This window comes from Meriones unguiculatus, chromosome 10 (assembly GCF_030254825.1).
Source record: "Meriones unguiculatus strain TT.TT164.6M chromosome 10, Bangor_MerUng_6.1, whole genome shotgun sequence".
NCBI classification, from domain to species: Eukaryota; Metazoa; Chordata; class Mammalia; order Rodentia; family Muridae; genus Meriones; species Meriones unguiculatus.
In genome coordinates, this window is record NC_083358.1 from 69,306,202 (window position 1) to 69,378,290 (window position 72,089).

Consider the following 72,089-nt stretch of genomic DNA (forward strand, 5'->3'; position numbering starts at 1 on the left):
TCTGTATACTAAAGGAGAGACACAAAGTTGGCCCATACCTACCTTAGAGCAGATGTCTTTGACTGACAAGACAAGTATTCTGACACTCCTGGCTGTGGTGAAGCTCTCTCCACAGCACCAGGGTTTTGGAGCTCAACTTCCTGAGCCATCAAAAATGCCCAGGCTGAACTAACTGCTCTGATCACCCTGTCTTGTTTTCCCCACTCCTATGGTAATCATCAAAGCATGGTGTTAGACTTTGTTACTGTGGCAAAATACCCAGAATAAACATCTCTAGATTTATTTTATCTCATGGTCTCCAATATCTCAGTTCATGGTCTCTTGTCTTCTTGTGCTTGGGCAGAAAGAACCTCATGGTGGCAAGATGTGGCATAAAGAGTCCTTTGCCTTGTAGTAGCTGAGAGAGAGAGACAGAGACAGAGAGAGAGGAAGAGAAAGAAAGAGACACAGAAAGAGAGACAGAGAGAAAGAGAGAGACAGAGTCAGAGAAAGAAAGAAGACAGAGACAGAGAGAAGGAGAGAGATACAAAGAGAGAAAGAAAGACAGAGAGATACACAGAGAGAGACAGAGAGAGGGAGACAGATACAAAGAGAGAAAGAAAGACAGAGAGATACACAGAGAGAGACAGAGAGAGGGAGACAGATATAAAGAGAGAAAGAGAGGCAGAGAGGGACAGAGAGAGAGAAACGGGAGAGAGAGAGAGAGCGAGAGAGAGACAGAGACAGAGAAAGAAAGACTGAGAGACAGAGACAGCAGAGAGAGACAGAGAGAGAGGGAGAGAGAGACACACAGAGAGACACAGAGAGAGACAGAGAAAAACAGAGAGACAGAGACAGCAAGAGACAGAGCAAGACAGAGAGAGACAGAGAAAATGAGAGAGAATGAGAAAGAAAGATAATATGAATGAATATAAGAATGGGCCACAGTAAAAGATAGTCCCAGGAGTTATCTTCAGTGACTTAGTTTCTCCAAGTCAGCCTCGCCTCCTACTTTTCATTGTCCCCCAATAACAGCATTTTATGTTCTCAGCTTTGGGTGTCTTACTTAGTACACTGTAGATATTCAGTGCAGTAATGATAACAGTGATTGAAATCCACACTCCAGTTAGCTCTAGGCTGAGACTCAGGGAGGCCTGTTCAGGAACAAAGCCTGTGTGCTGGTACAGCTGAAACACATGTCTTTCTTTTAGTTTTCCTTCTATTTTGGATTATTTCTTAAGGATACAAATTTACATTTGAAAACTTGTGTCAACATAAAGTACCAAGCAACAAGCAAAGGTTCTATAAGACCGTCCAAGCTGTGGAGGAAAAGTGACCGCAAACGTTAGATGACCTTTAAGATCATACATCCTTGTTTTTTGTTTGTTTATTTGGCTGGCTGGTTGGTTGTTTGATTTTTGAATGCTTCTGTGTGTGTGTGTTCCCCTTTTGAATTGGTAACTTTTGTGAAAGTGGGGAGACAAATTAAGAAACTGCCCTGTAGTATCTTGAAAACAAGCCTGTTCAAGAAAAATAAATAAATAAATAAATAGACTTCTTTGTTGTTGTTTCTTTACTACTTAACTGGTCAAGTACAGGTTTGCACCTCACCTCTCATCAACTTGTATACCTATTGAGACTTTTACTTGATAGTGTGCTAAGGAAAATGAGAGTCAAGCATGATCCTTCTTGTTTTCCAGCATTGTTCTGTGTTGGTACCAGAAACAGCAATCAGATTAAGAAAAGCCGGAACTAAAGTTCTGCTATTTCTCCTGATTTAGAATCTATTTTTTTTCCCTAGGTCTTCTGGTGTTTCCAAAAGCTGGGAAATTTTCCCAGTAACTTCATCCTTAAAGTAGAGTTGTCTTCTGGTAAAACTACTCAGGCTGGCTAATACATACGGTGAATGTTGCTGTAGTGAAATGTAGAAAAAATAGCACATATACTCCAAAACAAGATAACACACACACTTTTATGAAATAAAATAATTATTTTAAATTTAATAATTAAATCATAGAATGTTTCAAAAGAAAAAAAACTTTTAAATCTTTACTAAGTAAATATAGATGCTAATCCTAATATGTCTATTTTTAATCAGTGTTTAGAAATCATTGCATGACACATATACTAGGCTTTCAGATCTTCAGTGTACACTGAATCCCAGAACTGGCTGTCAAAGCAGAGCTCATTCTTTGAACTGTGTGAAGAGAATCTGATAGGCTGTGGTTAATATACATAAATTAGCACATTTCCCCAATAAGTATAAGTACTGAAAAACAGGAAAGCTTGCCCACACTCTAATTAAAAATATTTTAATGAAGAGCTTTTAAAAAGTCTAAATGTTCTCATTCCATCTAATTCTTTCCAGCTACACAGAGTGCTCTATCTGCTCAAAACAACGGTCCAGTCCAAAAGATATGAGGAATTTTTACCAAACTATCAAATCAGATTGGAAATAACATTGTGTTTTCTGCTGTCTTAAACCCCTGCCGCACACTGTCTTAAGGAGAGTAAATTTTAATCCAGTTTGCAACCCATTTGCCCATAGCTTCAAGTACTTCCTTTATAATATGGATGAAGAACAAGTTCAAATAGAGTTGCTATCACACATCTAGAAAAAAGGTTCAGAGAAAGCCTTGTTTTCTCCATCGAATGTGGAAGGAAGCTTTTAGGGTCCAGTTCTGTCCCCTGCCAGCCAATATGATTGTCACTAGATCTTACCCACCCTGGAGCACCCTTTTCTTCCACACCCTAATAGACAAGCAAAGCCTCGCTCTGTGGCTAATTTGACTATCATAATTTGTACCTCATGTGTTAGAACTGTAAGAGCTAAGATCCTTTGCAGTATTTACTGGTTGCTCTCAGAGTACTCTCAAGGCACTTGAGTCCTCTCCTCAAAACCCCACGCACTTCCTCCCTGTATTTCTATTTACCATTTTATGCTTCTAAACTAGATTCAACTTAGCCACTCTCGTGGATATTTTCCATACTGTCCATTTCATTTACTTATTGCCATTTATTTCTTGAGGGGCAACAAAGAGAGTTCTTGATTTTGTTTATTTGTTCAGATATTTATTATGGGGCTGTTGAATGAATCCTGGGTCTACACGAACAGTCTACCACTGAGCCACACCCCAGCACTGAAAATTCTTGATCTGACCTTGATGGTGAGTTTGGACTCCAGCTATTTTTTATCACTTTGTTCAAGTGCTTTCTAAATGTCAGTTTAAGTTCAAAGAATCTTTAACTAGAGGTAGTTGATTTCAGATTTTGTGAACTTGAATTTATACTGAAAACATAAATATATATGATCAAAAGGTGACATTATGTTATTTTATTATAAGACATTTTCACTTTATTGGTCATTGTAGGACAGCAAATACTAAACAAATTTTATTCTTTCTGTTTTTCTCTAAAATCGTTAAAGGTCTTGTTCTTTCTTCTGTTTTTTTTTTTTTCTCTTCACTGTCTTTCTCCCTATCCCTAACCTTTAACCTTCATTCCTTTACTTTAGAGAATACAACTTTGAATGCTTTTTGTCTTCACTTTCCAACATTTCTTCACTTTCATCCCTTCCTCCTCACTTGCTGTCCTCCCTCCTTCATTAGCCCACATCAGTTCTACTTTATGTAATCTTGTTGGACCTGGTGGAGTGGACTCTATTATTTTAGAGGCTTATAGCCTATTTCATGCCCCTGAATTTTTAGGCAGTCTAATGAAGTTTATAGATCCTATATCATAACACAATGTAAGCCTGGAATGCAAACAAAATATACTGAAATGTAGCAAACAAAATATTAAAATAAAGTTACTTTATAATCATATTTTTATCAACACATTTAATAATGTATCTAGTAATGGAATTACCAATGCTATACTTACCATGCATAGTTATCATAAATTATTTTAATTTATATGAAAAACAATTTGATATATAAATGCCTATGTAAACATATATGTAAATAAGAAAGTCCTGGATTTAATTTTGATTAGTGTTCACCAAAAGCCATGAAGGAGTGTTAAGTACTCCAATTAAATCTAAGCTTAAAACTTAAAAGAACTTTGAATAGCTTGTTCTCCCAAAAGAATTTATCTGTCAAAAGTATATGTGACTTGAAAAAAACAAAACAAAACAAAACAAAATTGTTTGAAATCTGGTACATTGAAATTATTCACTAGGAGACTTCTTAAAAGTTCTCCCCAAAGACAGAGATTTTGAAAGCTGGTTTGTCTATATGTCACAAAATAAATTACAGAGTTGGAGCTTAAATTTCCACTCTTTCATTTGTTAATTCTGCTATGTTGGGCGGACTCCTTTAAGCATGAGCATTTTCCCCCACTTCTTAAATGAGAACAATGCTAATGATAGCTACCCCCACAGAGCTATGGAGAGAGTAATTACTCCATATATACAAAAGTAATGAATGTGGCGCTGGGTACATTGGAGGCACTCAATACGTGTTGATTATATTTCAAAAAATATGAGTTTACTAGATCTACAAATTAAGATGCTATCATTTAAAGTCATCTTCAAATGAAAGGTCTCCTGTGTTCCCCCTTTCTTCTTGGATAAATCATGTGTTTGTAGTTCTAGAGAGAACACTATAATTTGGCTCTCCATAAAATTTTCTTCATCCTGAGAAAATACAGAGGCCATAACACTCCAGTATTCATCGTACTAGAAAGCTGAGTCTAAACAGAGTATTTGAAAGAATGTTGATTGCATTGTCTACTCCCATCTTGCTGCCTTGGTACAAAATAATTACACTCTTTTGAACTCAAGGTTGACACATACCAAGCCAGCATTTCTGAAACTGTGTCTTCTCTGTGAAGACAGATTTGGGCATTATGATATACAGTTTCACTTTGTTCTTCAGGTGACAAAAGCAATGTCTAAAATAAGGAACTTGAGTCTTTGCAGTAGCCTGTAGTGTGGTATAGAAGAGCATGGAGGGCAAAAACTGGCCTCAACTCCAAGAGTTCACTTAAACATGTGCTGAGTTGTCACTGACCGTGAGAAAAGGAGAGAGATCAGGGGCTTTACACCTCTTTCCCCAGAGAAGAAATCAGGAGCTCCTCTGGCAGCATGCAAAGAGAGGCACAATTATACTCCATGCTCTTTCCAGGGAACATCTGTCTTCATCCTTCTTAAAATCACATCTGCATCTTTACAGGGGGGATATGTTGGCTCTGCTCCATGGATTGCTCTCAGTTTTTGAATAGACTTTCTGTTCACACTGGTTCATCTACACTTTTGCTTAGTCTGTCTTTTGAAAAAATCTTTTACATCTATCTAGCCAGCCATGAACCGCTTTCTGCCTCTCCTCACTCCATCAAGCAAGAAACAACCACACAATTGAACATATAAACAAAGAAGGAAAAAAAAACTGTACTTTGTCTTGGCCTGTCCTGAATACTGGACTTCACTTCTTCTGGTTCACTGAGTTTGCTCCAAAAGCCTCCAAAGTATACCCCTTTGTTGGTGTGACCCTTCTCTTCACAAACCACATCAGAGTGTGTCCTCTGATTCTGCCTCCATGCCCCTCTGTTCATTAGAGTTGATTTTTTTCAAAGATTTGTCTCTTGGAAAAGCCCTCTGGGCCAGTGAGGCATCGCATTCCTGCATCCTTTCCCACCAGCATTTCAAGAGGCCTCTCATGTTCTATCTGCAGCCCACACACTGACATAGAAACAACATTTTTTTTCCTACTCCCGCAAGTTTGCGTAATTGCAAGAGCTGTGTGAGGGAGCTGTGCAACCATGGTGGTGAGGGATGAAAGGCAAAGGCAATTTCCATAATTCTTCTATCGTTTAGAAGCACAGCATTATAAAATTGCAAAGACCATGTAAAAGAAGTGGCAAGTTCCAGTCCATTTTGAGTCCAGGTGGGTAAAATTATATGTAATTCAGTTATATATAAGACAACAGAGTAATGGGGCCCCTAGAGAATTGAGTATAGTCATTGAGGTGAATTAAACACTGCTATTAAAACCATACCTGTAATTGAGCCAAATTCTTCCCACAGTCTAAGCTAGGTTTGTTCCCTGGAACAGGTCAAACTGCCCTCTTCTTATATATTTAATCCTTACTCAAAGATACATCTCCCTATCACGGCTTAGATATCAAATACTAATATTACACTAATGCTAAGAAAATATGCTTCTCTCCCCCAATATTTATTCCCTGGAAAGAGGCTGGCATTTGTTTCTAAAAAGCATCTTAAATGGAGTCATTGGAGTTTTTAAGACACAATTGCAGTAGGGCTGGGAGAGCGCTGGTCAGTAAAATGCTTGCCTTGCAAGCGTGAGGACCAGTGTTTAAACCCACATAGAAACAGCCCAAGGTGGTGGTGTGTCCTACAGTCAGTGTAAGGAAAGCAGAGACAGGCAGACACCTGGAGCTCACTGGCCCACCAGCCAGCCTAGCCTCACGGGCAATGACAAACATTTCAAACGAAAGGTCTACAGCCCCGGTAGAACTCCTGAGGTTGTTCTCTGGCCTCCCTACACATCTGGGCACTTGTGAATGCACACCTCCCATAACCTACACACACAAACACACACACAGCACAATTACAATTAGGGTGATTTTAATCACTTTGGGTTTGGGTCTGCAAAACCCTCCTAGCTAATCCTTCAGCCTTCTGAACTCTATGCTATAGCCAACCACAGAAACTACCATTTTTAAATATGATTTGACAATATTGTTGCCCAGCCTAAACACCCACAGAGGACTTCATTCATGCTCTCTCTAAGTCTCCTTTTCACTACCTGCACTTCCAATGATGTCGCTTCTTATCTTCTTCCTTTGGCTTCATCTCAGGTATTGGTCAAACTTAATAATTAACCCAAAAGCTAACACTGGCTTATGAATTTGGGATCATCTCATCCTTAACCCCATCTCGGCCTTTTTTTCCCTTAAAAAGATAGCTATCTTGTTCTCTTTTCATAAAATTAATTACTTCTCTCACTCACTAAATATTTTCCAAATGCAGGGCCCAACAAATGGAATTACAATCTCATCAGTTAGGTTTGCGTCATATTAGCATTTCTGGACACAGAGAGCTGTCTTATGCTGATTGTGCATCTGGTTATAAAAATTACCCAACTAGATGTTGCGACCTAGCTGACCATGCTGGAACTGGAAGCAGACTTGGTTCTTCTCTTTCCCCTTCCTTTGCTGTGGGAATTTAGGCTAATTTCTAAGCTTGCTGAATGCTTTAACTTCATCATTTGTAAAATGAGAGTGGTGTCATGATTTTCACTTATCCATTCAAACAGGTTTACCAAGCATCTACTCCACGACTCAAAATACTATCAGTACTAATGATACAATTGTCATTAAAATAAAGCTACCTAATTCACAGACTTTGTTGTAAGGGTCAGAGGAAGCTCTGAGTGTTTGATGCCCAGAGTGAATGTATATTTTGATGCAAGCATGGCCATGTCAAAGACTCCAGGGTCCGCTGACCCATGGACAATTGGCAAAGCCATATGGACCAGAATGTCTGTTTGTGATTGTCTGATCAGTGTGTTTAAATTACAGAAACTGCAGCTTCTTCCTCCTGGAGGTCCACAGCAGGAGACTGCTCTTCTATAGAGACCTCCTACCGACACTAGCTAACTCCTCATCCTGCACTATATCTAATGTACGAGTTTAGGTTCCAGGTTGCAGGTGGTTAGAGCTCCCCACCCATCCCCGGTTCAGTGTATGTGTTTCTGTGTGCTTGTCCTTTCTTCATTCCTTCATCTTCCCTAGCCAGGGTTCCAGGACCCAAGCTGCACAAGACTCGGCAGTTTGTGACAATAAAAACAAGTGGAGCTAATATGTTAGTACTTAATTTCCCATATACTATATAGCAAGAAGTGGATTTTAGCTAGCAACATTTTCAAGCTAAAATGCTATTGAAATTGGGATGAGTTAGTAAAAGTTTCATGGAGAAAGCAAAGGATGGTGGTGGAGCCACCCCCAAGAGAATTTCGAGGGAAGCGAATTAGGAGTTTCATTTCAAGAAATCAGCACAGTGCTTGGACCATGATTAACCCTGAGCAAATGGCCATTATTGGTAGAGTGGCTGCTGGCGGAATAAACGCAAGTGTCAAGAGTATTGCCCCCTGTGGCATAAGCAACTGTGGTCTGCCGTTGTCTGGTTTCACACATGGATATGCCTTCTGTTCCCTTCAAAGCAGAAGAGTCTGTCAAAGGAAGCAGGAAGCCATCGGCTTCTCCCTGCAGGTACACATGCTGCTGCTTCTAGCCCCACAGCTGCTTTTCTAAACTTACCTGCATATTTTTCTTTAGACTAGCAGCAATTATGCTTCTTTGACAAAATGTGTCTTCCCCAAGCTGAATGAGGCAGAAAACCCCAAACCAAGTATAATGTGCCTTGGAACAGAAAAAATGAGCAAGAGCAAGGGAAATGTGTTCCAGCGTACCCGAAACAATGTTTATTCATTGGTGATCCTGTCTCAGTCTGGCATATTTATACCAGAATAAAAGAAGGTTTATGTCAAGTAATTACTTTCTTTTCAGTCAGTGTTACCAAGAGGACCTTAACCTTGCACCACAAGGAAGGGATGGAAGAGAAATTCTGAAACATATAAGTGACTGGGAGCAGAGGTAGGATGAAGATTTAGGGGACACTGCTGGAGAAAGCAAGCTTGTGTGTGGTCCTGTGAGAGCCCTCTGTGTCACCGACGCCTGAGCATCATCAGTCATGAGGTGAACTCTTTTTCTAAGGACCCAAACTACATAAATATACTCATGGGAGTAAACACTGAGCTTTCTTTTCAAATATCTTTTAAATTATTTTTAAAAGGGCTTGCTGAATTGATGTCCCCTCTGATTGACTTGTCTCAGCTGTCACTCATGCCATTTAGAAAAATCTTAATACCTTCTCCCATTTACAAAATGCTCAAAATGGAGAGATCCTTGCACATACATAGCTGTGATGTTTGCAAGGCCAACAAGCAAACACTGGCATGTTAAACTCCAGAGTCAACAGTCAATGTTGCTGTCACTCATTATAAGCATGTGAGTACCCGAGGTTTGAGGACTTGTTCACAAGCAGGAGTGTGGAGAATTTCCGTGTCACCACTACCTTGTTATATGATCAAGGCACTGTACATCTTTGCTTGAGCTCCAAAGTCCCATGAAGAATGTCTATACAGCATGACACACTCAGGAAGGAGCACAAAGACTCTTGTGTCTAAGAGTCCTGTCTTTTGTTTGGTGTGGGCAAACTTGTGGCTATTACCAAAGGGAAGAGACAAGAAAGGAGAAGCTGAACTTTTCTGGGCCTTTAGATAGGATGATGGATACTATTTGCTCAAATGACAGTCTTCAGAGGATGGTTGCTCTCAGAGGCACCCACGTGGATGTTGCACGAGCTTCATGTGGATGCACGTGCTTCACGAGACCCCATCCTGTGGAGGGAGGGACTCTGCCGTTACGTTTCTTTCCTGCTTTATTACTTCCTGGGAGCTGGGTATGTACACGAACCTTAGGCTCGGTTCCAGATCTCTTGAGTCAGCATTTGCATCTTAATCAGATGTCCCAGGGGCAAGACAGCATGTTAAGGTTAGAGAAGTCGCCCAGTGTGCAATTTCAACAGCAGGATTGAGACCAAAGAAGTCTTTGTGATGCTGCCTATGACCTCATCTGAATGGGCTTTCCAGCAAACTCTGTCTCTCTGTCTTCCTGAGAATCTGTCTCCAAACAGAACCCTGTGTTGCTCTCCCTGGGAACTATGCTGGCTTCTGCTCTCACATGCCCCCTCGCCCACTTCTCTTCTCAACCCATGGGGATTTTTTGTTCTGTTCTGTTTTCTCTTCCCAGTCTGAATAGATTCTAACTTCTTTTTTCTTTTTATCCCAGACACCTTCTCTATCATTAGATCCACTAAGCATTTCTGAAAAAAAAAAAAAAAAAAAAAAAAAAAAAAAAACAAAGCCAGGGATATTAAGAACCACTCTTGTCTCAACTTTAAACTGAAAACACACACATACCACACACACAGACCACTCCACTTTAATTAAAGAAAAAAACAGAAACAAAAGAAAAGTATCTATCAGCATCAGTACAGAGGTGAAGGAAGAACATGGATTAGTTTGTCAAAACAAAGTGCTCTGTTATATTTACATATAATGCACATCTTTGAAGCACATTCTCAATAATATGATTCAGGTCATGATACCATACAAATCTCTACAAAGCGATTCCTGTCTCTATCTCCTGTCTTGGGTCCATAGCAACATGGACCCAACGTAATTGTGTTTAACATCTTTGGTTTTGAGTTTTGTCGACAAGAAGATGAATGCAGTTTTTTTTACACTCTGAACCCTGGAGAAACAGGACTGTCCAGCAATGAACAACCTAGGATGGGAGGCTGACCTCATCTTTATCTTCCTGGTTGTATGGATCTAGAAAAGCACCTTTTACCTCTCCAGACTGTTTCTGAATGAGCCTTGCATGTGAACCTCACTCACAGTTTTTATGAGGATTAAATAAGAACATCCATGTAAACATTTGTATAATAGCTAGCAAAAGGTATGCCTTAATAATGGTGGCTGTGGGCGTTAATTCTCATTGAAGACATTGGAAAACTAGGAAAGAGTTTAGTCTACACTCCCAGCATTGAACATTATTCTATGAAAGCTGTAGTGGAAGCATCACTGTAGTACTGATGTTCAATGGTTTGTGATAACTAACAACTTGCCACTTTCTTGTCTGCTGTCACACACTTTCCCCACAATTCTCTTTCTCTGTCTTTCTTTCCCCTGGCATCCATATGGAGATAAAATGGAAGCACTCCTGGCACTTCTGTGTGACTGCAGAAGTTGGTAGAGTGGGATGGCTGAGGAAAGAGTTCCCAGGTTGTCCCACTCATGTTCACCAAATGCCTTTCCCACACACTTTTCCTTCCATGCTCTGTAAAGACACTGAGGCCTCAAGATGGAACCAGCCTACACGCTTCATCTGCTCCCAGAGGAAAGCCACCAACAAAGCAGAAACAGCCATCTTGAGTCTTCTCTAAGGGAGACAGATTCCCCCGTGTTAGGCTCTGGCATGTGTTTGCTACATTACTTCATGCAGCATTAACCATTTCACTGGTGAAATTACAGAGTTCACTAAATGGCTGCACATCCTGTAATTAGGGACCAGGTACTCTAGGTCCCCAAGCCCATTCTGTTATTCATTATACTATATTGGCATATACTGGCACACCTTTTCTTACTTAAAAAGAAAGAAAGAAAGAAAGAAAGAAAGAAAGAAAGAAAGAAAGAAAGAAAGAAAGAAAGAAAGAATACCTTTGATTTTCTCTATCTAGAAAATTATGCAATATAGGCAACTTTATTTTGGGAAAGCATGAAATACATATACCTTAGGTCTATACTGCTTTAGGAAGTAAGAGCATGGATCAGGCCATTCACAGCCCTGGGAGGACCCCTTAAGCTGTCATCAAACTCTCTCAGGCAGTGCCAATTTATTAGGAAAACAATTTTGCCTCCAGAACCTGTCATCGATTTTCTAAAACCTATTGTCAGTTTTACTTTTCCCTCCACAGGGCACCGAACCAGCACTTTGTGTGTTGGAGCCTCTAATGAGTTTGGAGAGGGTCTTATAAGCTCTGTGGGCAGCTCTCACAGCTCTAAGTGAGAACCAAGCTTGAGACTGGGCAGAGAGTGGAAAATACTCACAAAGCATATGCCCATAGTGACAAGTGCTTGCTCAGAAGGCACACAGGGCCTTCTTCCTACCATAGCTGAAAGAATTAGGGCAGCTCTAACTCAGCTGAACAGAAACTATATTCCAGCAGAAATATAATATCACTGGCAACAACCGTAAATACTTCTGTGGAAAGTTCTAGATAACAAGGTGTTTTCTAATGTGTAGACTCAGCTTGCCTGGAATATCAGCACTGAAGGAACACCACTTTATCCGTGGGATTCCTAGGAATTGATGAAGTTAGGTGATTTGGCAGGAGCAGAATAAAACAAGTTATTAACTCCAGAATCCACTTAAAACTATTACAACTCTCTCTGGGTTAAAATTGGCAAAGACCCTGATTAGCTCACTGCCATATCAGTCAACAAGACTTTCGCCCTCTTTCACATGATGGTCTCTGGATTCTCCACAAAACAGCCACACCCTGTGTGTGAAGGTCTGTCTATTCAGGTGTCAACTTTGACCTCTCTCCAGCCAACATGGGAACTTGGTCCGTGTCTGCCATGGGACATTCATAGATGCTGAGAGTTTCTGCTTTGTCCCCTGTTGTCTTCCTTCTTTGGCTCATGCAGCAGTCAAGAGGGCTTGTATGATTCATTCTCCAGCTTCAAAGTCAGGAAGTGGCACTCTCCCAGGTTTTGAGCGTCTCAGGCCCTCAGTCTGGCCAAAGCCAATAAAAGAACCCAGATCTGAACAGAGCAAGAATTATTTTGGCTTTTGACTTTGGCACCTGTCCCCACAATAAACCAGGGATATTTACACACGCAAAGGGGAGTATCCAGCCTTTTTTTTGAAAGACTCACCAACACCACTGCCTCTTCAGAGCTGAACTTTAAATCTGTCTTTCCACCTTACCACAGTATACAATTTAAAGAAAAAATAAAAATCCCAAGATGGGCTAAAAATACCTGTTCCAGCTTCATTGCTGCTGTGAAGGCTGAGCACACTCATGACATCCATGGTAAAGACAGTGCCAACATTATACGCAATGTCACGTTCTGATGAGTTAATTGCCCTAATTGAACATTAAGTGCAGTGGAGGAAAAGGGAACATTAATGCATGAGGTTTTACTTTTTCACACATAAAATAAAGTGGCAAATAGACTTAACATGGCCTGAAAATTTGTGCAAAGGTAACTTTTAAAGAAAAAAAAACTGCTAAAATTTGCAGATGAGAATACATCATGAATTAAAAAAAATAATAATGGTTCACCAATTTTAAAAGAAAGGAAAAGGGAGAAAGAGAAATTTAGTAGAGTTCCGTCCTTCCCGGCATGGGTTACTAGAGAGCAAGGAGTCCAGGAGTCAGGGATACCCATATTTTAAATCCTCCGGCCTCAAACACAGTTTGCATAGTAATGGCTTGGTGTATAAATGGTTTCAGCTTCCTCACTTGTCATGTCACAAATATTCCTGTTTTAAAACTTAAGTGGAAAAAAAAATAAGTGGAATGAGGAGGGACGAGCAAGATGGGAAGGGAGAAAGATAAAGACAGATAGACAGAGAACCTGTCATCATACATTAGGATTTCAATAAATGCTGCCTCCATTTTCACTCTGCACTACAACCGTAGAATCTAGAAATGAAGAGGATTAAAGAAAATTCATGGAAGGAAAAAACAAAGGCCAAAGGTGAGTGGGCAGATTAACAGGAAAAGAACCAGGGACCAGAACAGGAGCCAGCTCTTAAGGACAGTATGAGCCGCTGATATATGCATTGGCTGTGCCACCAAGAAATCTCGATGTAAGGGCAGACTCAGAGAACAAGGCTCAGCTGTCCTTGCTGTGGAGAGACACTGAAGCAGGCATTCTGCCCACGGAGAAGAGCAGAGATGCTTCGTCTATACTGAGCAGTGCAGGTCTCAAAGAAGCAACAGCAGCAGAACCTCTCAGAACCGATTTCCAAATATTCAGCAGGGTGGCACCCAGCATGTGGCAATTCCCCACAGAACAGCCATATGCCTGCCACCTAGACACCTACAGTTACCCATTCACTGGGAACAGTGCGAGCTTCTCCTCTTCCGGGTTCATAAGAGACTCGCTGTGCTTTCTCATCGAGAGATATTAATACTCTTCAAATGTAGAGTTGGCTCTCATTCTGTGTTGCCTTTTCACTGGTTGATTGATTTTATTATTTTTAGCTATACAGAAGCTTTTTGGTTTTATGAAGACTTGGTTATCTAATATCGAATGGCCAGCCCTGAAAACATACATACAAGTAACATTACACAAACTAATCAAGTTGTACTTAAGTATTTTGCGATAGTTATGTGTATACATACACGCATATAACAACAATTAATGAAAAAAGGGGCCATGAATTTAAAAGCTATTAACGAGGGCTATATGGGAGGGTTTGGAGGAAGTAATGGGAAGGGAGAAACAGTGTAATCATATTATAATCTCAAATAATAAAAGAAATAATTTTTTAGGATATAGTTATAATTTTATTTCTTTTTTAGAATATATTTTTTATTTATTACAGTTTATTCACTTTGTATCCTAGCTATAGTCTCCACCCTCATCCCCTCTCAATCCTACCCTTCTTCCCTTTTTTCCTCCCATGTCCCTTCCCCAGGCAATTAAAAGAAATCATTTTAAAGCATGTTGAACTCTTAGTCCTCAAGCCTGTAGAATATGATCTGATGTTACAAAAAGGATCTCTATCGAAGCAATTAATTTAAATGTGGGCAACAGGTTGGGTCCCAAATCAAGATGATCAATTTCCTTATAAAAAGGGAATTGGTTAGTTTTGCAGTATTGGGCATGATTTCTGACCTGTTCTGTGGGCCTTAAATTCAATTAGACAGCTGTTGGTTATCCCAAGATAGAAATGCTACAATTGTACCTGTAAGGGTATTTTGTGATGCTGGTGATTTCCGTGGTTCATAGCCACCCCAGATGGCTAGCACTATTGATTGCCTCCCTTCCTTAGCAGCTGGTGCATCACCTTCCAGAACAAAGAGAGCTGTTTGTCAGGGAGTTGACTTTCAGGTCAGTTTAAGCTCAAATTCCCTAAGTCCGATGTTCAAAGTGCATGATGTCTATAGAGATAGGGACTTGCCTTCAACTTCTTGGAGGTAAAAGTAAGGGCAATGCAATAGCTTTTTTGTTTGTTTGTTTGTTTGTTTGTTTGTGTTTGTTTTTGAGAGTGTCTGAAACTCTGCTGACCAATAACTCAAAAGGGAGTTTCTCATGCCTGGTACTGGGGATTTTGTTGCCATATTATTTTCTATAGCTCTTGGGAAAGTATTCTCACCCCATGTGATGTGGCTTCATTTAAATATGTAAAGATATAAATATAAACATGTATAAGTCTACACTTAAGGTATTATACATAATTTTAGGTAAATACACGATAATGATTCTCTCTGAGTTTTCAATCATCCTTGATGCAATCTACAGATCTCCCTTGCCAGTGGAGGTCTCCCTTCTCATCCCTCCCATTTCCCTGTTCCTATCAGTGTAAACCTGGTCAATTACGTGTGGCTTGTGAAGTCATAGATCCTCAGGGAGAGGCCACCACTGCCACTTTCTTAAACCAGCATAATTCTCATCTGCATTCTAAACACTTACCCTTATATCCGCTGATAAGTGTAACTACTACCCTTCATCAAAGAAGCTTCCTTTTACAGCAGAAGGTGACAACTATAAAAGGCCACAACTAGCCAAAAAATGCACAGAACAAGTGACCATAGGGTACCAGGGCCCATCTGATACCTCTACAGCACAGCTCTTACACTTAAGTCTTAAGGAACATCTCAGAAAAAGAGGGCAGAAAGATAGTAAGAGCCAGAAGGCCATGAAGTTTGCTATGACAGGGAAGTTATGCCCATGAAATCTCAACAATATGGTTACCTAAACAAAACCTGAACAGTTCCAGCAACAGTTGCTATCCCAATATGTAAAGGAGAGATTGTATGGGACCCAAGCCCTATATTGTTATGGCTATTTTTATAAAACTGTGTTTGTTTCTCAATTTCTCTCTCAACCTGGTTATCACACAAATAGTTGAGACTCTATTATATTATCTTAACAAGCTTCATAGCACAAGAACTGAGCAGTTTTAAGTCCATTCTTAACCCTCTATGCTAATTTGGCTTCCTCCCAGCATGCATCTGGAGATATTTTCGCTTCTCTTGTTGAGCTCTCTCTCCTCATCCCTCTGGAACATCTGGCCAGGGCTGAATCCCTTATTTCCTCCTGTAACTCCTCCTCCCCTGGCTGGCAGGAAGTTTCTCTCTGCTTGCTCAGCAGTCGGGTGTCAGCTGCTTTATTGGCATACCAGAAGACAATTAGGGAGCACCAGGAACACAATATTGAGGCAGGAGATTCTCAGCACAAGGACTGCACCAGATATGGGGGTACATAAACCAGCACTTGAATTACACCATAACCTTATGCCTACACTAGATGAAGAGTGATAAGCAGTCAACAGCTGCTAAGAGAAGGAGAATCAAGTCGACCCCAGGGATAGGCCACCAGATTGGTTGTCTAATGCCAAATGGTCAGCCTTAGAACCACAAGCATGCAGGCAATCTCGAAGGGGCTCAGCGGGAAGTATTTATATGTTTATTATTCACTTTTATGTATATATAACAACAGCGGATCATGAAACTGGGAGGGAGTAGAAGAAATAGGGAAGGAACCTGAGAGGGACAGAATGATGTAATTACATTTTAATTGAAAATTTAATTCTAAAAATTAAAATGTTTTAAAGTGGAGACTGGACATCCAGACAGGCATACACAAAAGGAAAAATGACATGCAAAGCTACAGACAGGAGGTGGTCATCTACAAAGGCAAAGAGAGTATCCTAGAGCAGTTCCTCCCCTCACAGCTATTCAAAGGGACTTTACCAAGCCCTAGATCACAGCCTTCTACCCTGGAGAACTATGAGCAAATAAATCTCTGCAGCTTAAACTAATTAGTTAGTGTTAGTTTGTTAAGGTATCTCTAACAATTCAAAATAACCTGTGTTGTCACTTTTCTGATGCTATAATGAAATACCTAAAACAATCACCTTAACAAAGAGAAAAAAAAACTGAAAAGATTTACAGTTGCTGGTTTCTTTGGTTTGACAATAATATTGTAATGGATGCAGCCTTCTGGGAGAACACATTTTGGCTGTAGAGGTGCATTGGTTAACATATTCACAAAGCAGAAAGCAGAGAGAAAGTTATACGTTGTCTGAGGCTGATACCTTGAAAGCAATCATGGTGCTGTGGCAACGGGAAGAAATGATATGTATGAAAATACTATGAAGAAAGAGCCAATGAGTCTCACTTGGGGCATAAGAAGGTACTGAGATCTTAGGACAAAAAAAAAATCTTTAGCAAAAAGCAAAAGCGAGGCAGGAAGAGATGGCTCAGCAGCTATGAACTACAGTTTGGTTTCTGGCACCCGCATCTGCTGGTTTACAAGTGCCTGTAACTCCAGCTCCAAGGGACCGCAAGCCTTCAGCCTCCTCTGGCCCCTGTGCTCATGTACACAAACCCACACATAGACATAAACACATATACACAATCAAAAATAAGTCCCTTACTAGTTATCTGTTACTCACTTGCCTAAGAGCATATATTATTCAGCATAAGCTGACTATCATTTTATTTTCCTTTTTTAAAAACAGATAATTAATAGTTATTAATATACTTCGATTTCTAGATGTAAGTTAAAAAAAAAAACTTTCCTCCAATACACAACACACACAAAAAAGATGCTGAACCTGACACAAGTTGGAGCATCAAAATCTTCAGTCTCTGCTTGTTAAGATCCTCTGCAGTGTGGGGAGTACGGAGTTACTGCTTGACATGTATGAAGGGCTCTTGGTTTGATTCCTGGTGCTTGTAAAACATTAAAATTAAGCACGGTGCATCTGACTTGTATTTTGTATTAAACAGAAGTTTAATCTGTTTTTTAAAAAAATGAAGATAATGTTTTTCCTTTATAGTAGAGGAATTTGATCACTCTTGTCCGGTATTAATGAAACAATATCCTTTCAAACAATTATATGAGTACACCACACACACACACACACACACACGCACTCACATGCATGCATGCACAAACTGTTTCCTGGAACTGGCTTCTAGATGATTTCTTTTTTAGCATTCTTTGGGCATCACGAGGCTTAATAAATATTAGATTATCAAATAATTGACATTCACATCCATTCTCAGTAAAGAATGAAAACCAATACTGGCTGAACTGTCTTTTAGAGAATTGTCTGAGGAACAGGGCCAGGGCTACCACAGGAAAACTGTTAACCTTACATTTGCATCATAACCTCATTCCTGCTGAGAATTACATGATTCAGTAATCATTTTCCCAGTGTCTCCTTCCCCTGGATTCAGTTCTAATCAAATAGAGAAGATGAGGAGACTGACACAAGGAGAGCAAGAAAATGCAGCACAGGAGGGGCAGCCAAGGGTTTTGAGGAAGGAGAGCCTGCTTCATACCTGGCAAACATTTGCTCACGGACACGTAGACTTCAACATTCTAAACAGGTTTCAAAAAGAAATGTGGCAGAATCACGTGAGCTCCCAAGCCATTAAGTCACCATTTGTGCTCATATAACATGTCTGAACCTCATTACCATGTTACCACCCAGGCACAAGGTTCCAGAGGGATTTATACACTTTGGGCTGGATTTCATGTTTCAGTTGAGTCCAAGGGAGTACAGAACTCACCGCAGTCTGAAAATGAAACTCTTTTCACTTCAAGGGAAAAATATGCAAAGAAATAACCTTTGAAAAATGCTGATGAAATGTAACTTTTACCCATAATAATTTTCTGGCATTTATGACAAAGATCCTCTGTTACCTACAACTTCCAGCAAATGCAAAGAACTGACAGGGGAGGGATATTAATACATCTCCAAGCAGCAGTGAGAGAGCTGTTTCTCAAGTGAGACAGAAGCAATGAGTGTTTGGAACATCTCATCCTTCAGCGGAATCCAATTTTCTCTTACAGGTTTCACTCAGTAACAAGAAGTAGAACGCACTGCAGTGCTTAGTTAGATATTAACACTGTCTGGAAGACAAGGGAGAGGTTTACATTTCCTGTAGCTTGCAAATGTACTTTTACTTTTTCTATGGCCAGGGAACTCTAACCACTGAGGCAAGACTTCATACTTCTGATGATTTGTAGAGATTTATGTTACTAAGAGTTTCACATACCCATCCTTTCTGAGATTTCTGGGTTTGGTGGAATCACTCTGCCACAGAGTTTCTGGCAGGGGAGGTAATATTTTTCAGCAAATGAGTAGATGGCAATAAGAGGGAGGATTCTAATAGGAATGATGTGGCATGAAAAAAATTGGAAATAGGATTGTTTTCTAGTAGGAAAACCTTAACCGGATTCAGTGTGGGTGCCTCCTGTGTGTCATACCTACATGAGACTGCCTTAAGGTATCTGTAATAATGAAATTTTGAAAGAAAAAAATACCCTTTTTTAAAGTTGTTTGATTCTGGAAAGAAAATAGAACATGAAGAAGTTTGTTTATAGTCATGAAGACATCTCAGTTGTCTATTACAAAACTGGGGGTTGTCACCTAGAACCTTTGGCAGAGCTTTCCAGATCTGAAAGCCAAATCCATCCCATCCCCAATTTCCTTGTGCATATGTGCTATCTGGTCACTGTTTTAGAAACAGTCAAACACCTAAGCATACCTTAAGCATATTAAGAGTTGCAAAGAACTTGAACACTGCTGAAAACATAGGCAGCTTGTTCATAAATAATAATCATAGGGCTGGAGAGGAAGCTGCCTTTCCAGAGGAGCTAGGATTGATTCCCAGCACCCATTTGTTGGTTCACAACCATCTGTAACACTACTTCCAGGGAATCTGGAATCCATTTTTAGCCTCAGCAGTCACTTAAGCATACAAGTGGTACACAGACACACATACAGGCAAAACATCCATCCATACAAAATAAAAATATTTGAAAAAAAAACAAACATTGTTGAAGAGAGGGAGATCATAGCTCCCAAGGAACCTACTTAAGAAATAGTTGATCACCATACTTCTAGGTCTCTCTTAGGTCCCATAGCTCATGTAGCAGCCCAGCCTGGTAAATGTAGCTCTTACCTGTCAAAGAAACATTGCCTTGCCATTGATGAAGGCTATTACAGAGGCACACAACCGTTCAAACTGCATTGAATAAGTTACTGTATGGGGTACTGTTTTAATTATTTTCCCATTGCTATGATAAAACACTATGGTAGACACAACTTATAATGTAAAATATATAATTTGGCCTATACTTGAGAGGCTTAGGGTCCATGACATCAGAATGAAGGCACAACTGAGAGATCACAACTTTATCCACAACCACAAAGCAGAGAAAGAACAGTGAGAATGACAGGAGCTTTTTTTTGAAACTTCAAAGCTCACCCCCAGTGACACACTTCCTCCAACAAGGCCATACTTTAATCCTTTCCCAATAGTTCTACTAACTGGGGGTCAAGAATTCAAATAGATGGGACTATAATTTACTGTGCATCTAATTATTGTCAGACACAAGATAATTATGCTATGCAGCGTCAATAAAATCTCACTATAGCTTCTTGGTTTTCATATTCTTGTTTGCCTCTCCTTTACTGATCTGAACAGTTAAACCATGGCTGAACAGCTAGTTCTTCATAAGCTGAGATTTCAAAAGGAAATGATATGCTAGAAGCAAATTCTCGTGCATATGACATCACATACCTGGCTACTATAACCTAGATGTGTTACTGGACAATTGGCCTACATTATCAGCGGTATTTTGTCCTGGAAGATAAAGCCCACTGAATCTCAATGGGTCTAAAGAATTTCTCTGTGACTTTGTAAATAGTCTAAAAACATTTCTCAGTTCACACTTGTCCAGGGATGAGGCACTATCTCGGTGTAAAGTATTCACATAGCACTCATTAGGCTTTCAGCTCATCCTCGGCATTGCAGAAAGACACAAAAACACAAAGGCCAGAATTCACCATCTTCCACTGCAGTGATTTTCGTGCATGGCACAGGGATGGTTGGCCAGCCTTTCAGCCTGACTCCATCCTTATCAATAAGGAACATGCAAGGGACCAACTAACCTGCATGGATACTCTAAACTAATAACTGCTCATTAACTGTTGGAAAGACCTGTTAGTGTTTGAAACACTAGACCATCTAATTTTTTTTTCTATTGCATTTACTGGCTTTTTTGTCATGATTTTGGATGAGAAAGATCATGTTGATAATGTCAGATAAAATTAGCAAGAGTTTGAAGCTTAATCAATAGTAGGAAGCAGCCCTGGGTGTGATATAGTTTTAATTCTGTAGCTTATCAACATTTTTTTTTCTGTCAGGAGAAGATAAACAAACTCTCCTCTCTCTAGAATCCAGTCCACTTCCCTGCCCCGCTACCCCCCTCCCCAGCTCTACTGCCTTCTCCACCACCACATCATCCAAGGGAAAGACTGGTCCACCACAGCCAAATAACTCACCATCACCTGTCTTTAGAAACTGCTATTAAATTACACTGTAACATATTAGAAACATACAGAGATGTTGCATTCAGGGAAACCATGTTTAAGATCCCAAGATGCCACAGGAAAGCAAAAGAAAATGTGGTCCTGCAGAAACCTGAACCACCCCACAGAAATGGTAACAATGGTGCTTTTTTTTTTATTATTTCCATGCTCCTGAGAGAAGAAAAAATCCTTGTGAGTTTTTCCTCCTACAGATCAGAATGGCATAGGTTTCAGGCTGTTCCCTACTCTCCTTGACTTCAGGAACTTGGCATCTTCGTTATAGTGTATGTTATATAATTGTGGATTGACCTCCCTGAGGTTCCAGAACTATACATTTTTGGTTTAATCAGCAAAGGTACTTGGTTGAGAATTAGCAGAAAATGCAGAGCACTGAAGGTGTACCTACTTAACCACTAGAGCTAGAGAAAAATTCATGTTCATCCAGATGTCCTGATCCTCATTCTTTATCCCCTCCATTTTTTCAAAATTCCCACTATGCGTGTCACCCATTATGATTAGAGTATGAAAAGTCTGACATGAGCTGCCAGTGTGTTGCATTATTTTAGGAAATTCTGGAGACTTTATGGGTGGTAATCTGTGGCTGGAAAAAGTAGCATCCTTTTTATCTTTATTTACTTACGGTCTGCCAGTAAGACAGGGAGCTTCTTTGCTACTTTCTTCCACCACCATGTTCTACACAAGCGCATTAGGCCAAGAAAACACAGACTGAGAGACCTGCCTGGAATCATATGCAGAAGAAGAGTTTTGCTCTGAAAGACTCTTTCTCACCCTCCTCTCTTCCTTCTTCCCTCCCTCCCTTCTTTCCTCTTTCTCCTCCTTCTCCCTCACCAATCCTCCCCTCTCCCTTTATTTCTCCCCACCTCCCCTCCCCTCTTCCTTCCTCACACACATGCACACAAAACACAACACAAATTTGATACAAGACTTCCTGAATGTGAACCCAGTTCTGGAGACCAAGAAGAGATATCATCACTATTAACTCAAGCAACTCTGAAGAGGATAGAAGGCATGGTATGGTAGAAATTAGTCTACAGTTTTTGAGGAAGTCAATTAGAATATAAAAGGTGACTTGTTATCTAAGCCAGGGAGTGGTTCCAAGACTTAAATCTAAATCCCATGTCCTTTCTTTGTGGTTACAGTAAAGTCAAGTGTAATACTGCTCACTTCTCTTGGAAGGTCACTACACCTTCAAAATCTGGTGCAACCACAGACTTCTGACTTAAAGCTACAGTAACATGTTTTATCAAAGTGAATATTCTCCTACTTCCTTCCTTGTCTCTATTGCGTAGACATCACAGTTCACACAGGCTGGGAAATGGGAAATGGGTACAAATCTAGGTTGCTGACACTCAAAGCTGAGGGGTTTGTTTGTTTGTTGTTTGTTTGTTTTTTAAAGTTATATGTGATCCTGTTGGGTTATGGGGCCGGTATGCAAACACAAGGCTCTCCAGCTACAGCTGATCTCTGGCTTGAGAAGCCGGTCTAGAGCTTCATACAAAGCAATTGTCCCTTCAAAGATCAAGTTTCGATAAAATATTCATTTCCAATTCAACTTATACTCATCTAGACCTCTGTGTTTTCATTGCAAAAGATCACGTTTCATGTATTTAATCGTTTCTCAAACTCTTTTGATGTAGCTATGTGAATTCCAAATGCAAAAAGAAATAGAGAGACTCATAGGTGACTCAAATGAAATTTACGTGTTTTTAAAATGCATTTAAAAAAGTTTCTAGTGCTATCCAGCATGCGAGCCAGTCTTCTCCAAGTTAGTGTTTATGATATAATTCCAACTGTCTTTTGGAGAGTGGCTCATCATATTTTACTCTCCCTGGGCTTGCCACTGGCTTTCTTTTCCCAAGGTTGAATTTCAGCTGAACATGAGGAAATTTTAAGTTGAGAATTGCCTGCCAATGAAAGCCATATGTAATCTCAAATTCTGATTTTAGTCATTAGTTTCTCATTTTTTCACTAAGTAAATCTCTGTGCCAGAATGCTCTTGAGACAATTTTAAAGTATCATTAGCATAATTGTGCAACTCAAGGGATTAAGAGCAGGACAGGTCTGGGCTCAACTCCAGCCCTGCCATTCACTAGCTATGACCTTGAGACAGTGACTTCATTTATATAAAGTTCAGGTAGCTCTCTCATCGGGCTTCTTCCAGGATTAAGGATGCTAAGACATCCAAAAACGCCCTCTTTAGTGTTTGGAACATCGTAAGTCCTCAATAAATATGAACTAATATCACCCTTCTTCTCCAAAGCTTTAAAGAAATGGAACATGTAATTTGAATAAAAACAAAACTGGCACCAGACTCCTCAGCAGAAAGTCAGAGGGTAGCAAAATGAGGAGCGATCCTCCTCAACCCTGAGACCTATTTTTTATCTTACAGTTCTGTCTCTAGCCAGATGATGAAAAAACTATGTTAATGCCCACTAAGCAAAGACCACAGGAATAAATGTACAGCTGGATAAGTGCAGTTAGTGGCTCTTATTTCAAAAAGACTTCACCCACAGGATGAATGGGCAGTTTCACAAAACATTATTAGAATTAATAGGACAGGATTTAGGCTTGTGTTGAGTGATCTTTGCAGAGTTGAGGGAGCAGCACTTTGGGTGTTGTCAGAAAGTGGGGTTGATTCACGATTTTGGTGTACTTCTCATTTCAAAATTAGGAGATGTGAAACAGAGAGAGCTTGTTTAATTGGCGTGAAAGCAAGAGCTGCTGATAGGAGCTAAGAGGGAGGGTTTTAGCTCTTATAGTCTGAACAGGGATCTTTGTGTCATCCTTGTTTCAGCATTATTTATAGAAATCCTATTTGAATTTGCTTTGTGATTATTACAGAGTTCTTTAATCACTTTGTCATAGTGTTTTTAAAGATCATTTGTATTAAATAAGATTCATGACCATTACAAAACAAAACAATGGCTAATAGCTGATAGTACCTATTCCTTTGTGCCTGGGAGGGAAGAATAAAGACAAATAAATCATGCACAAACTCTTGCCTTGTACATACTTCATTAGAAGTTTCCTTCTTAATGAGCAAATCAAAACAGTGGAATGAATCAAGACAAAGGGAGATTGTCACCAAGTTAAGGAAGCCAGTCCAATTTACAGAAAGGTCTAAGTGGGTGACGGTATGTGAGGGTAGAAGAGAGGAACGGAGAGGGGATTAGATGATGAACACTAAAGAACTTTGGAAAAGCCATATGAAAACCTATTTTATAAACTAAGTATATAAGTATTACTTATACACACATAAATAATTTAATTGGAGTTACCATGGAGAAGGGATATGCGCCTCCCAGAAGCTATATGTTACCAAATAAAAAGTTCAGCACCATGTGTGGCATATCTCACCTGAAGGTATTGATAAGACTGATGCTTCACTTACAATACGAGCTATTGCCATGGCACTTGGTTGCCCACCAGAACTTAATAGTAACATCCTATTGCTGAAGATGCCACACACTTTGTTTACAGGGCATGAAAAAAATATAAAGTTATTATTGGCCAGGAACCTTCTGGGCAACTTTCATAAAACCAACGGATATTATATAAGCTTCTGGGGGAGAGTATTCATCAACAGTTTTTTACCTTGCCATGATCCCTGTGGGCTATACTAATAAACCGCCTGGTTAGGATGGGCCCTTCATTGTTAGGGTAGTAACCACTGCTTTTTATTGGAGATAAGGGTCTCTCCGTAGAAGGATATGCATGCCTAGTATTGAAAATATGCCCAAAATTCCATGGCTAGAAAGCTCAAAATTTTCAAGGGTCAGCTTATTAGTATTATTTTGATAAATGTACATAGTAACAAACTCTCATCTAAATGCATATCCATATACCCATGGCTTATTGGCAGTCTCAGAACTTATCAGAGGAGTTTTCTGTGCAGGGAATAACAATAATATAGACACTAACAATTAGGTGAAGCAAGTAAAATAAGTGTCCATGGCACGCTTAGCTGTAAATTCATCATCTATATCACATCCCCTCTCTTGAAGATTCAGGAAACATGGAAGAGGGAACAGAAGTACTATAAAAAACCAGAGGGTGGGGAGTAGACTGTGAAACAATATCTTCTGAACATGACAGAACTGATGTACTCATTAACTCAAGGCAGATGTGGTGGCCTGAACAAGACCTGCGCAAGATCTAGCCAGTCAGCATCTCAGAAGGGAGTGGAAGAGTTCAAAACTTCCTATCCTTAGCCATGGACTTACTGACAGCTGTGGAGTACTAGGACAGAGTGTACACGTGTAATATTCTCAAAGATTATAAAGCTATTATATTAAAATGGGGGAAGTTAAGTCAGTAAACTATTCAGCTGCAATGCAGAATTTAGAATATTTACAATAAATTCAAAGATGTTGAAAAGGCAAATTAATTACAGTATGTCACCTAGTTATCCTTCAAAATAGTTAATGTAAACACTTTAATGAATGCTATTAGAAATCAGCAGTAATAGATGATGAGCAGATCTTTATGTGAATTTTATGATGTGAATATTTTCTATCCTGACAAGGTACAGGTGTGACCAAGTAAGAAACGGTGAGGAGAAGGCCAGGTTCACTATGATCATCAGCCTGGGAAGTGGTACTCAGTGGAATAAAATAAAAACCCACTATTCATTTACTCACAATTACCAAAGAATTCATTAAAAACCCAAAATGTACTTGCAGAACTCTATTAAGAAAATACAAGAAGCAGGGATAAAACAGTGGTAAATGAGGTGAATTCTCATTTATCAAGATAAGAAATCTAAAGTGGCCATCCAAGAAACAGTGGCATAAGCATTGTAGAGGAAAGCTCCAGAAGAGTAATAACCAACCAAAAATATTAAAAAGTTGTTGGTCCAAAGCTACAGATCTAACATTAAAAAGGGATAAACCAGGAGACAATTGGTTTTATTTTTAAATTGTTGTTGTTGGATAGATTGTTTTTAATAAAAACTGATTTAAATTTTTAAAATGCTGTAACATGAGCATGAGAATCGTCTAGTGGATATTTGTAACAAAACTGTTCACTCGAGATTAAATATGAAAATATGTTACACAGAAGTCAAAATTCTACTTGAAGTAGATGATGATAAAAAGTTCAATTTTTCATTGTATTTGTTCACAGTCCACCTTTTTCAGAGTTCACGAGCAACTTTTTCATCACATTCCTAACCTACTACTTCCAATTCAAAAAAAATCTACTACATCCCTCATGCATCCATCTGCAAACCAGTGAACCCAGAGACTTTGCTCATGACCCCACGTGGCCTGAGCACAGATCCTAGTACCATCTAAGGCTTTATTAGAGGTGAAAACATCAATACTACCACTGACCTACAAGGGCCTAAGGAGATTTACGCTGAGATTGGCCAACAAAACTAGGGCCTCCTTTCTTCCCCAAAGCCCTCCAGTGACTCATGCGCTGGTATTGATGTTTTGATCTAGATGCATTGCCAAAGAATAACTCTCAAAGTCTGAATGTGAGATTACAAATAGATTTTCCCAAGTTAGTCCAAAGTAGATGTTGTCTTAGTTAATTTTCTATTGCTGTGATTAAAAAAGAAAATCCAAATCAAACAACAAAAAACAAAAACCATAGCAAAAAACAACAACAACAACAACAACAACAAACTGTCCAAAAGCAATTTTAGAAGGATACAGTTGATTTACACTTACATCTTTCAGAAGAGAGCAGTCAGGGCAGGACCTCAAGACAGGAACGGAAGCGGATACCAAGAAGAAATGATTTACTGGCTTGTTCCTCCATGACTTATCAGTCTACATTTTAATACAACCCAGGACCACCTGCCCGGCATTACCCCAGCTACAGTGGGCCCTCCCACATTGGTCATTTAAAAGGAAAATGCCTACATGGACTGGACTTTGGGTTATTCTGGTCAAGATAGTCTTTTCAGTTGAAGTTCTCTCTTACTAGACGACTATTCTTGAGTTCCTGCCTTGGCTTCCCCCAGTAGTTGACTGGAATCAAAACACATTAGCCAAAATGAACTCTTCTTCCCTCACTAAGTTTTGGTAAGTGTTTTAAAAGCAAACTAGGATAGTGTGCATATCAAAACAACATGTTCTACATCTTAAACATGTGTAATAAATATGACGAGGGGAATTGTCACACAAAGAAATTCCATTATAATTCATAAAATACTGAACCACTCATCAAAGAGTATGCATGGGCCAGACCTAGACACCCTGCACTTATGTAGCAGATGTGCAGCTTGGTCATCATGTGGGTCCTCTAACAATTGGAGTAGGGGCTGTGTCTGACTCTGGTGCCTGCCTTTGGATCTCTTTCCCCTAACTGGGCTACCTTATCTGGCCTCAGTGGGAGAGGATGCGCTTAGTCCTGCTGTGACTTGATGTACCAGCATGGGTTGGTACCCATGTGGGGGTTCCCCTAACTGAAGAGAAGGGGTAGGGGAAATGAGGGGAGAAGGTTAGGATAGCAGAATAGGAGAGGAAGAGGGAGGGGGCTGTGATCCGGCTAGAAGTGATTAAATAAATTAATTAATAACAAGGTCAACAAAGGAAAAATTTTGAGAGGAATTATCACACAAAGAAATTCTATTATAATTCCTAATATAATACATGAAATATTTTATGAAAAGCATATTAATCTTAAATCAGTTCTTAAATAGACAAAATGGAACTATCACAGTATAAGAAATTGTGTTAGAGATTTGAGGATAAAGATTTTGATTAATTTAATTTCTTTAGTTAGAGAGGGGAGCTGCAAAATATATTCTGACAAGGAGTGCACATGATAGTTTCATGAAATGGCATTTTAAGCCTGTATTTAATCTATGAGAGCTGGCTTGAAAGACAGTGGGCACGCTATTAAAGTGAATGGAAGCACCCAGAAGTGTTTTAGGTGACTGATAAGCTGCCCCAGCAACACTAATTCACTGTTATTGAATGAACACAGCAGCACAAAGCTCTGTCAGAGGCAGGAGCTGAACAAATTTCATAAGGTCAGTTTGGAAGTCAGTAGGAGACTAGGACAATAACCTTAACAATGTTTGCATTGAATGGGTTTGGGTAGCAGCTTACAGCTGTCCAGAGTTTTTCTGTTTTTTTTTTTTTTTTTAAAAAGTGAGGTAGGCAGAGTTACAGAAAAAGAAGAAAGAAGTTATAGCTAACAAATGAAACTTCTTCCAAACTTGATTGTTTCAATTCACAGATGAGATACAGGAGAATCAGAGAAGGCAAAGGGAGTCCTCTGGCTGTGAAAGAAATCCCACATGGGAGGTGTCATGGTGGCCCAGGTGGCAGAGGAGAGGGAGAGCCAGATGTTCAATCCCAAATCCATGCCAACTTCCCACTCTGTGCTCTGAGTCCCTGGGAAGCCCAAAACCTGTTTCCCCCACTGTATTCTGGAGCAATTCAACGCGAACATTCCTCACAGCTGTACCTGTTCCTTAAGCAACGGGATGTGACAGAGTGAGGAATTTTAACACTCATCTCATCACAGGTAGAAGCCGATTTTATTTTGTGAAAGGCTTACCTTCATCATGCAGTGTTGCAACTGTCTCATCTGAAAGCAGAAGTCTTCCCTACCCAGTCCACATAAAGAAGACATTAGGATTCATCAAGTCCAGAAAGTACTGTTTGGGGGAGAAAATTCACATGAACACATCATGTCTTCTAACCTATTAATGAAATTCTAACTTCCAAGTAAATACTTATAAAAATATGGCAACCATATAGAACAGTGGTTCTCAACATTCCTAACCCTGCAACAGTTAATACAGTTCCTCTTGTTGTGATGCCAACCATAAAATTGTGGTTGTTGCTACTATATAACTGTAATTTGGATACTGTTATGAATCATCGTGTACATACCTAATATGCAGGATACCTGACTTGTGACCCCCAAAGAAGTCACAACCCACAGGTTGAGAACCACTGGACTAGAGAAAACGGCTTTAAATTTTACCTGCTGAAGTAAACATCTGATATGCAAAATATTTGCATTTCATTGGAGACCCCCGTTCTTGACCCACAGGTGGAGAATCACTGACATAGATGCTCATTTGTACTTTAAGTAAAATTACAGTCAACCTTGAAGTTACTTTTGTGAGGCTCTAAAAGATGCTTTCAACCATGGGGACATTTAACTATGAACCCGCCAAAAGTTTCCTTGTGAAAAACTGAGAGGAGAAACCACTGGGGAAGCAGGTGTAGTCTAACACAGGCCCCTGTCAATGCTGAGGAGAGGCGACTGCATTGCTGGGATGAGCAGCAAAATGTAAAAGGAAGAACAAAAGTAATTTCACTCCTGTATGAATCACGTTACTCTAGAGCCATGTCTGTGTGTTGTTGTTTCTGTATATTTAAGTTTTATTTGAAAAATGTTGTCTATATTGAAAAAAAAAAGTTTTGTCACCAGCCTACCTCCTTCCCGCCCCCCATGGATCTAACACACACATTCACTTCTTATCCTCACAATCAGGAAGCCACTGAGAATCTAGAGTCAAGGGGAAGGGACACAGAGCATAGGCCCCCGTTCCCTTTCTCTGCATTTTATACAGCAGCACTTGCTTTAAAGGTTTCCTAATCTTTAAAGGCTTTCTCCCACTGGCTCATGTCACTCCATACCTTCCTGTGTCCCCCAGCAGTGTTTGTTAAGAGGAAAATATGTGATCCAAGCTCCTCATTCTCTTCCTTTTCCTTCCGCAGGCACAGGTACTCAGCACCCCAATAATCACGCTGGAGTTATGTGGCCATGAAACTCCACTAAGTGGCCTTGAAATTCCTGCCTGCCGGCTGGGACAGTACCCCTTCTGGAATTCCTTGGCCCTTGGGAGGACTACAGGACCTGAAGGATGGAGCATGAAGCAAATGGTTGCTGCTAGTACTGCAAGTAGCCCTCACAGTGAATAGGTCAGTGACTGGGGTGCACAGTGCTACTCAAGCATCACGGAGTCATTGCAGTCATTTGCATTTGCAGGTACTCCACCTTGAGGAGCAGCAGCAACAGTGAATGATAACTATTGAGCACTTACTAAAGGAGCCATACTAAAGGCCCTTAACATACCGATAGCTTCATAAATTGCATAAGAGACAAGGATCTTGGGACTAGGTGCTTACTAAGAGATTGCAGGTTTCTCCTTGCAGGGTCCACATCTCCCTTCACTTTAAGTAGACCAAGGAATGTTATAAAGGCCTTTCCACATCTTCCATGTTGGTATACCATCCCTAAAAGCTGATGTAGGTAGAGTCAGATGCATACATGATGTACCATACCATATCGAGAGTTGGAGATGTTGAGCTAACTGGCTTTGCCTGTAGTTGGGCCGCAGGCAACCACACCATCTGTGGAGAACAGACAGCAGTGCCCACTATACATGTCTTCTGCGAGAGTACTAAGAAGCCTGAGAGATTCACTGGCAGGGAAGACAAGGGTACTTTCAGAGAACTACCCTACAGTTAGAGGCCGCGGATGCCAAGCAAGCAATGCACTGGCAGTATCAAAAGGATAGAGGGATTCTCTTGGTCCTACGCACATTCTAAACACAGACACAAACCAGTGATTAGCATAAAGCAGTAGTGTGGCTTATGAAAGAGGACAGGGTATGGCTGCTGTAACTCCCTATAAAAAAGGTCCGGATGAAACTGCTGTTCTCCTTGGAAAAGGGCACAGAAGCACAAAGGCACAAAGGCACCTCAAGAGTTGACCCACTGTCAACTATTTAAATGGCAGCTAAGTGGCAGGCCCTGCATCCTCCTTTCCTGCAGTCTCATTGCAAACCCTTAAGTTTATTACACCCCGCAGTCCCCAAATTGCTAGGCAGGGTTTTCTGAGGGCTCATCTGTGAGAACGGTGTGGGCTGTGGATGTGTGCACACACTTGTACAAAAAAAAAAAAAAAAGAAGAAGAAGAAGAAAGAAAGAAAGAAAAAAGAAATGGTTCAGGTTCAGGCAGGAGGACTTACTCCACCCCACCACCCCTGAAATGACATATTTGAGTATTAAAAGCAATGTGCTCTGTTCTCCTGCTAGCAAGAAATAATGAAACTGCGGCGTTGCCTTCGCAGCAGCTCTTGCCTTTAAGTCGTGCAAAGCAGAAACGATCCTCCGTTTGTAGGCAGCAACAGCCCCCAGAAGCTGTGGGAACGTTGCCAGGAGCTCTGAAAAACCTCCACAGCTAATTGGGAACTGGCTTATTAGTGACACTTTTGAGAGTCAGGCTGTCACTGAAGACAAATGAAGGGGAGCACGGTGGGCGCTGCAGCCTGGCATTCGGCAGTGGGAGGGAGGCTGGTCCCTGCTCCTCACAGAACATTGCTTTGTCATTTGCTCAGACTCTGTGCTCAGCCACCTTGCAAAAGCACTGGCTGCTGGGAAGCTGCAGGTGATGCCTTAGCCTCTACTCTGCATCAGCACTGTCCCCTGCCATCAGCATGAGGAGAGCTTTGCAACCATTTCAAAGGTATCTTGAATTGTATAACCCTGTCAATAAGCACCTGCAATGCCCTCTTCACAGCCCTTGCAATGTGTTTGAGTGTGTATGTATGTGTGCGTGTTTGCATGTATGCATGCCATTTCATTTTACCCACAATCCATAGCAAATGATTCTCCTAAGGTTTTGTGTAAATACTAAAAACTCTTCTAAAAGATAAATGAGTTAAAGCCCTTAACAAACGAATTTTAATTAAATCAGAATTCCAGATAGGTCAATTAATTAGGAAGCATCACAAGAAGTGCACATGACTAGTCATTTCAATTAAAGCCCTGGGTTTTTCAAAACAAGGTTAAGGACACTGTAATTTACCAGCTTCAGCCCCAGTCAAGCAGACACTATGTTCTGAGTGTTGCCTTCAGCTATCACTGAGATGTTACTTTTGTAACAAACTGTTCCCCCACCACCACTGACTGTCGCTGACATGATGACACTTCATGTAGTTTACCCTGCATGATTTCTGTGCTAATATCCCAGTCCTCAACAACAACAACAACAATGATGGAGATTTTGGCGGGGAGGAAGCTAGATTAGAATAGAGGTTTAGGATGGAGTAATAATTGCTTAGTATTATGTTCAAGGCTAATTAATTAAATCATGGTCTCTCTCTTTCATTATTTGGGTAACTAGCTAGCTAAAGATAAATTGCCACCATACTAATTTTATGCATTTGTATTCATGTTATTAACCTTTCTGCATATGGCACCCAACATGGTGCATCATTATGCTGAGGGGGTTTTTTCCCGGCCCTAAACTCCTGGAATAAAAGACTCATGATAGTCAAAATATAGATTTACAAATACCCAGGCCATATAGCTAGGTTCTTCTCTGACTAACTCATAACTTAAAATAACCCATTTATACTAATCTGCATCCTGCCATGTGGCTGGTTACCTGTGCTTAGATACCATGCATCTGCTCTCCTCACATTTTGCTAGACAAATCTCCCACTGGCCTGGGTCTATTCAAGGTTCATTTCTCTCTGCAGGATGTCCTACCTTCTATTTCCTGCCTCAGCTATAGGCCATTAGTATTTTATTGATAGGTGATGCTTCCAAACATACATAAGAGATTCCTTCTACATTACTTATTATCTATCATTCAAAATAACTGATAACAGATTTACTACAGAAAACTCATACCCTCCAACAATAAAATTACCTCTCCAGAGACAGGCTGAGTTGAGCTCTTGATGTAATGCTCAATATAGAGTAAACTAGATGATTTCACACTCTAGTGTCACTGATTTAAACTTAAAAGCAATAGCTGAACACAAAGTCTGAAAATTTTGGCATTGATGTCAAAGGATATGACAAGAAAGTTCATGCCAGAATGAAGAGACAAATAGTTTCATCTGTGCAGGTCATGGCTAAATATAATAACCACAATATAATTGACAGATGACAACTCCCTATTTCTATTTTGTGTGTGAAAGTAAGTTAAATAGATTCTCACTTGTGTTGAATGAGCCACAAGAAATGACTAATGAAAAGGAGAGAGAGAGAGAAGAAACTCAATAAACCCATGAGACAAATAGTGAAATTCTCACTCATAGGTCTCACACACTAATTATAAATAACAAAACAAAACTTTTCCATGTTGTTGAAACACAGTATGTAAATATTTGCCTTGCCACACATTTATCTTAACTACTGCTACAAGAAGTAATAATATATGATGGTTCAAAGAGAAAAGAAATAATTAAACACAGCTAATCTTTTATAATGTCTTTCTGTGTGTGTGTGTGTGTGTGTGTGTGTGTATTGATAATAAGTAATACTGGTAGCCTGAGAACAAAACATGACTAAAAATCAGACATCTTGAGGAAACCCAGCTACAAATTATGGAGAGGAGAGACTGTTTGTTAGATGAACTCAGATATGTTAAGAAGCTCATGTGGAAAGAGCTCCACAGTTAGGGAGCTTCTTTGGCAAGGACGGGCTTATTCTTCTAGAGAACAATAGCACTAAGCCAGAGATCAGCAGACTGCTCAAACTCCATGGCCACTTCCTAAGAAGTTTTCCAAGGATAGTGAACAAAGTGAAAGCAGAAGTTGATAGCAGAAAATCAGAGAGAAAGGTCTGTAAAAGTAACCTTTCTTTGCCAGATTTAATTATCATCTTGGAAGTTTACTGCTTAATATATGGCCCCTTCTAGTTCATTCTGAGACCTGGCTCAACTCAGCTGTCTTGAAACGAGCTCATGTCCAAGCTAACTGATTCAGTCTGGCTTCTCTCGGCTTCTCCTGAATTGCTGTGCTTCTTACTCCACAAGCTATACTACCCCGAGCTACACAAACTCAACTGGACTGAACTGCACTCAATTGCACTTCACCAAATTGCCTTACTGTACTGTACTGTTTTTGTGCTGTATTGTTTGTTCTGCACTAAACTCAACTCGACAACTCTCACTGTACTCTACTCCTTTCTCTGCTGTACTGGCTTCTCTACTGACCCCTTTACTGTGCTTTACTGTCTAGTTTCTACTGTACCTGACTCCATTGTCTTCTTTATACTCTCTTTACTGTATCCTACTGTACTCTGTTGTCTTCTCTACTCTCTCTCTACTGTCCCTACTCTACTGTCTCTACTCTACTACACTGCTCTTAAGTAGTTTCTCTTTCCTGTCTGTTGAGAGAGTTGGGTGTATCCTATCTCTGACTCATTCTGTCAAGTTTTTCTCTGATTCATCACTTTGTCTGCTCCTCAATTAGACATTACTTTAAAACATGAGTGCTTTCTTCTACAAACTATTATTACCACATTGTTTGGGAGTAAAGGTGTGAAATAAGGGCAAGTCTGTATTCCAACCACAGGAACTGAAGATGTGTCATTCCAGCTGATCACACAGACCAAGAAAGTCTTTGGATGTGATCCCTTGCAGAGCAGCCATGATGCTGCATTTAAATTCCTCTACAAGAGACCACATTCAATTGGCCTCTTCTTTTGCATGTAGTTTTCTACTCCAAATAGATTTGTTGTTGGGGATTATGTTTGATTATTTGTTTTCTGTAGCCATTGCTGCTACAGCAGTTAGCCTAAATCAATTCAAAGTGCTTGGCTTAAACCAGTCTGTATCTGGCTTGGTTCAGTGTTACTGTTGTTACAGCAGTTTATTTCTTTTCTGTCTGAGTGTTACTGAGAATCGGCCCCTTAATCTATAGCTATTCAATAAGATAATTTCCACAAAAGAGATATATATCCCAACAGGTGTGCAAGTATCTACAAAGAAACATAAGAAACATAAAAAAAATTAAAATTATTTCTCTAAAATCTCCTAACTCCTTAATTATAGAATACAAAGATACTGATATGGGTAAAATTTCAGAGATGGAATTTATTTTTTTATTAGTTACAGTTTATTAACTTTGTATCCCAGCTGTATCCTGCTCCCTCATTCCCTCCCAATCCTACCCTCCAGATATGGAATTTAAAAAATATAGTTGTAGAAATCATTAAAGACTTTGAAGAAGATACACACACAGGTAGATAATGATCTGGAAATTTTAACATAGGTGAGAAAATCAGCAACATGTGAGAAAATGAGAAACTCAAAAGATGTTTCTAGGCATACAAACTACCAAAATTAGATTATATATATTAAAACTACTTTAATAAGCAACAATATTGGATGAGAAATTGTTTTTCAATAAAGCAAATCACAGGACCCGACAGAGTCACTGCCAAATTCTACATGACTTTTATGTAAGAACTAACACAAATATTCCTCAAACTATTCGATAAAATAGAAGTTGACTAAATACCACAGAACTCTGCAGCCAACATTACTCTGATATTAAAACTAGGTTAGCTGAGAAGAAAAGCAGAAAATTATAGACCAATTATCCAGATGAATGTAGAACTAGAAATTCTCAAATAATTGTATACTCAATTAAACAGCATATTTAAAAAGAAGGTACATCATGCTAAACTGACTCCATCCCAGGGATAAAATAATGGTTTAACATATGCAAATCAATAAATACAGTACAGTGTATAAATAGGTAAAATAATATAAATTACAGAGTTATCTCAGTTGATTCAGAAAAGATTTGTGACAAAGTCCAGCATCTCATCATGACAAAAGTCAGGGAGAAACTAGGAAGTGAAGGAACATATTTCAACATAAGAAAGGCTACATATGAAAAACTTTTACCCAACATTATACTAGATAGAGAAAGGTTGGAACCATTTTCTTCAAAACAAGAAAGGATACAAGGGTAAATGTGATAAAGTTGTCTAGTCTCTCCTCAGAGTAAGATAAATAAGGCAAGAGAAAGTAATAAAGTTGATATAAACATGAAACTATTTGCAAGTAATATGAACATATCCTTAAAAGATAATTAAGATTCCACCAAAAAAGTCTTTTAACAAAGAATCAGGACACAAAAATCAACATGCAAGAAGTCCATCGCTTTTCTATTCAACAATAATGTACATATTGAGAAAGAAACGAAGGAAAGACTTCCATCCAATAACAAAACAGAATAAAAACCAACAATGACAATATGTGTATATTTGCGTGTGCACACACATGCACACCCAGCATAAACATAAGGAAGGCAAGATCTCCATAATAAAAACAATTGGAAATTGACAGGACAAAATAGAAAGACTCGCTTTGCTAATGGAATAATGTTATAAAATGGCCATATTAGCAAAAAATCGTCTATAATTTCAAATCCTTATCAAAATTTTAGAGACATTCCTCACAGATCTAGAGAAAGCACTGTTGGTATAATGTTCTTTTGAAATGTGTTCACCTTACCCTTGTTCATTCAAATGCTGATTTCTCTCCCCCACTACCTGGTTTCAATCTGGACATTGCATTGTGATGTTTATTCTAAGCATCACCAGTCTCAAGTGTGTGTGTAAACATGCCACCATTTGTTCTCCATTTTGTCACTTAAAACAACCAGCCACAATGTTGAGCAGTGGAGAGGATAGGGTGGGACATCTGGGTTCAGAGTGGGAGGAGAGGAAGGAAGCAGGAGGAGAGGAAAGATTAGGAGGGAGAGGGGAGGAGCCAGAGGAGAGGAAGAAGTAAGGAGGAGAAGAGGAGCAGAAGCTGGGAAAGCAGAGGCTGGAGGAGACGTCTTAGAACAACGTGGAGAAATGACCCAAACCTAAGATACCATTAAAAGCAAGTATAATGGATGAGTCTGAATGGTATAAAACTATGCGGGCTAGGAAGTTTAGGATGGAGTAACTATTGCCCAGTGTTCTAGGTTACCTAAATAAATCCTAGTCTCTGTGTGGTGATTTGGTTAAACAACTGTTTAGCACTAACCACAGCTTTACTAGAAGATAAAACAATAGTAAACATTAATAACCAAATACAACAAAGCACTCCTAAAGTTAGTATGGAAACAAAGAAGTGCCCAACATTTAAAGAGCTTTCTTAATCAGACAAAGCAATCCAGAGGTATCCTAATGCTTGAGCTCAAATTATACCACAGAGACATAATAAAAAAATGGCAGGCTAGTGGCACACAAACACACACAGACATACACACACACACACACACACACACACGATATGTAGACCAATGAAATATAATATATGGTTATTCCAGTTTCCTTTCTGTTGCTATGGAAAATATAATGGCCAGAGCAACTTAGAGAAGGAAAGTGTTTCTTTGACTTCATCTTCTAGGTCACAGCCCACTATTAAAGGAAGTCAGCGAAGGAACTCAGGCAGAAACTTGAAGTCAAGACTGTGTGGTATCCCATCCCCAAGCCTTACAGCCAACTGAGAAACTCAATCATAGCCAAAGAAGTACACCAGAAACCGTGGAGGAATTCTGCAGATGGCTCTCATGAGCTCATGCTGAGCTCATATACATGCCATGACAACCTTCCCAGGGAATGGTATTGCCCACAATGGGATAACCAACTTCCTGTGTCAATTAACAATTAAGGCAATCCCCACAGAACAGCTTGATTTACGGAATTCTTCAACGGAAGTTCTCAGGGGTGATTTCTAAGTTGTGTCAAGTTAACTATTAAAACCAACTAAAATGGTATTTATAAGTAAAATCACACAGATATAGCCGAAGATTTTTTTTTATTGAGATATCGTCATACCACTTTCCCCTACTCTGCCCTTACGATGGCATCCTCTCCCTTTGCAAATTCATGGCCTCTTGTTCTTCAATTATTGTTGCTACATATATGTGTGTGAATAAATATATAAACACAACTTGCTGAGTCCATTTAATGTTGCTTGTATGCATGCTTTAGGGCTGACCACTTGGTATTCGGTAAACAACTAGGGGGATCCTTTATAGGTAAAACTAATTCTCTTTCTCAACAGTCATCAATTTTCTGCAGCTTTTCATCTATAAATGAGCTCTACTAGATTGCCCCACCAACAATGGCATGTTATTGTGTGCTGTCATTGTTCAGGTTTTGTTTGGGCATTCATATCATTGAGATTTCATGGATGTGGCTTCCCTGTCAGATCTAGAAGACACAATCTTGAAGAAGACTTCCTGGTTCTCTGGATCTTACAGTCTTTTTGGTGTCTCTTTGGAGATGTTCCCTGAACCTTTGGTATAGGAGTAGCACTGAAGATGTATTATCATTGTAGGTGAGCACCACATAGCCAGTTGATCTCTTCACTTTGACCAGTTGAAGATTTTTGTAATGGTATCTGTCTTCTACAAAAAGAAGCTTCTTAGAAGTGGGGTGAGTGCTATACTTGCCTGACTGGACCAGCTAACAGGATATCTAACTCACTAATATTTTATAATAATTTAAAAAACATACATAGAAGAACAGATGCCCCTTTCAGCCATCAGCTTTGATACCCAAATTCAGAAGAATGAAGATAGATCCTTCAAATTAAAGTCAACTCAAAACTAATAAATTTTAATGCAAGACGTAAAGTTTTGAATTTACTAAAGGAAAACATAAGTAAAAAGCCCTCAAATTACTGATTTGCTAGCAAGGATCTTTTGGAAAAGACTCCAATAATTGAAAGAATTAATAAATAGGATGCAGAATTCATAGAAAATTAAAGAAATAGCATACACAATGAGAGAAAAGTTTTGCCAAGTATATATCTGATATAATATTAATAGCTAAAATGTATACAAACTCAAAAAATTAAGCACCCAAATCAAAACTATCCATTCAATAGATAGAAAAATATGTTATATGGTTTATAATAAAGAAATGAAAACAAAAATATATGAAAATAATCATCGTATTTACTCATTAGAGAAATACAAGATAAAATCAAACTGAGAGGCAAGTAAGATGACCCAATGGGTGAAGGTACTTGGCATATAAAGCCATTTTGAGAATCCATATCGCTGCCATCAGAGTAGCCATCATCAAGAAAACAAATGACAGTAAGTGTTAATGAAGATGTAGGGAGAGAAGAACCTTCAATACTGTTAGTTGAACTGTAAATTTATGCAAACATTATAGAAATCACTATGGAGTTTCTTCAAAACATGGAAAATAGACCTACCGTATGATCCAGCCATGCCAATTCTGGGTATGTACCTGAAGGAATATAAACCAGGACACCATAATAATTCAGCTACTCAACCGCAGACTAGATAGAGAAATTGTGCTACACTTACACAATGGGATACTACTCAACTATTAAAAACAAGGAAATCAAGCAATTTGCAGGCAAATGGAGGGAACTAGAAAGATCATCCTGAGTGACAAGACACACACCCAGGAAGACACCCATAGTATGTACTCACTTGTAAGTGTATATTAGCCGGAAAGTACAAGATAACAATACTACAATCCACAGGCCCAAAGAACTTAAGCAACAACGAGGGCCCAAGGGAAGCTTGAATCACACTACAAAAGGGAAATAAAATACACCTCTGGGGTGGATGGAGGGAGGGCAACTGGGTGGGAGAAGGGGCAGGAAGAGGAACAGAAGGGATCCTGTGTGGAGAGGATGGCAAGAGGTAACTGGGGGCCCTAGGGAGAATCTCTGTGGCAAGCTAGAAATCTAGGACAATGGAAACTCTTAATACTCTATGAGGGTGATCCTATTTAAGACTCCTAGTAATAGGGGATATGGAATATGAAAAGCTCACTTCCTGTAATCAGGCAAGACTTCCCGGTGAAGAATTGAGATACCAACCTAGCCACAAAAACTTTGACTCACATTTTTTCCTACCTTTAAGAGGTGAAGAAATAAAGAGTAGAAAGTGAGGGAATGACCAATCAATGACTAGCCCAACTTGAGTCTCATGCCATGAAAGAGAGCTATACTTACAGACGGAGGCTAGAATAACTGTCTTCTGAGAGGCTTTACTCAGCAGCTGATATAAAAAGATGCAGAGAGCCACAGCCAAACATTAGGCAGAGCTTAGGAAATCTTGAGGAAGATGGGAAGATGGGGGAGGAAGAATTGAAAGAGCCAGAGAGGTCAAGTAAAAAAAAAAAAAATCTAAATCTACAGCATCAACTAACCTGGTCCCACAGCATCTTACAGAGACTGAACCAGGGAGCACCCATGGGATGGACCTAGGCCCCCGACATATATGTAACAGATGTACAGCTTGGTCCTCATGTGTGACCTCTAACAGCAGAAGCCGGGCTGTCTCTGACTGTTGCCTGCCTATGGATCAATTTCCCCTAACTGGTTGGCCTTGTCTAACCCCTATAGAAGAAGATGCACACAGTCCTACTACAGCTTGATGTGCCAAAGTGGGTTGATATCCATTGGAGATCTCCCCTTCTCTTAAAGGAAAGGGTAGGGTGCATATGGGAGGGGAGGGGAGGGATGGGAAGGAAGGGGAGGGGGAAGGAATAGAAGGAGAGAAGGGTGGGGAAGCTCTAATAGGGATGTAAGGTTAATTAATGAAAAATGTCAATTATCATGAATTTTTGAAGGATTCAGAAAAGGCTTTGGTATGAGTTATAGACCATAATTTCCATGACACTTCAGTCAGGTGTGTGTTGTCCCTGTAGTCACAAGAGTCCCTTCTGTAGCCAATGAGCCATTTCCAAGATGGATGGCCCACAAGACCACACGTTTCCTCATGGATGTGTGCAACAGATGGCGTATCTTCACCAAATGGAGGACAGTCTCTCCCAGAGCAAACAGTAGATGAGGTCAAGGCAGAGACACAGTTTGAGAAGTCAGCTATTCATTCTATTTTACCAACCAGTCATGACGAATGTGGAAGAGGTCTACAGAAGAAAGTGAGCATTGGGAGGACAGTTGACCTTCTGACTTGCTGTCACCAGCTCCAACACCAGCCTCAGCCTCTCTCTGTTTCAGGTGTTCATATTTATATTTAAGCTGTTTTGTAATACTCGTTCTTCAAGTTTTGTTCATCTACATCTTTGTTATTAAGTTATCTTCTAACATAAAATGTAATCCAAATTTATTTAATAAACTTACTTGATACTCTACCAAAAGCTAAAATAACATGTGGACTAAAACAGGTCTGTCTTCAAAGAGGACATAGCACACCGATTAGAGAAAATGCTGAATAAAAAGAACAATGAAATCACAGTATAATAAACGCTATTTTAAAAGATGTTCTCTGGACATGGAAAAAATAGTGTGTTATTGAACCGAATATTAGGATAAGGAAGGCTTCTGGGAAGAAGAAATGCATTTGCAAAGTTCAGGAGCAAACCCAGTAAGCACAGATAATTACTGTACCCTTTCAAATGTGGAGCACATAGGGAGGGAGCTGTTGAGAAAGAAGACTGGGGAAAGGCTGGGGAAAGATCCCAAGTGAGTTTGTGTACCATGCCAGCAACATGATAGAAATAACAACAACAAAAAATATGTAGTACCGAAGGAAAACTGACAAATACAGAAATGGGAAAGTCAATGCATCAAGGGAAAATGTCAGTTGCTTGTTTGTCTGTGACGCTGAAGACAAAACTGGGCTGTATTATGACAATCAGGATAATTAATAAATGTTTAACTTTTATCTCCTATTCTCTTTCTCTCTTCTTTATTTTTTCTGCCATCTAGATGATATTTTTAAGTTTGAATGCCACATAATTGATTTAGTCTTCTGCTAAGCGATTTTTATTAACTATGCACTTTATCTTTATTTTACTAAATTCCCTTTTCATTTTTTCCATGCTCTCATAATCTGCTACATCCTTATAGTTGACAATTTACATTACATAGCTTTGATTTTGTTGTGGCATTTAGGCAGTTTAAAAATTCTCCTTGGGTTTCTGTATTAAAACATTTTTCATAATTATACTCAGTCATTTCTTTCTTGGGATATTTCTATTTCAATGTAATATAATATAATGCCCCTCCCCTGTGTGTGTGTGTGCGTGTGTGTGTGTGTGTGTGTATACCTAGCATAATTTGGACTGTTCATTCAAATTATATAGCTTTTATTTTTGCTGTTGCTTTCAGGCAGTTTTCAAAATCTCTTTGGGTTTCTATATTAAAACATTTTTCATAATTATGCTCATTCATTTTTTTTGCTTAGAATGTTTCTATTACAATGTAATGTAATATCTCTTGGGCTCTATCTTTTTCTCTCTCTGTGTTTGTGTGTGAGTGTGTGTGTACCCTTCTTTACTGGTCTTCTCATTCATTCTTAGTGAAGAAGATTCTTTTGTTTTGCTCCTTTTGGAAACATGCTCTAGCATAAAAAGGCTCTAGGGCACATAGTTTATTTGAAATGTATAAAATATCATAAAAAGAATTTTTAAAAAGACACAAGAAAGGAAAAGCAGTAGGTATATTGTCAAACCAGCTACAACTGTTAATAAATTGATGTGAAACCCCTTAAAACAAGTGTTCAGCACATACCCGACCATGGAGGGGGTGCAGAGGACAGGAAAGAGTGGTGCCATTATCACAGTTCCGCGCAGTGGTGTCTTCCGCAGTTGTGGTGAAATCTGTCAGGTAAAACTTACGCAAACACACACATGCACACACTCATATTTACACACACACACACACACACACACACACACACACTGATGGAGAACTGCAAAAACCAACTCAAATGGCTTCAGATGTATTGTGTGTTTAAACTGAGGCAAAAATAAAACTTGAGAGGTAGAATACCGGGGGGGTGGGAGGGGAGAAAAGGCGCAAGCAGCAAGGAAGGCTAGACAAAGAGGGAAATCAAATGGTGGAAGGAACAATAATCCAAAGGAAGGGGGTATTACAAAAAAAGGATATATGGAAACCTACTGTCTCATGACAATTTTAAAAAAGAAAAAAAAAATGAAGGAATAGTAAAAGTACTGTGAAATGAAAGAAGAGGAGCCAAAGGATTAAACAAGGGTGAGGATATGGGAGTATGGGAGAGAATAAAGCAGCAAACGAGCTAACCAAAACTAAAGAATTCATGAAAAGCCATAGGGAAGCATGCTAGTGCAGTACTACTTCGAAATACATCGGGGGGGGGGAAGCAACTTAGAACAGACTCTCTTTGCATGGGTGGATAAAGTCATTCCCAGGAGGCACGGCTTATTAAGTGAAAATCACAGTGCAAAGCATGGGATAAAAGTTTAAAATCGAGGATGTCCCACAGGTCTCCAAAACAACACAGCCTGTTGACTTTGTCCTTGATGGTCTGCCATAAGAGATCGTGAGGCCCTATTGATGAAGACACACACTGCCTGCAATAAGTTAAAAATATTTTTCTAAGCCTATCCCAAGAAACTAGAAAATTTCTTCTGGACATGATATGGCTGTTGCACTTACAAACTCCCGGAAGCTGTGGTTACAAGACCTGCACAAGATCAAACCCGCCAACATCCCAGCAGAGGTGGCGTGGGTAATCATCAGGACCTACCAATTACCGAAGAGCTACTGCTGTGGATTGGTGCTGGGGAAGGGAGAATCATCTGTTTTTCAGAATGTGGTCAATGATTTTATCCCATGCTCCAGTGAGGAACTCCACACCTCTGCACACATGGGCACAGAGGAAACTGAGAGGGGGAATGGAGATGGGAGAAGCTTATACTTCTGCTGATCTGGAATCTTACCAAGCATCCATCTAATTCATTTTCTCATTCTAAGCATCTTTCTGAAAGTGCATAGCAGTAGAGAGCTTTAATGCCAGCGCTCAGGTAGGCAGAGACATAAAAATTCAAGATAGCATGAGCAACACTGCAATTTTGCAATGGGAAGCCTGGGCGACATAAAGAGATATTATTAAAAAAATTAAACATTTCTTTTCTATTCTTACTCCCTAATATCTAGAATATATAAAATAAACCTTCAAAAATTTAAACCACAAGCCAGCCCTAGTGATACACGCCTGTCATCCTAGCACTTAGTAAGGCAGAGGCAGGCAGATCTCTGTGAGTTTGAGGCTACTCCCATCTACAAAGCGAGTCCAGGACAGCCAAGGCTACACAGAGAAACCCTGTCTCAAATAAAGAATAAAAAATAAAAATAAAAATAAAAAAACCTGGGGGGGGACATTTATCTGAACAGTCTCAAAATAACAACTATAAATGGCTGATAAATATTTTTTTTAAGTGTGCTTGAAATTTTATTTTCTGTTTTATTTTGGAAGGGTGCTAGATTGCTGGCCCTGGATACCTGAATACTAATTCCAGTTTTTAAATGAGCTTATACTTCTTTTTTTTCTCTTTATTAATGACACTTTATTCACTTTGTATCCCCCCTGTGGTTCTCTCCCTCCTCCCGTCCCAATCCCTCCCTTCCTCCACCCTCTGCATGCATGCCCCTTCCCAAGTCCACTGATAGGGGAGGTCTTCTTTTCCTTCCTTCTGATCCTAGTCAATTAAGTCTCATCAGGAGTGGCTGCATTGTCTTCTTCTGTGGCCTGGTAATGATGCTTCCAGATCTAATTAAAGACCACCTCTGATAAATATTTTTAAATATGATCAAAATACCTAGCTGAGAAATGCAAATTTAAACTACCTTGTGATGCTAACTCACTCCAGTCTGAATGCCTATCATCAAGAAAACAAAGGAAAGCAAATGCTGGTAATGATGTAGGGGAAAGGGGGATGAGAAACTTCGCCCGTGGTTGGTAGAAGTGCAAAGCAGTATGACCACTGTGGAAATCAGGATAGGGGCTCATCAAAAACTAAAAGTGTAACTATCATGTGACCCAGGTACATCATTGCTGGACATAGAGTCAAAGAACTCTGCATCCTAATACAGAGATGCTTACATGTGTATGTTCGTTGATGCTGTATTCTCTGTAGCGAGAAAATAGAATCAACCTAGATGTCCATTCACTGGTGAATGGAAAGTGGAAATGTGGTACATACATAAAACACTGTAAAGAAATTATGAAATTTTTAGGAAAATAGAACCAGGAAGAAAGCATTGCATTAAGTATGGTAACCCAGGATCATATGTAGATCCTAGCTTCAGCTTGTTAAATATGTGTTTCTACGTGGGAGTAAATACGTGTAAATCAAGGAAACCAGAGTCCCTGAGATTGGTGTAAATAGAATTTAAGGGAGAGAGATGGGGAAAACAGTAGAAAAAAGGTGAGAGGGGAACAATGAGGGTGAACTTGTGAAAGCAGCAGAAGAATGGCAAGCAGTGAGGGGAAGCAGGAAGATGGAGGGACCAACCAAATGAAATATGAAATGTCATCAGAAATGTCCCTTGTCCCTGAGCCCTGGACCTCAAGGTGAGGAGGTGAAAGTATGGCATACCTTGCTGTCTGCTCCTACGATGGATTTTATTTCCCAGGCTCTTTCTGCTGAATTGTCTTCATTCTTCTAAATAAAAATTTCCGTGGAGATATTGGCAATAAACTGATTTCATTTTTAGCAGTGGTGAAAACTTCAAATTTAGAAAGAGGGAGGGGTGTAGAGCTGGATAAAAGGACGGGAAGCAAACATTATTTCAGAATGTAATGCCAACTAATTCCAACAGAATTGCTTCCTGGGTCGGGGGGAACAGTACCGTGTGAAATCATTTATCATTCTGTTTTTGTTTTGTTTTGTTTTGTTTTTAATTTCCTCTAATTATAAGCAAGCCCTGCCTTTTCTGTCATTTGCAAAACCTACATGGGAAAGTTGGCTCAGGTGACTTCATATACACACTCTCCTGCAAAATTTTGACATTGGGTTCAGATGAACTACACCCAGGTGGAAATATAAGGTAGACTTTGTCCTCTGAAACCTGCAGGTAAAAATTTGAGACTCGAGCTCTATCGCCACCTTTTTCTTCTTCTTCTTTCTCCTCCTCCTCCTTCTCTTCTTCTTTTCTTTTATGAAAAATCTCAGGAAAAGGATCCTCAGGAAACCCTGTCTTCCTACAGACTGGAGGTACTAGATAATCTATTCACACAAAGAAGTTGTCACAATGGCATCTCTGGCCGTTGTCCATTCTCAGCTCATAAAGGTCTTTCCTGTTATTCAGTAATAAGCCTTTACACCTTCCACACATTCAAAATGAAATCTCAGCTCAGTACTCTAAGCTTCACACCAGAATCTAAGCTCATGATAAAGTATAGTCACCGACGAATCCTCCTCCAGCCTAACACCCTTCTTCCAGAACTAATTATCCTGGCAACTTGTCTTGGTGTTAGCTGACTGGCATTATTCTTGGTTAGTATTAACCCAGCGGTGCCAGAGGAAGAGGAATTATCGGCTTCAAATGAAAGAATTCACTGCAGTGGGTAAAGCATGAACTACTGAGTCTAAAAGTGAGCGCTCATCTCTACCATCATTAAGGCTTGTCTGTGTCTTTTAAGGAAACCATCCAGGGAAAATGTGCACAAGCATAATTTCCACAACATCTGCTTCATTCACTGTTGTAGTCTCTGAGACAACTGAGAGGATAATCACTTTTGTCATGTGAGAATACAGCATTCTGTTCTAAATGGGTTAAGTACAAGCTGCATCAGAACACAGATGAAACTAAAAATGGGGAAAGGGGGAAATAAAGAGATGACAGTTCAGTGATGAGCCTTCCAGCCTTATTTCACAAAAATAACAAGCTAATCCGCAGAGAAACTTTCTTTGACAAGCTGTGATTAGCTCCACCAAACATGAGGCTGTGCATCCATCCCAGGAAGACAGTTGCTAAAGTCATTTTGCTTTAATTTTTCTCAAGTCATAATTCTCATCCCAAAATGTATGTTCTGTGTGGGTAAGCGCATGCTTCTTATTTATTATTAAAAAAAATGCTTTTACAATGCCAGTATCACATTAATCCCTAAACAGTAGTTCTTGCATTAGTCATCTATTTAGCAAATATCTAACCTTTCTAGACACAGAGGAAAGTGATCGACAGGGAGTTAGGAATATTAGTGTTTCAGTGGAAGAGAAGACAAAGACAGTGAACCATCAGTGCAACCTCTCATGATAGAGGTATATTCTGAATGCCATAGAAGCATTGAAAAAGGAGTCACTGCTCATTCTTCAAAGAATTTTCAGACACACTCCAAGGAGACCCATAGACTTGATCCTGATGGGTACATGAAATCTGTCATGTGGGAAGTGATGTCAGGCCTGTCAGGGAGGAAACAATACTCTTGAGTATTGTACTCATGAGGAGGCTTTGCACACACATGGAGCATCTGTGTGGAGTGTTCACTTGGAGCCAGAGTGTGCGGAGGGGAAAATGTCAGAACAACACTTAGGCAACGTGACCTGAGGTCATACTATTAAAACATTTGCATCTTCCATCTAAGAGTCCAAACCTCATATCCCACGTAGTTAGGAGCCATGGAAAGCATATACAAGTGTCAGAATTAAGTGTCTGAATTAATGGGCACACAGGCTTTATATGGGAGGGTTTAGGCTAGGAAACAGCTTAATAAGTTCAGTGAGAAAGTTCAATTCAATCAACAACAGTAGGATCAAGCATGAAGGCAAGAGGGAGTACAGATATGTGCACACTGGACTGCTATTTGTAAAGAGGAACAGTTACTCCTTGATGGTTAAAGGGTTGCTTTTAACTGCGTGCCATGGACTTCTCAGCTCTGAACATGAAATGAAGAACAGCAACGTTCAAGTCTTTTGCTCTGTGGATCTCAGATTTTAGGGGCGAGAAAAGACATGGTATGTTCTATGATGATCCTTTCGGTCCATTCTTCAGGGTCTACTCACCCAAAGTCGGGCTAATGGTGAATATTGGCTAGCAGTGGTCCATAGTGATGATCTTCTCCGTGAATGTCTTTACGGCTCTTTTTCAAAGGCTGGCCCTTGGTGACATAGAAGAGCCCAGTCTTCTCTTCTCTCTGAATTCAGGTTAATGACAAATCTCCAGAGTCTTCACAGATTGCTCACGGGGCTGCACTGTAACCACAATAGGACTCAGTTTCTTTCCTTGCCCACCTGCCTTCCTCACCTCCAAGTTCACAGATCAAACCTCAGTAAGCAAGTGATCTGCATACAAAGTTTCACATTCCCTTCCAGGGAGCCTCACCAGTGACAGCTAGTGACAAAAGTGGTCTTAAGAAGCAGACTCTAGGGCTGGTGAATGGCTCAGAGGTTAAGAGCACTGTCTGTTCTTCCAAAAGTCCTGAGTTCAACGCCCAGCAACAACACGGTGGCTCACAGCCATCTATAATGAGATCTGATGCTCTATTCTTGCCTATACTCACACATGCAGGCAGAATTCTGTATAAATAATAAATAAATGAATCTTTATAAAAAAGAAGCGGACTCTAAAAAGGATTTGTGATGTGGATTGCTTGTGAGAACACAGCAATGAGAAGATTTTTTGCTAGCAGAAAATGTGACAGGGAGAGCCTCTGGCAATGATCGAAATCATCCCCGCTGAGGACCTGAGTGAGACACGGATGGGTCTCCTTGGTGATAAGAACTCTGACCCTTGAAACATTGCAAGTACGTAGAGTTACATGACGGTTGCTGAGCCTTGCTTCTCAACTGGAGAGAAAAAAGAGGGCATTATGACTAACCATCGGTTCAAGAAATCATGTACAAAATCAAGGAGCACACTTGGCTGATTCTCAACTTCCTGACTAGTGTAGGCAAACTGTAATGATGACCAGGCGCCCGACTCAACCGCTGTGCACTCCATTCACAGGCCTCTGCAAGGGAGGAGACTCAGGACAACAAAAACAAAACCGTTTTCTCCCACCTTCCTTACACGGACTTTGGGTTGGGGAAGTGGCTTGATAAAGGTGATTGCCGTCAGGCCAGGTAACCTGAGTTTTGAGCCTTGTGCTCCACATGATGGAAGGAAAGACCCAACCACGAACACCTGCGAGTACCAACCCACCCCACATACAGGCACACAGATCACACACACACACACACACAAACACACACACTAAATTCATGTTGTTTTGTTTTCAAAAAAAGAGAAACTATTTTCTAAGGCAAGAAAGAACAAGAGTGGAAACCAGTAAAGAACCATCTAGAAAGCTAACCAGCCCAGGCAACTGGAAGGGGACTCAAACAAAATTACAAATCAATGTGATACTTCAACACTAGCTAAGAATCAGAAAAGCACTGAGGTTCAATCTCAACCAGTCAGAACAGTTATTATTAAATAACTATAAATATTGATATTAAATCACGTGTGTGTGTTTGCGCGTGTGTGTGTGCGTGTTCACTGGTGAAGGTGTGGGTAAAGGGGAGCCTGTGAACATTGCTATTGGAAATGCAGGTGAATCCAGTCAGTACAGAAATTTTTATTTAGGTCCTTTCCAATAACAATAGTTTTTCAAAGCACTCTTCACGACAGATGAGCCATGAGGCCAGTTAAGAGATGACTAAATAAGGAAAATCTGACATATATAATGAAGCACAAGCATGTGCTGCTTTCCAGAAAGTCAATGGAACTGGCTGTCACTGAGCTGAGCAGTCTAAGACAGACATGGGAAGATGAACACGGCATGTTTCACTAACATGTGGAAACATTACAAAGGGATGTTCAACTAGAAGAGGGGCTAGTAAGGAAAAGGATGAAGACTAGGGAGATGGGGCTGATAGAAGGCCACAGAATAAAACACATAACATAAGCCTTGCCAGGCCACAGAAGATGACAATGCAGCCACTGCTGAGGAGATTTGATGGACTAAAATCAGAAGGAAGGAGAGGGGGACCTCCCTTATCAGTGGACTTGGGAAGGGGCATGCTTGAAGAAGGGGGAGGGAAGGTGAGATTAGGAGGGGAGGAGGGAGGGATTTATGGGGGATACAAATTGAATGAAGTGTAACTAATAAAAGTTTAAAAAAACATAACATAGGTACTACAACAAAGCACATACATGCAGGTATGGTATGGACAGGTCACAGGCAACTCCGTTAAACAATAACATTCAATAACAACAATAAAAGGTAACAGCTTCAGCAATGGGCTCATTATCAGTTCTGAAAGGTCTTTCCCCAAGGCCAGAGCTCTGGCAGGACTGATATTAAATCATGGACCAAGGCTACCTGCGAAAACCTAGAGGAGAATTTGAGCACCTATCGTCTGCTACATACTGGGCCCGAAACAGCAACAGAGCATCCCTTTGACTAGACAGTGGCCCATGCTTAAAAGTGCTGCTTGTTGAGGCCTGGGCCAGCCAGAAGGAAGACACCAAGCCCCACAGCAGGTGCCATTACGCTGAGCGAAGGTGTGATGGAGAGCCTGGAGAGATGGGAGAGAAAGGCGAGTCAAGCGGTTGGTTCACTGTGGAGGGAGACTGCAGACACACGGTGGCGAGGATGGGGGATCGGAGGAGCTCGCACAACCACCTTGCACAATGGATGACTGGACAGCTCACAACCACCGTTTGCACAGTAGCAGAGCAGCATGCGATTTAAGAAGTCCAAGGCTTAGCGACCATCACTACGTTAATCTTTCAGGGAGAGAAAGAGCACGTTCCTCAAAAAGTGCAATCACGTCAGCCATGTTAAATTAGTGCTATGATTCTTCAAGCTATTTTTCAAGTCTGTTTATAGAATACTAATTTATATTGTTCCTATGATATTGGTGTCCCAGGCTAAGTAATGTTTTCATTAAAATATTCCTGGTTAATTTTTTAATGGCCTTAAAAATAAATGAGTTTGGGGCTGGGGAGTTGGCTTGGTGAGTTTGTCTGTTTGTTGTGCAAGCAAGCAGGAAGACCGGAGTTCAAATCCCAGGACCTGCATAAAATCCAGGCATTGATGTGTACCCCTCTAACTGTGGATTTGTGGGGCATAGACAGGCAGATTCCAAAGGCTCACTCGCATCCTATCTGAATCAGCACTTCAGTGAGAGACACATAGGTGGAGGTTCATCTTCAGAGGAAGACACCTCTGACCTCCACAGGAACACACATTGGTACATGCACTGCCACATTCACATTCAGAACAAAACACACACACACACAGAGAGAGAGAGAGAGAGAGAGAGAGAGAGAGAGAGAGAGAGAGAGAGAAGCTTGCATGTGATGTGCACACATACACACACACTCAATGAGAAGATGATGAAGGCCTACAGGCACCAGCCACAGGAGCAACTAGCAGAAAAGCAGAGGGTTTGGAAATCTTCCTTGTATATAAGAACTCTTTTCTCATATTTTAAATTTCAGATAATAGCACCTCGGAGTTTGAACTTAATAATGCTCATTTATTGTTGCGCTGTTTATCATCATTTCCTACATATTTATGTGCATAATTTACTGTTTTGTCTGAGTGAGCACTGGGTTATCTCAATGTGAGAAACATTTCGGGTTTTTTTTTCTGGCAACCATAGTTTAAAATAAGGTAATCATAGTATAAACAATGTGCTGAAAAGTGACATAATAAGGTATTATAATGTTGTTATGGCAACTGGAACATTTCTGTTTAAACACCTATGGGTCCATGATTTTAAAGCACACCTAAGCGACAAAGAGTATACTGCTAAGTAATCAATCCTTATTCAGTCATTTCTATTCATACCTAAGTACTGCTTGCCTTCATTTAATACTTAATTTATCATTTATCCAATGTGATTTTTTGAGGAATTACAGCATCCAAACCTTTAATCTGTGTAGGATGACAAGGTAGTCTCTTTCCCTGATGACTTACTTTCCATCCTTTTCAAACTAATCATTATTCAAGCAGAAACTCAACTCTCTGGACAGGTCACGATCTCCCTAACCTAAAAATATTCCTCTCGAGTGTTCACAACATGAATCTACCACATTGATGACTTTTGTCCCAAGACATTTCCCCCTGAGGTAGATATACCAAACTCAAAGGAAGGAGGAGGAAGAGGAGGAGGAGGAGGGAGAAAAGGAGGAAGAAGAAGATGCTGCAGCTGCTGTTGCTGCTGATGGCTTTTTACTATGAGTACAGCATAGTTCGTGTATCACCTAAAAGCAGTGGTTCTTCTCGAAAACTCTGACCTTACTGGGTTTTGCATTTTACCTGTCAGCTCTGAGGCTGAAGAGAATTTCTGTGCTGCAGCTTGTAATGCTTCTGAAAGCATACCTCCTCCCTGCGGCACAGCTATGCAGAAGAAGAAACATTTATACAGCACAGTGAGACAATGCCCCCCAGCCTGACCCTGTAGCCTTTGGGTGCCGTCAAACTCTGTCTCCCTGTTGATACCTGTGTCTCTTTTCAAATTAATTTCCCAGCCTGTGGTGCCATGTTAGTATTCCTGCCTCTCTTTCCAGATATTCAGTCTCAGCACTCCTGGGCCCCGGTGGATCAGAACCATCCACAGAAACACTACACAGAACATCCTGAAATTAGATAAAGTGATCCTAGGTATGAGCCTGTCATATTTTTGAGATCTGATGAATGATTTTCTTTGTAAAATTTGGTTTATATTTTATGTATAGATAGAAGAAATGCATATTTTAGAGTTGTAGTTTAATTAATTCAATATTGTCAGCCATGCTTTTAATGTCCTCTGGGTCTTTATTAACTTTGTTTCTTGAGTCAGAAAAAATGTTAAAGACAGCTCTAAAATTTCAAATCATCATAGGTTTACTAATCCCGTTAACTTTTGCCTTGTCACTTGAAATTTTATTGCGTGAGTTTGATATGGGGAAATTTCAAATTGTTGTACTTCTAGATTATTAAATACTTATCATAATAAATTACTTTCATTTTACCCTGGAAGAATATTAAATAAAGTAGCCTTTAAGTTAAGAATGGTGAATAATAATACATAAGTCAAAGATGAAATTTCAGTCAAAATTACAAAACTCTAAAATCCAATATAGGGTCACCTAGAAGGCTCCATAGATATAGGCATTTGGTGCCAAGCCTGACAACCTTAGTTTGAGCCCAGAATCCACATGCTGGAAGGAGAGATCTCCTTCCTCAAGTTGTCCTCTAGCTCTGTGAACACAAGCGGCATGGACCCTCACATACACACATATTCGATACACAAAATAAATAGATAAATGTAGTAAAAGGAAAAATATAACTTGGCAATGTTTTAGCATATAGCTAAAACAATAATTTAAAGGAGGCTTATACTTTTAAATTAACATATTAAAAAGAAGAAATATTAAGCTCACTAATCCAAATATCTATCTCAGTAACAGAAAAAAGACAGCATGTTGAAGATGCACAATGCAGCAAGAAGGAGATTCTAAACATAAACGTGGGAGACTGATTATCTCCTGCTGTGCCCTCGCTCTCAGCAAACCTGGTGGTCAGCAGTTTACTCGTTAACAAGTCTTATTCATATTTCTTCATTTAAGGACATTACCAATAGCATATACATTATTGTGGACTGGTTATTATGCAAATGTATTACATGCTTTATCTCCTTAAATCCTAGAAATAAATAACCTTTTTTTCACCCTATAAATAAGAAAAACTGAAACTTAAGAAGGTTATATGGTAAGCCAGAGATCAAATCAAGGCACTGTGACTCCAGGGATTGTACACACAGCTTGATCTGCATACAACAGATAAAACTCTCTTGGAGTTCTGGCAGAAGCTGACCTCTGCAGACACCTTTCAGAACGTTCTTTATTGCCAGCAACATCTGTCTGGCTCTGATTTGGGGTGGTTGCTTACATCCATGCAGTTTTAACATGCAGGAATGTTCTGTGTTTTATTCTTTTCTTGGAGAGGGATGCTGCAGGAACATACACCTATGGGAGGAAAACACACAGCAAATGAAATGTTGCTAATCCTGAAAAATGTTATTTTTAGAGACTTCAGTTCTATTTTTCATTATAACAGTAATTTGTTCATTGAAGAGAATTTGAGAGATCCAGTTATTCTTAAAAGGAAAATCTAGGTCACTTTCTAAGCATATATAGCTCATGTGTTAGGTAGACTATCTACATGTTGACCTACTTAGCTTCTGCAGCCTGGTGTGGGACACAGCAATGCTTACATATGAACTGAAATGGATGAATGTTGAATTCCAATAATCAATGAAGCAATATTTATGACCGATGACAAAATATGTGAAATAGAGTAAATTGCAGTCACTAACGATTCCTTATAGCTTTAGGGCACTACCAAGCTCAGGAACCAACCTTCTGCCTGTTTGTTCTCCTCTGAAAACAGAATAGAGGCGCTTTCTATTTCAATGGTCAGCTCCTAGAATATGTTTGAGTGGAGTACATAAATGGGGAGTTGATTGATAGAGTATTTCCTGAGCCCTCTCATCCCTGGGGCATTGGTCACAGAGTAAAGATTTCTGAGCTCTTTACCCTGGTCAATGCATTCATATCTAGTCTCCCCAGAAATCTACTATTGAAAACCAATTGTGGTGGGTTGAGCAGTTTCTATTGTGTTAGCACAATGTCTTCATAGTACAGACCATTGCATATGGTTTATAATCTGAGGAGTGTGCTAATTCTTCTATTTACCATCACATATTGAACCCATTGATGACGTTAGATTCTCAGTCTAAGAGATTTAGTATGCATTAACAATTCTGTGCTGGCTAGTTTTATGTCAGCCTGACACATACTAAGTCATCAGAGAGGAGGGAGCCTCAGAGGAGAAAAGGCCCCAATAAAATTAGGCTGTAGGAGAGACTGTAGGGTATTAGTTAGTGACCGATGGGGGGGGGCACCCACTGTGGGTGGGACTATTCCTGAGCTGGTGGTCCTGGGTTCTATCAGAAAGCAGGCTGAGCAAGTTATGGTAAGCAAGCCAGTAAGCATCACCTGTCTATGATGTACATAGGCTCCTACCTCCAGGTTTCTGCCTTGTTTGAATTCCTGTCCTGAGCTCTTTGATGATGGACAGTGATTTGGAAGCATAACCTCCCCAGGTTGCTTGGGTCGTGATCTTTCATCACAGCGATGGTAATACTTACGGGACAGACTCCCTTTGGGAATGGTTGTCTCAAGATAGTCACATGTTAGTCTCACCACTCACGACTTGGCTGCTGGCTCAGCCAAAATGGCCCCAACTTGTAACATAACACTGTGTCTCCTTTAGAAACCACAATGATCTTGCAATATTTTTCTGCTCTTTCTTTGTGCTCCCCATAGGTAAATGAGTGCCTTGCATTGCAATGAAATTGTGTGTTATGATTTTCAGTAAAAGCTTAAAAAAATTGCTAAAATTTGAGAGTTTATTTGGCTATACGAAACAAAGATCTCATGAGCGGCAATTGAGATGGTGGTACCCTGGTCTCATGTCGCACTGCATTTGTTTTACGCTATTGTGCAATGTCTCACTTTTTCCCCAACAAAGAAAAATCATTCGGCCTTTCTGTACTTGGTACCAATTTAATGGAACACATTCAGTTCCATTATTACATGAAGAAAAATGGGCCTACTGTTTTTGACAAGAGACTGGCCTCATTCTGAGACCACATAAAATGTATTATGCAGCCACCTGTTATAATAGCCTACAAATTGGACGGCAATTATTAATGTGCCTCACTCCATCAAAGTATTAAAATGAGATGGTAATTATGAGCAGAAGAGTTAAACAGCACTTCTGAGATCTATTCCTGACTATATGCAGTGTTGTGAAATGTATACAGTGAGCGTTCAAACCCAATTTTCTCTTCTATTTGCATCATTAGATCTTAGGTTTGAGGACATCCACCTTATTTATTAGAAAGGACGTTTTTACTTATAATAACACTCTCCATATTTTATAAAGATAGAAAAATTAAAACATTCATCCATTTGAAAATAATTCTCCCAAGGTAAAATAGTTTCCAATAGCCCAGTGGCTATCGAAGGCAAGGTAGCCATAAACAGAAGAGAGAGATCAACCAGATCAGTGGAAACTTGGTTACAAATAAACTTAAATATAAATATACTGTGTGCAGATATGTAATTCAAAGTCACTAAGGCACAGTATTATCAACCAAGTAAGACAAAACACCATCTGCAAGGTAGTTGAAAATACTGGATAAAACAGAATTATTAGCCCATACATTATAAATAAGTGGTAGTCATGTCTGTTTTCTTCTATTTTGCTGTATTTAATCTCTCTCTCTCTCTCTGTGTGTGTGTGTGTGTGTGTGTGTTCTACTCAGCATCATCTATCAGTTGTCCCCAGTATTGAAATGGGAAAGAAACACTTTAACCCACTGAGCGGGTAAGCAACTACAACATAGAGATTCAGTTTCTTTAGTGCTGCGAACTAGTGTAATTTCAAGTAGAGACGAGAATAACTATAAAAAAATATATACAAAAAATAAGTGCTGAACAAAAATCTCTACAAGAACATCATAAGAAACTGAAGACACTTCTCTAGAAAACCAACTTCTACAAATACTGACTGACTCAAAATCATCAGGCTTTGTAGCCTCTAAATAGATTCAGTAAGAGGTTAATGTGATGCGTACTATTTGGTTTGCCCATAAATTCAGTGTTACTGTAACTTATTGAATTATTTCTTTCGTATAAATTAATAAGATGGGGAACTCAATACACTAGTTTTAGCTTCTGGCCTGTGAATGTTGCAAGCAATGACACCCACATTTATCTGGCTGGGTGGATGGACTTCATGGTTTGGGGACAGCAATTACAGCTACATTCTCAATTGCTGATAGTGCTATATCAGCCTCTTTTTCCATAGAATCACAAACCAAGAAAGTACAACCAGTCACTGAAGTAGAGATTCAAAATTTGGCCAAGGTTTAGGAGTGTGGTAAGGAAACTCACTACCTTAGACAATGGGTTGTGACAGAGACTCAAGGAAGTTGAAATTCAGTCCTGGTTCATAAACAGCCCTTCTGGTTTATAAAACCTAACATTTGTGAAATAAATGCAGAAGTAGTTTAGTACTAGCAAAACTCTGAGAGCTCGGCCAAAGGCTACATCAGGCTTTTCCAAAGAGGCATCTTCACAGAGCTTCCATGGAAACAGTTTCTCCAAAGCATATCCCTGAGTCAACATCACAAAAACAGAAAGGAGCAAACTGCCACAAGTCCAGTCATGGATGTGATGATCTGGAAAATTCGCATCCCAGAATAATACAAAGAAAACAAGAAAGAGATTGTAAGACAAATGCATTTGTAGTGGTCAAATAAAGAAAAACAAGAGCAGATGCCTATCCAAGACTAAGACAATATAGAAAATCAAATGTTTAATTTCCATTTGAGAAATGGAAGAAAGGTTTGCAGAAATTATTTTATGTGCAGCCCAATATGAGAAAGAGACAGAAGATAAGAAAGATGACGGATATGGGGAGTAGAAAAGACATATTCCAACTTTGCTCTTCTTGAACTTCCAGGAATCAAAAACAGGGAGACGGAAACAAGAAATATGCAGGATGATAATTTTAAAATAATATTAGAAATACTTCAGTCCTAGGTAAACATTTCAGAGGCAAAAAAATGAATTAGTTTCCCTCTAGTGGGTAGAGAAATGGCATCACAAGCTGGGCTGCCAGATGACAAGCATTTGATAGCAGGAAATGAATGTATCTGCGCAAGAGATGTAAACAACAGTCTCCACCTTAAAAGAGAGTGTGTGCTGGTATAATGTTCTTGTGAAATGTATACAATTTACCCTTGTTCATTCAAATGTTGATTTCTCTACCCCACTATCTGGCTTCAATCTGGACATTGCATTGTGATGTTTATTCTAAGCATCACCTGTCTCAAGTTTGTGTAAAGATGCCACCATTTGTTCTCTGTATTGTCAGTAAAACAACCAACCAGTGCTGAGCAATGGAGAGAATAGGGTGGGACATCCTGGTCCAGAGGGAAGGAGAAGGAAGTGAGTCAGGTCCAGGGAGGTGAGATCTGTGGGAGAGGGCATGGAACCATGAGGAGGAATAAACCAGACTTAAGATATGACTAAAAGCAAATATAATGTGGGAAATCTGATTGGGAGGAAACTATATGGGCTTGGAGATTTAGGATGGAGTAACCATTGTCCAGCATTGTGCTTTAGATTAATTAAATAAATCCTAGTTTCTGTGTGGTGATTTTGGTATACAGCTGGTTGAGGAATAACTACTGTTTAACAGATATACCAATAATAAATATTAATATTCAACAACAGATGTGCTTGATTACAGTCTAGGGAAAGCAATAATATTAGAATATCATTCATCCCCAAGTTCATCCCCAAGTGTGTGGTACTTATCCTAGTTCATAGCTTATCTCTTACTAGAGCATTGGAGGATGTCTTGGTTTATGTGGCAGACGCTAATAACATGGGTACTATTAAAAACCAACATACAGATTTATAAATTTTAAAATTAGATTTTAATTTCACATGTAATACCTGAACACCTCTTCTCTCTATAAAATTAAGCTGCTAATGTTAAAGTCCAGTAACCACCATGATCCACTCTAGACATTCTACAGTTAGCCTTTGGTTGTGTATCTGCATAAACGTATTTTTCTATACATTACACACACACACACACACACACACAAGCACGAATGCATGTATATACTTCTTTGAAAAGGAGCATCATTCTACATAACATGTTATTAGCCATTGATACAAGGAAATCAGCATTGATAAAGCGCCACCACTCATTTATCACTTCCTGCACAGTCCTTTTTTTTCTGTTTTATGAAGAAATCCTTAATATGTCACTGCATTAAACTGGAATTTTCCAACAGCCAAGGCAAATGAGGTGCATGTTAATGTGAACATTCTCAAAGTTCATGCTCATTCAATATTTTCCTTTTTTGTTGTAATGTTACTAGCTTACAAATAATTTTCATTGTGATATCTTTGAGCAAAATATGTTTTATTGTATCTCTTTGTTTCAGTTTGGGTTTTATTACTATGAAGAGATACCTTAAACAAGGCAACTCTTGTAAAAGAAAGCATTTAGTTGGGGCTGGCTTACAGTTTCAGGGGTCTAGTCCATTATCAGGGTGAGAAGTATGGTGGCATGTAGGCAGTCATGGTGCTGGAGAAGCTGAGAGTTCTACATCTTGATCCAAAGGCAGCAGAAGGAGACTGTGTCACACTAGACATAGCTTGAGCATATCTGACCTCAGATCTCACCCCACAGTGACGCACTCCCTCCAAGAAAACTACACCTGCTCCAACAAAGTCACACCTCCTCACAGTACCACTCCCTACAGGCCAAGCATTCAAATGCATGAGTCTAAGGGGGGCACATATATTCAAACCACCACATTCTTCTCCACTGTTTCCCCCTTATCCCTTCCTTCCTTCCTTCTATTTTCCATTAACAGCATCTTTCCATTTTTATGTACACATGACCTTTTGTTCTCCTTCACACTTTCCAATACCTTCTGCTCTTCTCTCATGATCTATAATCTAGTTTCATAGCCTATACTCTTACCCAATCCCACTCAAATGTATACCTATGAACATATGAGAAGAACTAGGAGACACATAAGAGAAAGAACATGTAATTTTTGTCTTTCTGAGACTGGGTCACCTCATGGAATATAATCCTTTCTATTTCCATCCATTTTCCTGAAAATTTCATAATCCCATTTTTTTCTTAAAAGCTGAGTTAAATTCTGCTATGTATATACCACATTCTCGTTACCTGACCATCTGTTGATGGATATCTATACTTTTTCCATTTCTTTGTTATTATGAAAAGAGCAGCAATGAATGTGGATGTGTAAATATCTTTGTAGTAAGACATAGAGTCCTTTAGGTATATGACAGGAGTGGTACAGCTGGATCATATGGAAGCTTTACTTCATTTTTTTAATATAATCTTCTATACCGATTTACACTGTAGTTGCCAGCTCCCTTTCCCACAGGAATATTTAGAATGTGTAAACAGCTGCAAAAACAAAACACCCAAACAAAGAAACTGCTAACCAGCAAATGGGCTAGTAATGATTCTCCAAAGCAAAAATGCAAATGACCAATAAGTAGCTCTTTTTCTTGTGAGATATGACAGATTTTTATTCGGGTATATATGTGTATCTGTGCAGGGAAAAAGTGTGACTCGTGGGAATGGCTTGCATTTGCAGTTAATAATCCATCTTAATAGGGATAAGAGATACAGGAACAGGCATTTTTGGGAAAACAATCAAGATTAAGTTAAGGTAAGTGGGGTCTTCAACAAATAGACTCGAGATAATGAGAGTTCTGTGGTGATGTATGTTCAGGGACTTCTTATCCTGCTGCTGATTCATCTCTGACAATAGGAGTTGTCTTCTTTGGTTATGAAACTGTCAGGGAAGAGACTCCAATAAGTATATTTTACATCTTTAATATCTCCTGACATCAGAGAAATTGAATTTAAGACTACTGCAAGATTCAACCTCACTCCACTGAACATTACTAAGAGAAGACAACCAATGACACAAAAGCTGGTGAGGATGTGAAGAAGGAAGAATGATCATTCATTTCTAGAAGAATTGGAAAGTGCTATAACCAATACCAAAATCAGTATGATGTTTCTCAAAAGAGCACAAGTAAGTGTACCATATAATCATCTGTACCTAGGTAAATACCCAAAGAACATCCTTCAAATAGATACCACCTGATGTTCATTGCTGTTTTATTCCCTATAGCAAGGAAATGGAATCAGTCTAGATCTCCATCAACAGATGAGAGGGGAGTGAAAATGTGGCATATATACACAATAGAATTTAATTGAATTGTTAATAAAAGTGATACAATGAAAACTTCAGGAAAATGATTAGAATGGAAAACATTAAGCGAGGTAACCCAATCTCAGAAAGAAAAATTCCTTGTTATTTCTTAAGTGTGGACCATTGCTTACAATGTTCATATGTATGTATGTGCTCTATACTATATAAACATTATATATTTATGTATATTTATGTATTTAAGTACAGGAATAGGCTAGGAAGCTAAATTGTAGACCATGTTCAGGGAAAGAGGGTATTGGGGAAGGGAATAGGGAAAAGGACATGAGGAATAAAGGTGAAAGAGTTTATGAGGCTGGAGTTCACAGAGATGGGGGAAAGAAGAGTACCTAAAAAGAAAATGTTGTCTCAGAAAACTGTCATGAATCCTAGCATTGTTTATGCTGATTTAAAGTGGGCTCTGTCAATAAATTAAAAATTTCCAAAAAGAGCGTTCTCTAAAATGATGAATACACAGACAATGTTGAACATTAATGGCTGGATGTTGGAAGCAAATACTAAGATATTCATTTATATTTAGCTTTAGTTTAAAAGCTTTTAAAACTAGCATGTAGCCTGAGGGAGACTGTCACTCAGTCCAGCACAGAACAAAGAGAAAGTCCTTAGATGGAGGGCCGAGGTGGAACCCTCGTGGGTACGGTAGCAAGTCCTCAGGAAGGTGTGTTTGTGAATCATGACTAGTTCAAATTAATTCATTACATAGACGAGTGCTTTTTAAATGATTCTTGAAAACTTGTTGGTCGAATAGAATTCGATATTGGAAATTTTTCTAATACAAAACACATCCCTACAAGCTTTAGCCATTGATAGTGTGAGGTAGTTTTTCAGGGGTCTGCTTTGTTTTGTGAGGCTGGGTATTTCACTGTGACCTGGAGGTCTCTGATTTTGATAAGGTGACCGGCCATTAAACCCCAGGGTTCCTTTTATCTTGGTAGCACCAGTGCTGGGACTAGAAGTACACACCACGATGCATGGCTTTTTTGTCAGTTCTGGAGATCAAATTTCACGTTTGTATGGCAAATACTTTACACATCGATCCCTCTTGCTTGTTCCATGTGCAACATCCTTATCCAGTAACACGCAAATCTACAGTAATAACAGTAACACTTTTAAAAGTCCATATTTGGGATTTCTTACATGTTATCTATGCATTACAACCTTTTACTGTGTCAAAAGTATCAGAAGCGATATCAATACCTCATATGCATTCCGGTTTGGACAAGTACGTTTTAAAGATGGAGGAATGTTGTTGGGGGTTTAGATAAGCAGGCATTTGAGCCAGTTAAGGGAGGTGGTAAGTTGCTTGACTATTTGGTGAGAACACAAATGTTTCTACTGTGCTCAGCTTCTGGTAGTCTATCCTGAAGTACACATAAAACTATCAGTTGTGAATCACTAACACATACGCAGCAGAAGACACACTTTCAAGATGAAAGATTTGGTTTTAATTTCTATAAATCCATGACCTTGAAATTACATAAATGAACCACTCATATTGAGTCAACTTTCAGATTCAATAAAGCTTTCTTAGAGACCATGGACAAGCCACAGCAACAGACAGCTGAAGTGGACTATGCATGAGTTCCTAAGATTTGTCAAGTTAATAATATTTTCACTAGGACAAAAAGGTATTCTTAAAATGGATGCAGTGAAAAATGGAATAATGACGTTGACTCTCCACTTCCTAGAACTATGTACTTGTTATCGCGTAGTAAAGCACTTGCTAGGATTGAATAATATCAGGAGAAATTAGAAACCATTCATTTGCTTTCTTTCAGAGATAGCAAGTTGTCAATATCATGCATATATTCAAAAATAATAACCACATTTCTTAACTAGGTTACTAAAATGTCATTAGTAATTAAAGGTGAGGTTTTATAATGAATTAGGAAGTGTATATATGTACACACACACACATATACATTGCTTTAAAAAGCACATTTGTAAAGGATATTTATTATTCCCTCATTATTTCTTTTATTATGAGAATAATGAGCCTCATATTCTAAACCATATATGCACTTTTTAGGAATGTGCTAATAGTCTTGCACAAAACGTTTTGAGAGCTTTCTAACCCCGTTTCGGAAAGGTGCAAGCAAGGCAACACTTTGTCCAATTACCTTGCAAGAACATGACATCATCACAGCGCCACAGACGCCGTGAACAGAGAGAGCCTGCTGATCACCAGGCAAACGCTCACACCATCCGCTTTCCCCACAGCAACACCTTTTTGTTATGGGAGCAACCGAAATGCTTGTTAAAATAAATTCTGTATAACTTAAACCAAATTCTACTTGATGTATTGTAATAGATTAAAACAGGACTTATGGGTTGTTTTTTAAATAATTTAAGATATGCAGTTACATTGTGTTCAAACGATTGTATGGGTTAGCATTCCTGAAATATTAATTTTAAATTAACGCTTACTTTATATTTATTTCAAATTTGAAACATATTATGTATTTTTTTACTATATACAGTAGAACTTATACATAATATATAGACACATAAACATACATATATTATGGGTGGAAGCCTCAACATTTTACATGCTGCAATCTGGAGTTAAAAAGATTGCTCATGACCTCTTTTTCTCTTTTTGGTGTGTGTGACATATGCTCATGCTCACACTAGTGAGTATAGGCACAGGCCTGGCACGGTGCACGGGTGGAAGAGAGAAGTCAGCCTCAGGTGATGGTCCTCCTCTTCTTGCTTGTGAGGGATCCGTTTGTTGTTTGCCTCTGGTTACACCATGCTACTAGATGATCTTCCAGGAATTCTCCTGTCACCAAGTAGGAGCACTCAGATGCAATACCCTGCCCAGCTTCACCCGGGTTCTCCACTCAAGGTCAGTTCGTCACAGTTGCCCAGCAAGGGTTTTCCCCACTGAGCCTTCTCCCGTGCTGCAGTGATGACTCTTTGATGTCTGCCGGGGCTTTTCCTTTGTGTTGTTTTACGGGAATTCATGCTCTTTACCACAGGTTTCAATATGTGGGAGGGCGGCTCTATTTCTTCTTCCAGCAGGGAGAAAAGAGGAAGAGCACATCACCCTCTCCTCAGCTTGAGGAAAAGGAAATGGTTCTAGTCTGCTTCTGCACAAGAAAAAAGAAAAAAAAAGTTTTTGCCTGGTGGACCGACTGGTCTTCACTAAAAAGTTAGTGATCGAAAAGTGCAATTTGGGGTTTCTATTTATTTAATGGCTTGTAAAACGAACACGAGCCTCTGTTGGGCTGCAGAAAACAGTTGGGGCACAGCTACACCTTAGTCAGAGGCCATGGAGAACCCAAGTAGGCTGCGTCAGAGGCAGGAGTGTCAACCAGGGAGCCCCAGATATAATCGCCTTCCCATCACATTACTAAGGACTTTATGCACAATGAGTAATAGCTTCTGACCACAAGGAGATCAACAAAGTGTTCATAATGACACTCAGGTTACAAGATTGTTATCAGGGCCGCACAGAGCAGCAGAGAAAGCAGCTGTCATTCTGAGATTTAGACTCCGAGTTTAGAAACGACAAATACTCTGCAAGACACACTGACTGGAGTACTTGACTTTTCTTTGAATCCTGGACACCGCACAAATGTGAATTGAATCCTCACATAAATAAGGGTGTGTTTCAATGTCCGATAATCTCTCCCTCTCTTCCTCCTCCTCTCTCTTTGTATGTTTGTATATATGTGTGTATTTCCCTCCCTACCTCATTCTCCCCCTCTCCCTCATTTCTATAACTGTAAACACTCAGGTCTCAGAGAGATAACTGACACGTAATAAGTGGCCCCCACTGAAGGACAGACCCTGATGATCTCTGAACTAACACGCACTTATGAAACAATCACACACCAGTTAATGAAAATACCCAGCCCTCACAGATGTTTGCTCACACACATCTCTAATACTCCATTTCTTCTCCTGCCGACCGTCCCCGACACCAGGCAACCATTACTTTGCTTTTTGGCACCGTAGATTATCTGATGATGTTTAGATTTTATGTGACCAGAGGATAAACTATGAACTGTTAAATGTTACGGATTTTACTCCTAGCTGTCTTTAGATTCACCCATGCCTCTGTCCACTAAGTGATAACCCATTCGATGAGTATGCATTAACTCACAGATGTTCACAGGTGTTACTGCAGGGTGGAGGAGGGGACCCACAGAGCTGTTATGCACAACACGATGACACACAACTTTGTGTGGATGTGTGAAGTCAGCTAAGTTGGAGTGAATATGAGGGTAATCAGCTATCAACAACTGGGTGAGAAGCTGTGTACCTGCCTTAGGTTTTAAGAAATGAAGGATTGCTTTACCAAGTAATTGTACCATGTACAGTCCAGCCAGCGGCCTGTGTCAGTTCTCAGGACTCCATCTCTTTCTTTAAAAACACTAATTTGATTCTTTTGCTGGTTTGTTTCTGACTCTCTCTCTCTCTCTCTTTTTTTTTTACTAATTTTCAATATTTTACATTTCTTTCCTAGCTGTCGCTATTAACCATCTTGGCTTATATCCATTTGCCATTCTTTTATCTTCTTGGATGAAGTGCTTATTCAAACCTTTCAGTAGTTCTTTGCTGGACAATGTCGTTGTTTCGCTGTGAACTGTTCAACTGTAAGCATTCTTACTGTATGCGTAAGTAAGGATGTACTTACTCACATATGTAATTACCAATCTTCTCCCACAGGCTAAGATATGTCTCCCCTATTCTTAGCAAAGTCTTTCTAGACTTTCCTGTGTCAATGAGGTCTAATTTATTCATGTTTTTCTATTAAGGACTAGAATTTCCACATTATTTCTAACATAGTTGCCAAATACAAATTTACAAATTTTTTTTTTCTCTCTCTCTTAAGTTTTCCACTAGTCGTTTTGGTTTACATTCAGTCTGTGACCCAGATTGAGTTAATTTTTATAAATGTATGCTGACTTACAGAGGAGGAGAGAAACAACAGTATTCAGCTTTTCCATAGCATTTAAAAAGAATTAACCTTCCCTCGTGGATACACTTGCGTCCCTTTGTAAAAGTTAAACATCAGGTATAAGGGTTCTGAGGCCCCTCCAGTGACTCTACTGCCAGTCCACACTGAAACACTGTCCTGCTTCCTAACTGCAGCGTTACACTAAGTCATTCCTTTGGCTCCTCTGGTCCTGTGCATTTCCATATGAATTATAGAATCAGCCTACAAGGACATTACACAGCTCTGGGATTTGAATTACAACAGCATTGATTCTGTAGCTAGTGTGAGAAGCAATAGCTTGACCATGTTGAGTCTTGTGACGGAAGAGCCCAGGGCTCTCTTCATTGACTTGAAACTACATTCATCTCCCTCAGTAATACTTTATGGTTTATGCTAAGTAGATCAGCTTGACACACAGTTTTCATACTTTAAGTAATGTGTTTTAAATTTTGAATTGACAATTGTTACTTGCTTGTGCACACAAAAACAACTGACTGGAATATTCCACTGCGTGAGAGGAACTTTCTGACTTTGGCTTTGGCTTGTTAGCCCACCTATGCATTCCAGCTGATTTCCACTCTGGTAATAATGCCTATGAATCAAGGCCACTTTGTGTCATCATGTCTATTTAACATGCATTCTTTTACTTAACTTACTGACTAGAGCCTCCAATGCAAATATTAAAAACAGTGATGAGCAGACCACCTTAACAAAATCCTTTTGACTCCTTCATTAATCTTAGATATAGGTTTTCTTAAGTGCCATAAACTGAATTTTTTTATGTCTTGTCTTAGTTTAGGGACATTTTGAATTTTAGTCCCGCTTTTCCAACATGTTTTGAGGTGTTGTGCATATGGATGGTATGTGTGTGGTGTGTGTGGTGTGTGTGTGTGTGTGTGTGTGTGTGTGTTCCTGTGTTCATCCATATCTCCAGGTGTGTGTATTTATTAGGGTTAATTACTAACTTTCAACTGTTGAACTAATTTCTATTACATTTATTGATTTGTTCATAGGGAGGCATGTGTAGGAAGGCCAGAAGAAGACTAAGGTCACCGGCTCTTTCCTGAGTCATGTGAGTCCCAAGGATTGAACTCCGGTTATTAAGTTTGGCAGAATTAACTTTGTGTTTGTGGAGTAAACTCCAATTGACTGTTATACATTGTCCTTTTACATGTTCCTACGTTTCCTTTGCATTTCAAATGCGATGGGAAACATTGTTGCCCTTTCAGTTTTCTGAAAGAAGATGTTTTTATAATTAATATCAGCGTTGCCTTCACGGTTTAAATTCATTGCTAAGAACAACTTGGCCTGGAGGTTTCCTTCAGCACGGATGTTTCATTTAAACTCCAGATCATTGAATGGACAAGAGGTGCATTTGCGTTAGACTTTCTTTCTTCAGTGAGCCTTGACAGTGTGGATATTTGCAGTATTTTATCCATTCCATTCATTTTTAGAATACAGAAGAGAGTCATCCATTCAATTCCTGTTCCTCAGTGGGCTCTGAATCTGTGTCATTAGTACTCCTCCGGCACCAACATCATATCACGCCTTCCATGGTGCCTTTTTCCTGGGTAGCCTATCTCGACCTTCTGAGAGTTAACAGAGCTCCAAAGCCAGAATATGGTTTGTTTTCTTTGGTGTTGCTGTTTTTCTGTTTCATTGTTTTCTCTTCTACTTCTATTTCTCTTCTTCTGCCTGCTTTGGGTTCCAGCTGATCTTTTTTCACCGCTCTCTTTTTTTCTTCCCAATGCTGGAGATATAGCCTGGTGAGGGCTTTCCACATGCTGGGCAAGTGCTCTACCACCGACCTACATCCCGGTCCCTCTTGCTACTTTAAAAACAGGAGCAAGCTTACTTATTTGATATCTTTTTTAAGATATGCAATTTCTGGATACTCCAGCCAGGGACCACTTGTAGAGATGGCCTGGAACCTCTGCACACATGTAGCCTATGGCAGTTCAGTATCCAAGTGGCCTCCATAGTAATGGAGACAGGAATTGTCTCTGACATGAACTGATTGGCCTGCTCTTTGATCACCTCCTGCTGAGGGGGAGCAGTCTTACCAGGCCACAGAAGAAGACAATGCAGCCACTCCTGATGAGACCTGATAAACTAGGGTCAGAGGGAACGGGAGGACGACTTCCCTTATCAGTGGACTGGGAGAGGGACACGGGTGGGGAAGAGGGAGGGTGGGATTGGGAGAGGAGGAGGGAGAGAGGTACAGGGGGGATACAAAGTGAATAAACTGTAATTAATAACAATAAAAATAATTAAATAAAGAAGATATGCAATTTCTGTCATACTGTGTTACAAATATATACCCATGTTTGCTTTTTAACTTTTATACTACTCAAAATGTTCCAAAATTCATCTTGATCAACATTAGTTAGAACAATATGTATAATTTCCATAATATGAGGATTTTGCAGGTGTCTTTGTAGCATCAATTATCTATTAATTCTATTCTGACAAAGGAAGATATTTTGAATCATTTGAATAAATTATATTAATTCTTATTTTATGGCCCAGATATAACTTATTTTGATAGTTAATATTGTCAACTTGATAGCATCTAAAATCAATGGGAGACATACCTCTGGGCATGCCTAGGAGTAAGTTTCTTAATATTTTTGGTTGTAAGCCTAGCCTTTAACGGCTGAGCCATCTCTCCAACCCTAGGAGTAAGTTTCTATACTGAGTTAGCTGAGGTGGGTCTCCATTTAAGCGCCCTGTATGTTAATGGCATCATTTAAGGGGCTGAAGTCCCACAATGAGAAATGAGAGAGGGGCTGAGCACAGGGCAGAAGCACAAACATCCTCCATTTCCCCTATGAGGCTTTGTGATGTATTCACTAAGTCAGTGTTCACAGCTATATAAGAATTTTGTCTGTTTTTATCTGTGTGAATAATTCTTTCTCTATAATTTTGACCTGGGAATCTTTAGAATGTCCAGCTCTTTATTGCACATGCTCAGTGTGTCCATATTTTGTTAAACAGTTTCATCATTTTTTTCAAGTGGATCCTGGCATCTGTGTCATTCCTTGGCAATTACTATTGATTGGTCTTCACTATTGAGAGAGATTTTCCTGTTGTTTTTCACATCCAGAAACCGTTATTAAAAACCGTGCACAGAGATTTTTGCTTTTGGGATAATTAATACGTTTGTATTCCCAACAATATGCTCAAACTTCGTTCTAGGATGTAGTTAAACCACTTGGAAATGATGTGATCCTTCCCAGCTTCAACTTTAAGCTTACTTAAGCTGCAGAAGACAGAGTTTCAGAGGAAGGCTCTTAAGGATCAAAACAACTGACTCATTTCTGAAGCTTGAACATACCTCAGAGATACTGAAAGTTTTATGCATTTTGTCCCCACTCCTGAAACAGATCTCCTGGGCTGCAGTCTTCTGTGTAAATGTCTTTCTTTTGACACTTTAGTGAAGGTATTCAGGCTGGTTTTTGGTTCTCTGTCTCTCCTCCCACCTGCCCTATGCAGGAAGATTGCTGACTCTTTCTTTGAAGTGCCCTCACTGGACTGTGAACTGGAAACCTACTCTTATTATAAGGTGCGGTCGGTGGGCTTCCTATGTTGCTTTTTCTCTCTCAGGAAACACTGTCCGTTGGCTCACTTTTGGGTCATTTTTACAGTTTTTAATCCTATCTGATGTGGGGCTGAGTCTGCTTCTTGTAGTCTATTTCTGTCACTTTCCTTTAGGTATATTTTTGGGGCTGGAAAACTGATATTTAATTCTGGTTTCTTTAAGCACCATTTGGACCTATCTAGAAGAAGTAAGCTGGTAAAAAAAAATGAGGGTTTATCTCTTTTCAATATTCTAATTTTTATATGAATATGTACAAGCATCCTCTAGAAAATGTGTTAAAGAATATGAATATTTAAAACAAAAAATTTGGAAGCTTGTGGGACACCGGAACAGTATTAGGCTTCAATAACTCTCTGCCTGGTCCCTATCTGCTTGGGTCACCTGGGACACAGACAGGGAACCCAGCAGAGGTGAACAGGGCACTGGACCAAAGCCCCATTGTCTGTCATCCCCAGAATGCCTGAGGGCCCTTGGATAGCAATCCCAGTGGAGGGACCACTAGGCTAGCTAACACCAGAGACAACCAGATGGCTAGAGGCCATCAAAACTTGGGGCCCTATGAAACCACCTGAAACACAGCAAGCCCTGGAGATACTATCACACCAGAAGCACAAGGAAAAATATTTAAATCTGGGGCTATGAAATTGATATAGTCCTTAAAGGAAGAAAGTAAAGCTATCAAAGAAAAACAAGAAAAAACAGTCAAACAGATAAAAGAAGTGAACAAATCCTTAAGAAGATACAGGAAAATACAATCAAATAAGAGAAAGAAATGAATAAAACTGCTTAAGACCTTAAAATGGAACCCAATAAAGAAAACCCAATCTGAGTAATTCCTGGAGATGGAAAAATCTAGGGAAGAAAACAGGAGCTATAGACACAAGTGTTACCAACAGAATACAAGAAATGGAAGAAAGAATCTCAGGAATAGAAGAAAAATTCTAAATCTAAAAAGCTTATGAAAAAAAAACATCCAAGAAATCTGGAACACTATGAAAAGACCAAATTTAAGAATAATAGGAATAGAAGGAAAAACTCCCAGCTCCAAGGCCCAGAAAAAGATTTTAGAAAAAAAAATATTGTAGAAAAAAAATCATAGAAGAAAACTGACCTAAACTAAAGAAAGATATGTCTATAAATATACAAGAAGCTTACAGAACACCAAATAGATTGTACCATCTGCCACATAATAATCAAAACACTAAGTGTACAGAACAAAGAGAAAATATTAAAAGCTGCAAGGGAAAAAAGGCCAAGTCACATACAAAGCTAAGCCTATCAGAATTACCCTTACTGCTCATCAGAAACTCTAAAATCCAGAAGGGCCTGGACAGATCTTTTACAACCACTAATATACCACAGATGTCAGCCCAGACTACTATATCCAGCAAAAATTGTAATGACCATACAGCAAAAAAACAAGATATTCCACGACAAAAATAAATTTAAACAGTACCTATCAATAAATCTATCCCTAGGGCCTGGAGAGATGGCTCAGGGGTTAAGAGCACTGCTTGCTCTTCCAGAAGTCAATTCCCAGTAACCACACGGTGACTCACAACCATCTATTATGAGATCTGGTGCCCTTTTCTGGCATTCAGATGTATATGTAAGCAGAACATTGTATACATAATAAAATAAATCTGTCCCTATAGAAGATACTAGAAGGAAAACTCCAATCTAAGAAGACCAAACATACCCAGGAAAACACAGGAAATAAATAACCCCACATCAGCAAAACTAAAAGAAGGAAATCGTTTTTCCTCTCTCTCTATCTCTCCTTCCTCCATCCCCCTTCTCTCTCACACATAAACATATACACACACTCTACTACCACTAACATCAACATAACAGAAAGTAACAGCCAATGGCTTCAATTCCTCTTTAAAAAAAACACAGATTAACAGAATGAATGTGAAAACAGGATCCATCATTCTGCTGCAGACAAAAAACACACCTCAGCAATAAAGATAGACTTTACCTCAGAGTAAAGGGCTGGAAAAAGGTTTTTCAAGACCCAAGAAACAAGCTAAGCCATTCTAGTATCTAATAAAATAGATTTTCCACCAAAATTAATCAAAAGAGATGGAGAAGGACACTTTATACTCATCAAAGGAAAAATCCACCAAGATGATGTCTCAAATGCAAGTTCATAGCACTTAGTTCATAGCACTAAGTGCCTTCATAAAAGATGTAGAGAGAGCTCATATTAGCAACTTAACAACTTACCAGAGAGCTCTAGAAAAAAAAGAAGAAGCAAACACACTTGAGAGGAATCCATGGCAGGAAATAAACAAAATCAGGGCTGAAATCAATAAACTGGAAACAAAGAAAACAATACAAATAATCAAAGAAAGTAAGAGCTGGTTCTTCTAGAAAATCAACAATTTAGACAAACCCTTAGCCAAATTAACGAAAAGCAGAGAAAGAATTTCCAAATTAACAAAATCAGAAATGAAAAGGGAGAGATAACAACAGACAATGAAAAAAATCCAAAAAATCATTAGGTCTTACTTCCACAAAATTGGAAAATCTAAAGGAAATAGACAATTTTCTTGATAGATTTCACCTACCAAAGTTAACTCAAGATCAGATAAACTATTCAAACACTGCTAATAGCCCCTAAGGAAATATAAGCAGTCATCAAAAGTCTCCCATCCAAAAAAAAAAAAAAAAAAAAAAAAAACGCAAACACCCAGGGCCAGATGGGTTTAGTATAGAATTCAACCAGACAGTCAAAAAAGAACTAATACCAATACTCCTCAAACTATTCCACAAAACAGAAGCAGAAGGCACATTGCCAAACTTATTCTTGGAAGCCATACTTATCCTGATACCTAAACTACAAAGAGACTCAACACAGAAAGAGAATTTCATACTAATTTCACTCATGAATATTGATGCAAAAATACTCAATAAAATACTCATAAACTGAATCCAAGAACATATCAATTAT